This window comes from Leucoraja erinacea, unplaced genomic scaffold (genome assembly GCF_028641065.1).
Source record: "Leucoraja erinacea ecotype New England unplaced genomic scaffold, Leri_hhj_1 Leri_588S, whole genome shotgun sequence".
Taxonomy (NCBI): domain Eukaryota; kingdom Metazoa; phylum Chordata; class Chondrichthyes; order Rajiformes; family Rajidae; genus Leucoraja; species Leucoraja erinaceus.
This window is the reverse complement of record NW_026576496.1, coordinates 16,270-88,358: the sequence shown is the minus strand read 5'-3', so window position 1 is coordinate 88,358 and position 72,089 is coordinate 16,270. Positions and strand designations below refer to the sequence as shown.

The 72,089-nt window shown below is 45.5% G+C and overlaps 1 pseudogene; it reads left to right on the top strand.

The window, feature by feature from the left end:
• Window positions 1–36,005: 36,005 nt before the first annotated feature.
• LOC129694234 (C-reactive protein-like) lies at window positions 36,006–38,246 on the top strand (annotated as a pseudogene).
• Window positions 38,247–72,089: the final 33,843 nt, after the last annotated feature.

The window sequence follows — 72,089 nt, the reverse complement described above, 5'->3', positions numbered from 1 at the left end:
TTTGAGGAGGTTCCTATTAAATATTATAAAAGGAGCAACATTTTCACTCAGATGGTGGTGGATTAATGTAACAAGATGATAGAAGAAGTTCAGGAAGAGGTAGTGCCTTTACTGTGCTGAGGCCAGGTACCAGGTCTTGGACACCTAATCATACCTGCACTTAACCATTACCCCAGAGTCAAACACGAGACTGTTTCTGACTTCATCTCCCCTCCCCGTCATTTACCAGCCCTGCTCTGCTCAATACTTCCCAATATCCATAAACAGGATTGCCCTGGCAGACCCATTGTTTCTGTCAAATCCTGCCTGACAGAACTCATCTACAAATACGTTGATTCCATCCTATCCCCCTTGTCCAGTCCCTTCTGACCTACCTCACATGCTCTTCAACTTTAGATAAACTTTCTAGACCCGCGTGGCCTCATCTTCACCATGGAAGTCCAGTCCTTTCACACCTCCATCCCCCACCAGGAAGGTCTCAGAGACCACCGGTTCCTCCTAGAACAGAGACTCAATCAATTTCCATCTACAAACACTCTTCTTCATCTGACGTAATTTGTCCTCACCCTCAACTTCTTGTTCAACTCCTCTCACTTTCTTCAAATCAGAGGTGTAGCCGTGGGCACACACATGGGCCTCTGCTTATTCCTGCCTTTTTGTTGATTACGTTTAACAGTCCTTGTTCCAATCATTCACTGGCACCATCCCCAACTCTTTCTCCGCTACATTGACAAATGCATTGGGAGTACTTCTTGCACTTATGCTGAACTTGGTGATTTTAATAACTTCCACCCTGCCCTCAAATTCACTTGGACTATCTCTGAAACCATTCTCCTCTTTAGACAATAGACAATAGACAATAGGTGCAGGAGCAGGCCATTTGGCCCTTCGAGCCAGCACCGCCATTCAATGTGATCATGGCTGATCATCCCGTCAGTACCCCGTTCCTGCCTTCTCCCCATATCCCCTGACTCCTCTATTTTTCAGCCCTATCTAGCTCTCTCTTGAAAGCATCCAGAGAACCTGCCTCCACCGCCCTCTGAGGCAGAGAATTCCACAGACTCACCACTATCTGTGAGAAAAAGCGTTTCCTTGTCTCCGTTCTAAATGGCTTACTCCTTATTCTTTAACTGTGGCCCCTGGTTCTGGACTCCCCCAACATCAGGAACATGTTTCCTGCCACTAGTGTGTCCAAGCCCTTTACAATCTTATATGTTTCAATGAGATTACCTCGCTTCCTTCTAAACTCGAGTGTACAAGCCCAGCTGCTGCATTCTCTCAGCATATGACAGTCCCGCCATCCCGGGAATTAACCTTGTAAACCTACACTGCACTCGCTCAATAGCAAGAATGTCCTTCCTCAAATTACGGGACCAAAACTGCACACAATACTCCAGACGTGGTCTCACTAGGGCTCTGTACAACTGCAGAAGGACCTCTTTGCTCCTATATTCGATTCCTCTTGTTATAAAGGCCAACATGCCATTCACTTTCTTCACTGCATGCTGTACCTGCATGCTTACTTTTATAGACTGATGTACAAGGACCCCTAGATCCCGTTGTACCTCCCCTTTTCCCAACTGGCTGTCATTTAGATAGTAATCTGCCTTCCTGATTTTCTACCAAAGTGGATAACCTCACATTTATCCGCATTAAACTTCATCTGCCATGCATTTGCCCACTCCCCCAACCTGTCCAAGTCACCCTGCATTCTCATAGCATCCTCCTCACAGTTCACACTTCCACCCAGCTTTGTGTCATCTGAAATTTGCTAATGTTACTTTGAATTCCTTCATCCAAATCATTGATGTATTTTGTAAATAGCTGCGGTCCCAGCACCCAGCCTTGCGGTACCCCACTAGTCACTGCCTGCCATTCTGAAAGGGACCCATTAATCCCTACTCTTAATTTCCTGCCTGCCAACCACTTCTCGATCCATGTCAGCACTCTACCCCCAATACCATGTGCCCTAACTTTGCCCACTAATCTCCTATGTGGGACCTTATCAAATATTTTCTTTGAAAGTCCAGGTACACTACATCCACTGGCTCTCCCTTGTCCATTTTCCTAGTTACATCCTCAAAAAATTCCAGAAGATTAGTCAAGCATGATTTCCCCTTTGTAAATCCATGCTGACTCGGACAGATCCTGTTACTGCTATCCAAATGTGGGGCTCTCATCTTTTATAATTGACTCCAGCATCTTTCCCACCACCGATGTCAGGCTAACTGGTCTATAATAGTAAGATTAAATGAGAATTTAGCAGTTCGAAGTTTGATCTGTATTTTATGAGGAGTTACGATAAGGGATTACGTGAAGAACCCGCTCAGTGCGCAGGCGCGCATACTTCCAAGCAGCGGTGTGGAATCACAGATAGACACAGTTATTTGAAGTAAACATAGTAAAGATAAGGAGACATCAGTTTACTAGTTTGATCTATATAATGAAGGTGTGAGCGGAGGGCACGTAATCCCTCATCGTAACTCCTCATAAAATACAGATCAAACTTCGAACTGGTAAGTTCTCATTTAATGTTACTATTTTACTTCGGAGACACGTGAGTGACTACGTGAAGGCTTCAAAGGTCTGTGATTTCAAACCGTGTAACAGTTTTTATTTCACTCACTGCCAAAGTTCTTGAGGGAGGAAGTGTTATCGCAATCAACCAATGAATCTGTTTTTTCAAGAAAAAGAAAGGTATTTATTAACAATAACAAAAAATAAATTGCTCCCCCGGGCTTAAATTAAATATTTGCAGTTTGTAATATTCTGTCTGCAAATAAGTCAGGCTTCATCAACGGCTTATTATAAAACGTTCTGAACATCGTTTCCCTCGACCATCCTGCCGTATTGAAAATGTGGTCAAACGGGACGTCCATTCGTTCAGCCGCTGATGTCGATGCTGCCCTAGTGGAATGGGATTTAAATGTATTAGTGTCTATTCAGGCAGCTTTCAGTACCTGTTTGAGCCACCGTGAAATTGTTTGGCTCATTACCCGGCCATGAGGTTTCTTGTGGCTGACCCATAAGGCTTTTTCACTCCCTCTGAGATTGTGGATTGTGTCTATATATTGTTGTAGATGGGTGACAACACACAACCTTGGCTCTGGTGGGTAGGCCCAGAATACCACCAGTGGATTGGGCGTTCCTGGCCTGCTTTGTTTCACCAGACCTAGAATGATGAACGTAATCTGGTCTGGGGTGACCACCATGTTGTCCAGTCTTAATTTGCGCAGCGACTGGACCCTCTGAGCGGATACGAGTGCCATTAACATGAGTGTCTTTAACGTAAATTGCTCGAGGCTGAGGGATCTAGCTGGTGGCCATTCCCTGAGGTATATCAATACCACACTGATATCCCAAACATGGGTATACCTGGTTACACAAAAAAGCTGGAGAAACTCAGCGGGTGCAGCAGCATCTATGGAGCGAAGGAAATAGGCAACGTTTCGGGCCAAAACCCTTCTTCAGACTGATCGGGGACGGGCGTGGGCGGGGACAAGAAAGGGAAAAGGAGGAGGAGCCCGAAGGCTGGGGGATGGGAGGAGACAGCAGGGGGGCTGAGGAGGATGGGTATACCTGGGTTTAGAGGGCTTAATATTAAAAATGCCCTTCATGAGTTTTACCACCAGTGGATGGGATCCCATGGCCTGCTGTCCTGCTCGTTTTAGGTAAGCAGACAGGGCGCTTTGTGCTGTATTGATGGCACTGTAACTGATCCCTTCGTCATGGTGTAGATGGGCCAGGAACTCCAGCACGTCGGTGGTTGTGGCAGTTGCATATGTTGTCCCTGTTTCCTGGCAGTACTTCTCCCATTTTTTGATACAGGTTAAATACTGTCTCCTGGTGGATGTTCGCAGGGATGCCGACATGGTGGTGATAGTTCGTTCGGATAATCCCAGTCCCTGGTAAGGTCTATTCAAAACCTACAACCCAGGAGTTTGATGTTTTCATGGCATGGGTGGCTTATGCCTGATACTGGGTGAGTCAACAACCGTGGGTCACTAGGGAAAACCATAGGTGACTCGACCACCATGTCATGAAGAACTGGGAACCATGGCTGTGTAGGCCAGTCGGGCACCATCAAAATCCCAGAAGCAGAGTCCATCTGTATTTTGCGAAGTACCCGACTGATGAGGCAGAAGGGAGGGAAAGCATAGAAGAAGAAATTTCCCCAATCCAGCGTGAAGGCATCTACCGCTGCTGCCTCTGGGTCTGGTTCCCAAGCTACATACATAGGTAACTGGTGATTCAGTCTAGATGCAAACAAATCGATATCTGGCGTTCCATATTGCTTAATAACTTTAGCAAATATTTTAGGGTTTAACATCCATTCGATGTTATCATTAAATTTTCGTGACCTGGTGTCTGCAACTGTATTTAGCTTACCTGGTAGATAGGCAGCTGATAGCCAAATATATCTTTCGACACACCATTGCCAGATCACATTGACCAATTTGTCGCATGATAATGATTTTATGCCCCCCATATGGTTAATATAAGCCACCACGTAGTATTATCAATCTGTAACCGCACATGCAAGTGCTGCATTTTAGAGACATATGCTTTTAAACCATAATAGGCGCCCAACATTTCTAGATAATTGATGCCCAGTGTGTGTAGTAATGATGACTCTGGTTTAGTCCATCTGCCACCTGTGCTGGATATGGAGTTAGTTGCTCCCCAGCCTTGAGCACTGGCATCTGTTTGAATAACTAAGGTAGGGTTAGTGATGATGATAGGGCTGAAACTGTGTCAAACATTCTCTGCCCACCACTGTAGCTCTGATATAGCTTCAGTGGGTAATTTCATGATTCGGTCATAGTGACCCGAATGTCGTTGTAGTGCATGTACCTTTGCTCTTTGTAGATTTTGATAGTGCAAACGTCCGAATTGTGTAGCCGGAATTGCTGCTACAATTGTCCCAATCACTCTTGCTACTTCTCGAATAGTTGGTCGTTTGTTGACCATTAAGTTGTTGCATGATTGTGTTAATGCAACCATTTTTTCCCTTGGCAAAGTAACAGTCATATGGACTGAGTTAATAGTGAAGCCCAGTAGTCCATGGTAGTAGATGGCTTCAACCTAGATTTATCTGGATGTAGGACGAACCCCTGTGTTTCAAGGAGCTGTTTTGTAGCTAATACTGCTGCCACAGCCAATTCCTTCGTTTTTCCTACTATGAGAATATCATCCAGATATGCCATAACAATATGCTTTTGTTTCCTTAGTATTCCCATGGCTACTTTTAATATTTTTGTGAATAGTCTAGGGGCTGAAGTTAGATCATTGGGCAATGCTCTATACTGCCTCTATCCGCTGTTCATGTATTAGCGGCACTGGGCTTGGCTCGGTCACGGGGATAGCGGAGCGCTCCAAGAGCGGTCCTGCCACCTGTGGCTGCCCCCCCCCCGATATTGAACGCTCCTCTGGTGGAGTCGAACAGGGGGCAGTTCTCTTCGAGAGTCGTTTTTGGCGTGTACTCATTTTTGGTCACACTCAAACTCTCTCTTGCGTGGATTTTTCCTCCTGTTCAGTATACTCACCTGACGGTCCGTTTTTCAAATGCGGCTGGAGAACCTGAGTCCAGCTGCCGCCGCTGTTGCACTACTGACGTTAATGCCGCGTCTGCGCACTGAGCGGGTTCTTCACATAGTCACTCACGTGACTCCGAAGTAAAATTCTCCGTTTTCTCTATCCCGCCTTGATCTTTCTGTCTCGGGGGACAGACTATCAATTGACATCCACGTTAACCTATTACCTGATAATATGTATTTTACATACCCATACCTTGAGATGCAAATCAAAGAATTTCACTGTGACTTGTCACAAGTGACAATAAAGTATTAATTCATTCATTCATTGTAGTTGATGCGGGTACTACAATAGCATTTAAAATATTTTTTTCCAATAATAAACATTATTCAGAATAATAAAGAATATATACACACCAAGGGCTGTGCAAAAAGTCTTCTCAGCGTCTATACATTAATTTGTTAGTGTTATGTTCAAGTCAAGTCAAGTCAAGTCAAGTTTATTTGTCACATACACATACGAGATGTGCAGTGAAATGAAAGTGGCAATGCTCGCGGAACAACAAAACAACCAAACAAATTATAAACACAATCATAACACACATATTATTTTACATAATAAATAATAGAAGGAAAAACGTTCTGTACAGTTAGTCCCTGGTGAGAAAGGCGTTTACAGTCCGAATTGCCTCTGGGAAGAAACTCCTTCTCAACCTCTCCGTTCTCACTGCATGGCAACGGAGGCGTTTGCCTGACCGTAGCGGCTGGAACAGTCCGTTGCAGGGGTGGAAGAGGTCTCTCATAATTTTGTTTGCTCTGGAGTTGCACCTCCTGTTGTATAGTTCCTGCAGGGGGGTGAGTGAAGTTCCCATAGTGCGTTCGGCGGAACGCACTACTCCCTGCAGCGCCTTCTTGTCCTTGGCAGAGCAATTCCCGAACCAGATGGTAATGTTCCCGGACAAGATGCTTTCCACCGCCGCTGCGTAGAAGCACTGGAGGATCCTCGGAGACACTCTGAATTTCCTCAATTGCCTGAGGTGGTAAAGGCGCTGCCTTGCCTTACTCACCAGTGCTGGGGCGTGTGATGACCATGTCATATCGTCAGAGATGTGGACTCCCAGATATTTAAAACAGTTCACCCTATTCACAAGATCCCCATTTATACTCAATGGAGTGTACGTCCTCGGATGATGTGCCCTCCTAAAGTCCATGATCAGCTCCTTCGTTTTTTTGATGTTCAAGAGGAGGCTGTTCTCCAGAGTGCTAGATCAGCCACCTCCTCCCGGTAGGCCCTCTCATCATTGTCTGAGATCAGGCCCACCACCACAGTGTCATCAGCAAACTTAATTATTGAATTGGAGCTGACCCTAGCCACACAGTCATGTGTGTACAGGGAGTACAATAGGGGGCTGAGGACGCAACCCTGGGGCGATCCTGTGCTCAGGGTGAGGGACTTCGATGTATTCCCTCCCATCTTGACTACCTGGGGCCTGGCGGTGAGAAAGTCCAGGACCCAGGCACACAGGGAGGTGTTGAGCCCCAATTCCAGTAGCTTCCCGGCCAGTCTGGTGGGGACTATCGTGTTGAAGGCTGAACTGTAGTCTATGAACAGCATCCTCACGTAGCCCCCCTTCTGGCTGTCCAGATGGGAGAGAGCGGTGTGCAAGACCTGGGAGACCGCATCGTCCGTGGACCTGTTCGGACGGTATGCAAACTGCAACGGGTCCTTGTTCCGAGGGAGGAAGGCGCAGATGTGATTCTTCACCAGCCTCTCAAAGCATTTCATGACTACCGAGGTAAGGGCCACCGGACGGTAGTCATTCAGGCAGGCTGGGGAGGCATTTTTTGGTACCGGTACAATGATGGATTTTTTGAAGCAGGCAGGGACCACGGACTTGTCCAGGGAGAGGTTGAATAATGTAGTGAGCACTGGAGCTAGCTGCGTAGCACAGGACTTGAGTACTCGCCCCGAGATGCCATCGGGGCCTGCAGCTTTTCTTGTGTTCACCCGTGTCAGTGCCCTCCTCACGTCGTGCTCGGACAGCGAGAATGTGTGCATATTCCTCCCTTCAGCTTCGGTAGCCAGCCCGCTGTCGGTATTGTCGATAGTCGGCAGACCTGGAGTGGTGTTGCCCCTCTCGAAACGAGCGTAAAAGGAGTTCAGGTCGTCAGCTAGGGAGGTGCCGGCACATGCGGGTGAGGGAGGGGTGCTTCGGTAGTTGGTTACAATCCGTAGCCCCTGTCACATGCTTCTGGTGTCCTGCTGCTCCATCTGTAACTCCATCTTGTCCCTGTACCTTCTCTTTGCGTCCTTCACCGCCCTTCGCATTCGGTAGGACTCTGCCTTGTAGACGTCCATGTTTCCTGATGCCAAGCCCGAGTTGTAGGCAGCGGTACGAGCATTCAAGGCCACACGAATGTTCGGTTGTGTTCACAAAGTATCCTTATATCAAGGACCCTTGCCTCCCATCTGTCCCCCTGGGGTGATATCCCTTCCCTTGGTTAAGGGGTATCAATGACCAGCAATGGAAGGACCCTGGACCGTGGTTCTCCGCAAGATGGTTGGCTGCACCAAACTTGAGTGAGTCTCTCCTGCAGTCTGGAATGGGCTAGTTGGCAACATTCCATGACGGACATCATGCTGTACAGAGAGGTCAACAAGTTCAGGGTAGACCAAAGGGCATCTTTAACCGAGTTGATGACCTTCCAGCAACATTTATCTAAATGGTGGCCAATTGGGAAAGGAGGAGATGCAGTGAGACCTGGGTGTCATGGTACACCAGTCATTGAAGGTAGGCATGCAGGTGCAGCAGGCAGTAAAGAAAGCGAATGGTATGTTAGCTTTCATTGCAAAAGGATTTGAGTATAGGAGCAGGGAGGTTCTACTGCAGTTGTACAGGGTCCTGGTGAGACCACACCTGGAGTATTGCGTACAGTTTTGGTCTCCAAATCTGAGGAAAGACATTATTGCCATAGAGGGAGTGCAGAGACGGTTCACCAGACTGATTCCTGGGATGTCAGGACTGTCTTATGAAGAAAGACTGGATAGACTTGGTTTATACTCTCTAGAATTTAGAAGATTGAGAGGGGATCTTATAGAAACTTACAAAATTCTTAAGGGGTTGGACAGGCTAGATGCAGGAAGATTGTTCCCGATGTTGGGGAAGTCCAGGACAAGGGGTCACAGCTTAAGGATAAGGGGGGGAAATCCTTTAAAACCGAGATGAGAATAACTTTTTTCACACAGAGAGTGGTGAATCTCTGGAACTCTCTGCCACAGAGGGTAGTTGTGGCCAGTTCATTGGCTATATTTAAGAGGGAGTTAGATGTGGCCCTTGTGGCTAAGGGAATCAGGGGGTATGGAGAGAAGGCAGGTACGGGATACTGAGTTGGATGATCAGCCATGATCATATTGAATGGCGGTGCAGGCTCGAAGGGCCGAATGGCCTACTCCTGCACCTAATTTCTATGTTTCTATGTTTCTATTTGATGTCCATCTCCGAATGTGTCACTGGGAACAGCACGTAAAACTGAATACGGAGCTGTTCGGAATAAACAATGTCAAGGACCCTTTCATCATTATCCAGACTCTCTTCACAAATCCACACTCTGCGAACGGCACTGGCAGTAAGATTCCGATTGTCAGACTCAATCCATCTATGAACCCCAGATGAACTGGACGGTGGCCTGGGTGATTGCTGAGGCAGACGGGCAGGGAATGGGCTGCACTTGTGCCCAGTACAAAAGCCCCAATAGCAACACACGCTTGATGACCAAATTAATTCCCGTTATTGAGAGGGAACGCTGCTTCCACCACCACAATTTTTTTCCGACCTTAGCTATTAGCTCCAGCCAATTCTTGTCACATGCCTCGGTCCCTCCAGAATCATATCCTCGGCACCTTCAACAAGTAAGACTTGATGGTGAAGGAGATGGTAGATCAGTCAGGCCAGTTGCCGAGGAACAAGACCTCACTTTTCCTGCGGTTAACTTTGGATTCTGTTGCCGACTTGAAGTGGGCGCATGTGCGCATGTGCGGGGCTCTTCTAGAGTGTGCACATATGCGGGGCTTTTCCAAAGTGTGCGCATGTGCGGAGATTTCGGGCGGGAAAGAATCAGCCATGGTTGCCAGACGTTTCTGTTATATATTTTGAAGAAATAAGTTGCTTAAAGCTTAAATAAAGTTAAGTAAATTACGAGTAGTGTAAAGTTTCATTTGCCTCACAACATAAGCGACTTAATTTTAAGAAGTCAAGCCGTCTGACATTGGGATGCAGAAACTATTGAAACCACAACGCTTGGATCTGGTCTCAACTCGCCTGCTGCTGCAAAGAATTGGAAACACTGGTTTCTATATTAAATAACTTCTTTGATGGCAATGATGCACCAGACAGACTCAAGACATTAATAAGCTCTGTCTCTTCTAATGTATACAATTACATAGAGGAATGTACAACTTATGACTCTGCTATTGATGTACTAAGCTCATTAAGACACCCAACCTGACATTTACTCGACACCTCCTTGCTACTCGGAAACAAAAACCTGGTGAGTCACTTGATGTGTTTTTACAAGAACTTCAAAGACTTAGTAAAGACTGTGCCTTTAAAGCAGTTACGGCTGATCAATATCGACAGGAACTTATTTGAAACACTTTTATCAATGGTTTGGCATCACCTTTAATGCGACAGAGACTATTAGAAAACAAAACCTTGGATTTACAGTCAGCTTACAATCAAGCTTACTCATTAGACTTGGCTCAGAAAAATTCAGATGTTTATGGCTCATCTAATGTGTATTCTGCTGCAACTACTACAAAAGAATCTCACCCATGTACTAATATGGAGCAAGCTGAAACAATTTCTACTGATAAAGGTGCCCTTGCTGCAGCATGTAATTATTCAAAAAGGAAGTATTACTTTTGCAGGGATAATATTCATAAGAGAGAGAGAAATGCCCTGCTCGAGGCAACTTGTAATAGTTATGACAAGAAGGGGCATTATGCAAGTCCAAAGCAACTACTAAAATTGTGACTGCTGCCATGTGTAAGCCTTCTTTATGTGCAATTACAGCTGCATTTCCTCAGAGTTGTCTCATGCAGCTACAATGGTATCCATCAATGGCCATACACTTAATGTACTACTTGATTCTGGCAGTTCAGAAAGTTTTATAAGTGAACAAGTGGCTTGATCTTTTTATTTATTGATTTATTTATTTTATTTATTAGAAGAACAATAAATTACAGTAGTACAAGCCACATATATCTTATTACATTTGTTGTACCCCTTCATTTTTTGGGCTTTGAGAAAGATAGAAATAAACAAAGTAAAGAAAGTGAGAGAGTCGTGATAGTGTGAGAAAGTGTTGAAAAAAAAAAGCCCATTAGAGAAAGAGTTAGGGAGAAAGTTAAGAAATAGACCCTAGAAAAGAAAGAAAGAAAGAAAGATAAACAATTGCTCTATTGTGAAAAACCACGCAAAAGGGATATACCAACTTCATATTTTTCATTCCCATTACCAGATCCTGGCACCATTTATTTTTTAAATTACTGTTGCACCTTATACTTGTAGTAAGTCAATAAATGCAGACCATTTCTTTTGGAAGTGGTCTGATTTGCCTGCAAGGAGGAGTCTCATGTCTTGACTAAATCTAACTACAATTCCTTCAAATAGAGAAATCTCGATGGCTCTGACAACTCTCAATACTCAAATTATTGGATCTTGTATTGTAGACTTTATTCTGAACAAAACTAGCTATAAATCTGTATGTCATGGTATTTTGAAAAATTTGTGCACTGATATAATTCTAGGTCAGGATTTTCAGAAATTGCACAGATTACTTCAAATAATGTATGAAGGAACTATGCCTAATCTTGTATTGTCAAAGCCACCAGTATTGTGTGTTTTTTTTCTGCTGCATCTGTTGAATGTCTTTCATTATTCACTAATTTATCCTCTAAGTGCAAGCCAATTGCTACAAAATCAAGACATTTTAGTAAAGATGATAACTTTACCAACACAGAAGTAACTAATCTTTTACAAATAGGTATCATAGAACCCAGCTCTTCCCCTTGGAGGACACAAGTTGTCATGGTTAAGGACCCCTTGGAGAGACATAGAAAGAGACTCTGCATTGATTACTCTCAAACTATAAACCAGTTCACGGAGCTTGATGCATATCCATTACCTCGTATAGAAGAGATTATCAATACATTAGCTAAGTATAAGATATTCTCTACTTTTGACTTAAAAGGTCTTACTACCAAATTCATTTGACGGAATCAGAGAAGAAATACACTGAGTTTGAAGCAAATGGGAAATTATACGACTACTGCTGAGTTCATTTTGGTGTAACTAATGGCATGGTTGTTCTTCAGAGAGAGATGGACAAACTTGTTGAACAGAAAAACCTTCAAGATACTTTCCCTTAATTTGATAATATAACTATTGCAGGAAAAGACCAAGCTGAACATGATGAAAATGTACAACGGTTTTTAGAAAAAATCTAACATTAAATGAGGCTAAGTCAATAACATCAGTGTCATCAATTAAAATTCTTGGTTATTGGGTTGGAAATCAAACCTGATCTAGAAAGACTCCGGCCACTCAAAGAGATACCTGCTCCAGCCACATTAAACTCTCTACGAAGGGTTCTTGGGAAGTTTGCATATTATGCTAAATGGATACCAATTTTTTCTGACAAAATTCAACCTTTGATTAGAGCAAAATCTTTCCCCCTTGACTCTACAGCAATTGGTGCCTTTACTTCTTCAAAGAAACAATTAGAATCTGCGACATTACACGCCATAGATGAGGATCTCCCCTTTGTTGTTGAATGTGATGCATCTGATTTAGCAGTATCAGCAACATTAAATCAAGGAGGATGACCGGTGGCTTTCATGTCTCGTACTCTCCAAGGTAGAGAATTGCACTACCCACCCGTCGAAAAGGAAGCTACAGCAATTATTGAAGCAGTGAGAAAATTGAGTCATTTCCTTGCTCGCCAGCACTTCACCTAGATAACAGGTCAGCGTTCAGTAGCTTTTATGCTGGATAATCGGAAACGAACAAAGATTAAAAACAGTAAAAATCATGAATGGAGGATTGAATTATCTGCATATAGTTATTTAATTGAATACTGCCCTGGTAAGGATAATGTTGCTCCGGATACATTAACTCGAGCATTTTGTGCCTCTCTTCATTCTTCTGCACTCACTAATCTTCACAATGTGCTGTGTCATCCTGGAGTCACTCGTTTGTTACACTATGTTCGTTCCAAAAACTTATCTTTCTCTACAGAAGATGTGAAGATGACGTGTGCTTCATGTAGAATCTGTGCTGAATTAAAACCAAGGTTCTTCCGTCCTGAAGAAGGAAAATTGATCAAAGCTACTCAACCTATGGAACGCTTGAGTATTGACTTCAAAGGGCCTTTACCATCCTCCTCTCGAAATGTTTATATACTTACCTTAGTTAATGAGCATTCGAGGTTTCCATTTCCTTTTCCTTGTCCAAATATGTCAGCTGCTATGGTTATCAAATATTTAGATCAACTGTTTTCATTCTGTGAATTTCCAAGTTACGTACATTCAGATAGGGGCACCTCATTCATGTCAAAAGATTTAAAAGACTACCTTTCTAAAAAAGGAATTGCAACAAGTAAAACAACACCATATCATCCCATTGCAAATGGTCAGGTTGAGGGGTATAACAGAATCATTTGGAAAGCAGTGAAACTGGCTTTAAAGTAAAATTGATATACCAGATCAGCAGTGGGAATGTGTTCTACCAGATGCATTACATTCCATCAGATCTCTACTGTCAACTGCTACCAATACTACACCACATGAGCGGTTCTTTAACGTCAAACGGCATTCTTCTAGTGGTACTTCTCTTCCATCATGGTTAACGAGCCCTGGGCCTGTGTTGCTTCGTCGTTATGTCCGATCAAATAAGGATGAGCCTTTTGTTGACGAAGTTGAACTGACTGATGTTAACCCTTCTTATGCAATTATCAAGTATCAGGATGGACGTCAGTCACCTGTCTCACTTCGTGACCTTGCACCATGTCCATCTTCTCCATCAGCTCCGTCACTCCTTGATAACACTAATCGAGAACTTCCTCCAACACTCCCATCACCCCCTATGGAAACTTCTATTAGAAATTCCAAAATTGTAAATCTAAATAACAATATGAGTGAAGTTGGTGACCAAGCAATATATGTACCACCAGCTATTGAAGAATCATTATCTCCTGAAGCTCCAGTGCTGCAACGGTCATCAAGATGTACTAAACCTCCTGACCATCTCAACATAAATAGGAGGCGAGAATGAAGTGGCCGCATGTGCGCATGTTCGGGGCTTTTCCAGAGTGTGCGCATGTGCGGAGATTTCGGGCGGGAAAGGCCGGCGGAATCAGCCATGTTTGCCAGACGTTTCTGAGTTTATGTATTAAAGAAATAAGCTGCTTAAAGCTTAAATAAAGTTAAGTAAATTATGAGTAGTGTGAAGTTTAATTTGCCTCACAACACGACTCAAACTGGTCACAAATGCTGAACAATCTGCAGCCCGACCATGGGTCCTAATAGAAGGCGGAGACATCGTCCATATACATGGATCTGTGTACCCCGAATGTCTGGCAATGTCACCCCTCTTATGCTCTAGGCTCTCGTCCTTCCTCATGGATTTGACAAATGGTTCCATGCAACACACAAACACACAACACACAACCCTGCCTGACTCCAGACCTGATGAGGAAGCTATCCGATTTCCACCTGTTGATTTGGACAGCACTACAGATTACAGTGTAGAACAGTTGGATCCAGTTCCTGATTCTCTTCTCAAAGCCCACATGGATTGTGTACATCTACGATATTCTGTCGAAGGCCTTCAGGTCCCTCTGACCTGCATATAGGCAATGGCATCCCTGAGCAGTGCCAGGAACAGTACACGTTTAACGATGGCCTTGGACAGCATATTATAATCCATGTTGTTTAAGAAGGAACTGCAGATGCTTGAAAATCGAAGGTACACAAAAAAGCTGGAGAAACTCAGCGGGTGCAGCAGCATCTATGGAGCGAAGGAAAAAGCCAACATTTTGGCCTGAAACGTTGCCCTTTTTAGTAGTTCAGCACTGCTCTCTAGTTGTGGTAGGATGATTCAGTTGCCTGATAACAACCGGGATGAAACTGTCCCTGAATCTGGAGGTGTGTATTTTCACACTTCCATACCTTTTGCCTGATGGGAGAGGGGAGAAGAGGAAGTGGGCAGGGTGTGACTCATCCTGGATTATGCTGCTGGACTTGGCGTGAGGTTTAAATGCAGTCAATACTGTAGAAGGGAGGTTGGTTTGTGTGATGGTCTGGGCTGCGTCCAAAATTTGCAGCAATTTCTTGTGGTCTTGAATTAACCAGTTCCAAGCTTAGTTATCAGGATGCTCCCGAGTTACTCATGAGCTAACCGTGAATGAATGCCTGTTTTAAGTGTCAAATAGAGGAGCTGGACAGCATCTCAGACAGTAAGTATATTCTGATTCAGTATTGAAAGTTATTCAATTTCAGAACTTAAAAAAAACTAGGCGGGATCTTGGCCCCGCACTCGCTGCCATTGTGCAACAAGGAGGCGGTGGCGGCGAAGCAACAGTGTTAAAGAAGACAGCTCCATCCTGCGGCTTTTTAAAGGTAGAATACAGCGCAGCTGCATCTATTGGTATGACCTACAAAGGGAAACTGCGCACCGTCCAGTGCCAAAGCTAGGCTGGGATCATTCTCTGCTCTCATCTCTCTCTTTCTGTGTGTGTATTTGAAGGGGGAAGAGCGGTCTAACTCGCTGGGGTACAAGACCTCTGCCGCCTGCCCCTTGCAGCCATCAACTTGTTTGTTCCTTTGGTGCGCCTCCTCTGCCCTGCTCCCATCCCAGCATTGCCCCAGCTCTCTGCCCCATTCTCTCGGAAATGTCTCTTCCACTGCTGTAACAGGGAGGGGTCCGGCTGGCTGGCTTGGTGGGTGGGTGGGTGAGCAGGGAGGGTGAGTGGGTGCAAACCACCAAATCCATTCTCAAATATCGGGCAGAGCCGTGTAGAACTCACGTTTCTCTCTGCTTCATATACATGGAAATTCCCTCGGTATGGTCACTCAGTGGGCAGGCAGCATCTCTGGAGAGAAGGAATGGGTGATGGGATGACGTTTAAAATTTAAATCATGGGCAAACCATCTTGCCCCAGGCTGCTTTACATTATTTATTGTGTTGAGTTGTTTGTGATTCTGGGACATCTCTGAGGGTCGCCACCTTGAAGTGGAGATATATGCGTGTGTTTTGGATCCTGTAAGCTGGCCTCATGGCAAGAAGGTCGAGGGGGAGGTCCCTGACAAAGCGCAGCCCAAGAAGATGACCTCAGTGGAACAGGCCGAGGATGGTGTTTGACCGTCGGCTGAGAAGGTGGAAGAAGGCTGCAGCAGGGAGAGACGCCCAACTGTTGTGGAGCCCATATCATTGGACCCGGGACTGGCAGTGAATGTTGTCAGGTTAAAGAGGGAATCTCTCACCATATGACAGTCCCTCCATCCCGGGAATTAACCTTGTAAACTTACGCTGCACTCCCTTCCTCAAATTAGAGGACCAAAACTGCACACAATACTCCAGGTGTGGTCTCACAAGGGTCCTGTACAACTGCAGGAGGACCTCCTTGCTTCTATACTCAAATCCTCTTGCTATGAAGGCCAGAATACTCTGTAGAATGTCCACAGAAGGCCAATTAACTGGATATTTTAAAGAGAAAGTTAGATATAGCTCTTGGGGCTAATAGAATCAACGGATATGGGGAGAAAGCAAGAATATGGTACTGATTTTGGATGACCAGCCATCATCATGTTGAATTGTGGTGCTGGCTTGAAGATCTGAATGGCCTACTCCTGCACTTATTTTCTATGTTTCTATGTTTCTACGTTTGTATTTCTATGTTTCTATGTTTCTATGTTTCTATGTTTCCTGTGCTGTTCTGTTCCAGGTTGTATCTTTATGCGTGGATGTCCCTCTGACCTCAAACTATGTTTCTGTCCTGTGTCTATGTCAATGTTTTGGAACCAACAGATACTGATCCTCCCTTCATCATTGCGTGAGAGGGAGAATGTCAGAGCCGGTTTTGCGGTAAAGCCCCAACACCCTTCCTAATTGTCCAATCAAGACATCAAAAGTCAAGATTCAACTGTCAACAGTGTTTATCAAAAGTATCAAAATGGAAAAACAAGTTTCTGACTTGCTGCAGTCTAACCTTTCTGTAAACACAGTATTGAATCGATCACATAATAAACAAAGAAAAAGTTCAATAAAGTTCTCCTTGGTTTCTTCCCATCCTCCTTCTTTCATCTCCGCAACATTGCCAAACTCAGACCTCCTCTCACACCTCCCGCTGCTGAAAGACTCATCCATGCCTTCATCTCCTCCTGACTGGACTATTGCAACTTACTTTTCCTTGGCATCAGCTCCACCTACATGAACCGACTCCAACTGGTCTAGAATGCTGCCGCCCAACTCATCACCCACACCAAATCCTGGCATCACATCACTCCAGTCCTCAAACAACTTCACTGGCTTCCCATCTCCCACCGGATCACCTACAAAATCCTGATCCTCACCTACAAAGCCCTCCACCATCTGGCCCCCCCATATCTCACTGACCTCCTCTCCCCCTACCAACCCTCACGGTCCCTCAGATCCACATCAGCCGGTCTCCTCTCCATCCACAAGTCCAACCTCCGCAGTTTTGGGGACAGAGCCTTCTCCAGGGCAGCTCCCAGGCTCTGGAACTCCCTCCCCCAACTGATCCGCAATTCCGTGTCCCTCACCATCTTCTAGCCCCGCCTCAAGACCCATCTCTTCACCTCTGCCTATCCTTAGCCCCACGTCCCCCTCCCTTTTCATCTGTGCATTAATTGCCTCATATTGTGTTTTGAATTGAATTATGTCTTTACTTTGTGTACTAGTCATGTCTCTACTATTTATTTAATTCCCCTTACATGTTTTTCCTCTACCTGCTAAATCTTTGTAAGGTGTCCTTGAGACTCTTGAAAGGTGCCCATAAATAAAATGTATTGTTATTATTATCATCAGTGTGCCAGGGATTCATAAAGGGGCTTCATGATTCCACAACCTGCATAGTCCCTCTTTAGCTGCTCAATATTCTCTGGGGTCATGAACAGAAAGTCTATCCAAGACCAAGCTCAGCAGTCTGGTCTCGACTGGGTGAACAGTGGCTGACATCTGCCTGCAGTGTTGCTGAAAGCGCCGCACACCTATGCATCTTTGACAGTCTCCATCAGGAGTTTGGAGGTGCTGTCCAGTCTGCTGTCTGCACTGTTGGAATGTCCTGCTGCATCACTGCTGCAGTTGATGCACCGACCGCCCAGCACATCACCAGCAGTGGTGGGAGGTGGTGGAGAACGGGCAGCCGCTCACTATGCACGGGCGAGGGTTGTACACATTGAACAGCCAGAGTGAACAGTTATGGTACATTACATCCACCATGAGCAGATAACTCCCAACCACCTCCCTGACTTCAGTGATGGCAAAGTTCCCTCCCCACAGCAAGATCCCCAGGCCGGAATCGCAGCTGACATTGCCCCCTGACCAAGCCAACAGTCCGTGAGGCCACCATCGCGACCACCATCGCGACACCGAGTGTGGCAGCCCACACTCCTGCAGAAAAGTCATGTCTGCCTTGACCTTGGCCATGTACTGCAAGGCATTGACACATCGCACAGTGCTCTTCACACCTCACACATTTAAAGATACTAGTTGTATCTCCATTGTTCTTTTGGAGAAGTCACACTCCTTTGTCCTGAGTCCTCGTGCTCGCAACTTTGGTGAATTGCAACACCTCATCTGGGCTCAGGTACCAAATGTTTTCTTCCTCAGTGACAGGGGTCTCCTGGTGGTGCTGGGGGAAGAACCCTCCTTGTTTCTTTCTCTATTGGAAGCTCTGGACACTCTGTTTCCCGGAACTGTGTTGCGATGGTGAGTTTACTGCTCCTGGTCTCTGCTACTGCTCTGTGTTTCACAGCTCCCAGTCTCCCAGTGCTGGTGGCTGCTGACCTCCGCAGTGCTCCCAGTCTCCCAGAACCAGGGTGCAAGAGGCATATTTATCCCCTAGCCCCTTTCCAGTTGCTTGGCTGCCATTTCCGTTCCTGACCTCTGCACATTTCATCTTCCTTTGCCTCCGTCGTCAGCTTCTCAAATTTGATTCATCCTCCGACGAAGAGAGGTTGTTGGCATCTCTATGGCAGGAAGCTTATTTGCCATTGTTGTTTTCCTAGTCTATGCTTTACTGTTTGGATAGTCGTTTCACTACCGTCTGCCATGCACCTTGTTCTTTCCATCCAGGAGAGGGGTCTGTGGATCCCAGTGAAGATCATTCAGTACTAGTTGACCTGATCCATGTCATGTTTTATTGCATACCAGAGCTGCCAAAGTGTGGGTGAAGGAGAGTGAAGCCGTCACTGGAGCTGACTGCAAGACCAACATAGTCTGTGAATGTAGCATTGTTTCCCATGTGGAATATTCCATCATTTCTGTTGCTCCCAGTACTGGACTTCATTGTGAAATGCATGTTGGAAGATTGGGAAGTGGTAAGTTGTGTGGAAAACCAGTGTTTAACTGTGTTAGACATGCATATATAGGGTAGGATGAAGTATTTTACCCATGGTGGAAATGTCCAATACCAGAAGGCAAAGATTTAAGATGAGAGGGGGTAAGTTTAAAGGAGATGTGTGGGGCAAGTTATTTTACACACTCTATGGTGGTACATGGAATTTGCAGCCAAGCAATTGGTAGAAATAGATACAACAGCAATGTTTAAAAGATATTTAGATGTGAAGTGGCAGGAGGTGCAGAGATGTGGATCATGGGAGATGCCATTAGTTTATCTTGGCAGCATGCTCGGCAAATACATTGTAGCCTGTAGGTAGGCACAAAATACTAGAGTAATTCAGCAGGTGAGGCAACATCTCTGGAGAAAAGGAATGGGCGATGTTTCGGGTCAAGACCCTTCTTCAGACTAATGTCAGGGGAGGGGGAGGAACAAATATAGAATGTAGGCGGAGATAGTAAGACTAGTGGGAGAACTGGGAAGGGGAAGGGGATGGAGAGAGAAAGCAAAGGGTATTTTCATACGGCTGTGGTGTAAACTACCCAAGCGAAATATGAGGTGCTGTTTCTCCAATTTGCGCTGGGCCTTACTGTGACAATGGAGGAGGCCCAGGACAGAAAAAGTCAGATTGGGAATGGGAGGGGGAGTTGAAGTGCTGGGCCATTGGGAGATCAGGAACGTTATGATAGACTGAGCTGAGGTGTTCAGTGAAATGATCGCCGAGCCTGCGCTTGGTTTCGCCGATGTAGAGAAGGTGATACCTGGAAGTAAAGGGACAGTACATGGGGCGGGGAAAGTACATGGGGAGGGGGTGGTTTAGGTGGGAAGGTACAAGATGACTAGGGGGTTTCAGAGGGAATGGTCTCTGTGGAAGTCATAAACAGGTGGAGATGTGAAGATGTGGCCAGTAGTGGGATCCCGTTGGAGGTGGTGAAAATGTTGGAGGATTATATGCTGTATGCGACGGCTGATGGGGTAAAAGGTGAGGACAAGGGGGGACTGTGTTATTGTAATGAATGGGGGGGAGGGGGAGTAAGAGCAGAGCTGCGGGATATCGAGGAGACCGTAGTGAGTGTCTCATCCATAGTGGAAGAAGGGAACCCCCATTCTCTAAAAAACGAGGGCATATCCGATGCCTTAGTATGGAACACTTCATCCCAGGTGCAGATGAGGCGTAAACGGAGGAATTGGGAGTAGGGGATAGAATCTTTACAGGAAGCAGGGTGGGAACAAGTGTAGTCAAGGTAGTCAGTAGGTTTGTAGTAGATGTTGGTCAATAGTCTGTTTCCTGTGATGGTGAGGCGGTGAGATCTAGAAACGGTATGGAGATGTCGGAGATGGTGAATGTGAGTGCAGGTTGGAAATTATTGGTGAAGTTGATGAAGTTGTGGGCTGCAGGGCCTATTCCTGTGCTGTTCTGTTCCAATGAAAAGAGACACAAAATGCTAGAGTAACTCAATGGAACAGGCAGCATCTCTGGACAGAAGGAATGGATGATGTTTCACATCAAGACCCTTTATCAGACTCCAGTCAGAGATGCTGCCAGTCACTGTTCTTCAGTGGAGACCACATCTGCAGTTCCAGGTTCTGTGTGTGTGAGCATTCTGATGGCTTCAGACATAATTTCTGTCTTAATCCAGTGTCATGTTTTTGGAACTAATTGATGTGACACTGACTACCTGCCTTGTTAATGTTGCAACAGAGAATGTCAACGAGCCGGTTTTATGATAAAGTTCACCCATCCCTGATGTGACACACGGCTCAGTACTCCACCCAGCCTAACATACCCACAGCCATGGCTGAAAAACAAAGCTCCTGTTACAGACATTCTGCATGTGGTCCTGGGAACAATGACATTAATGGGGAGCTTATCCCCTCTCATTCAGTGGAAACAACTTCCCCATGAACATAATCAAGACATCAAGAGTCAAGATTGTTTACTTGTCATATAACTGAAACGGAACAACAAAATTCTGACTTGCAGCAGCATAGCTTTTCTGTAAACACAGTGTGAAGGTTTTTGTCGGAGGCAAGGCTCTGTTGTGACTAGCACAAGAAGACATGTTCACCACCGAGTTAAAGAGCATCTTTATTCAGCAATCACTGCTTTTTATAATTAAAGGTCACCTGGCCTCAGTCTTGAGGCTCAGGCACGAGTTTCCACTTTAGATTACACAATCTAATTACTTGGCCTCCATCATGAGGATCAGGCATGAGTTTCACAAGCTTCTACTTTAGATTACATATATATTTATATTACATATATTACATTTCGTGCCCAGACATCACACACAGTATTGAATAGATCACATAATAAACAAAGAAAAAAGTTCAAGAAATAAAAACCCCAATATTTGTACAAAACAAAATCCCAAAGTCCCTCGGGCAGTTCACAATTCAAAGTTTACTTGGTGCTTTTGATATTCAATAGCCTGATGGCTGTTGGGAGGAAGCTGTTCCTGTACTTGGAGGTCATGGTTTTCTGACTCCTTCTTACTGATAGCAGGAGTGAAATGAGAGCATGGCCAGGGATCCTTGATGTTGTTGGCTGACTTTTTAAAGCAGCGCCCCCTGTAGATTCCTTCGATGGCGGGGAGGTCAGTACCCGTGATGCACCGGGCAGTGTTCACCACTTTGTGTAATCTCCTTCATTCCTGGTTCGAGTTGCCACGAAACAGGCTGTGATGCAACGGAAATATGCTCCCTACTGCATACTAGTAGAATTTCAAGAGAGAATTTGTCAGTGTGCAGAATCTCCTCAATCTTCTAAGGAAGAAGAGATGTTGATGGACTTTCTATATGATTGTATCAATGTGATATGTTCAGGACAGAACATCAGAGATATGCATGCCTAAAAAGATTAAGTTGTTGACTCTCTCCACCACTGTCACGTTGATGAAAACAGATTTGTAGAGCCTTGGCCATCCTCTTCTGAAGACAACAATTAGCTCCTTGGTCTTACTGACATTGAGGGCAAGTTTGTTGGTCTGGTACCATTCAAACAGACGATCGATCTCTCTCCTATACTCTGACTAATCATTACCTGTAATTCGTCCAACAACAGTGGTGTCACCGGTAAATTTAAAGATGGAGTTAGAACTATGTCCATCTACAGAGTGTTTAAGAAGGAACTGCAGATGCTGGAAATTCAAAGGTACGCAAAAATGCTGGAGAAACTCAGCGGATGCAGCAGTAATCTACTTTATCTCCTTTTTCGAGCGGTTATTCTCGAGCGGTTTTTTCGAGTGGTTATTTTCAGCACTTCCAGATCTGAACACATACTCTCTTTTACTCAGTGGTGATTTTAATTGTTGGTTAGATTCTCTTTCAGACCGATCCTCTACTAACCCCAATACAGTAAGTAAATCAGCTTGTTTCATCCAAGCCTTTCTCTCCCATTACGGTGTCTGCGATGTGTGGTGCTCTTTACACCCACAAGATAAGGAATACTAATTTTTCTCACATGTCCATTATACCTATTCTAGAATTGACTATTTCATTCTTAATAACCAACTTGTACCCCTGGTTCATTCCTGTGACTATGAGAGTATTGTCATTTCTGACCATGCCCCTATTGCTCTGGCCTTGTCCCTTCCAGATCTTCCTCAAAAGAGTTGGCAGTGGCGATTCAATTGAACTTTGCTCTCAAATGATAAGTTTGTAGAGTTTATGGAAAGAGAGATGGCCTTTTTTCTTTCCACAAATATATCCCCTGAAATCTCTAGCCTAATCGGATGGGATGCCCTTAAGGCTTACCTTAGGGGGCAGTTCATATCTTACACTGCTCAAATGAAGCGGAAATCCAATAAAGAGCGTTTAGATCTGGCTCATCAAATTGGAGAAATTGACAAGCAATATGCGCAAACTCAAAATCCAACTCTTTATAAAAGACGATTGGAACTGAAAACCAAATTTGACCTATTCACTATTGAACACATACCTTTAAAAAATAAAGCCATGTTTTATACATATGGAGATAAATCTGAAAAATTACTTGCAAATCAAGTTAAAGGTGCTAAAGCGAGACAGAATATTTCTAATATTCGCATGCTTAATGGCCAGTTCACTTCGGATCACGTGCAAATTAATGGCGCTTTCAGAGACTTTTATTCCCAGCTTTATACTTCAGAATCTCAACCGGATCATAAGGTAATGCATAACTTTCTGAGCAGTCTAAATATTCCCAAACTCTCATTAGATTTTAGGGAAAGATTGGATGAACCCACATCACAGGCAGAAATAGCTTCAGCCATTTCCTCAATGCAATCAGGCAAATGTCCGGGCCCTGACAGCTTCCCGGCAGAGTTTTTTTTAAAGTTCTCTCTACTCCTCTCCCTACAGTTGTGTTCCATTCTATCTGAATCCTACAGACAAGCTTCTCTCCCTCCATCTTTTGCTGAAGCCTGTATTACTCTCATCGCCAAACAAGGTAAAGATCCAACCGAACGCGCCTCCTACAGACCCGTCTCCCTTCTAAACACGGATGTTAAAATTTTAGCTAAGGTTCTAGCTCGTAGACTAGAGAATGTCCTCCCTACTGAGGACCAAACCGGCTTTGTTAAGAGCAGACATTCCTTCTTTAACATACGTCGATTATTAGATATTGTCTACTCTGGTTCTGAGGATGTCCCTGAGTGTGTCGTATCTATTGATGCAGAAAAAGCATTTGACCGCATTGAGTGGGTCTATATATGGGCTGTTCTGGGCAAATTTGATTTTGGAACAAACTTTATTTCATGGAACAGGTTACTATACTCTCATCCCACAGCCTCAGTTCGGACTAATTCCCAGTTGTCCAAGCCATTCGACTTGCATCGTGGAACCAGCCGGGGTGTCCTCTGAGCCCCATGCTTTTTGACTTGGCCATCGAACCACTTGCCACGGCCTTTCACAGCTGTGAGGACATAGCCGGTATTTGGAGCGGCAGTACACAGCGTAAGGTCTCACTATATGCTGACGACCTTTTGCTTTTTGTCTCAAACCCAGGCACCTCTCTGCATTCTGCTATGTCACTGCTCAATAATTTTGGTCAATTTTCAGGATATAAGATAAATCTTGGAAAAAGTGAACTGTTTCCTATTAACTGTGAAGTGCAATCCTCGGATCTTACCAACTTACCATTCAAAATTGAAAAAAACAAGCTCTCATACTTGGGCATTTCAGTTACGAGTAAATACAAGGATCTTTTCAAAGAGAATTTTATTATTCTGTTAAAACAGATCAATCAGACGCTAACACAGTGGTCACTCCTTTCAATGTCACTTGTCGGCCGGATAAATTCAATCAAAATGATCATTTACCAAAATCTTTGTACCTTTTTCAGGCCTTACCAGTTTTTATCGCCAGGTCCTTCTTTGACCATCTTGAGTCAGTTATTTCCTCCTATATATGGAGAGGTAAGTGGCCTCGTCTTAATAAGGCCCACCTTCAAAAAACCAAGTGTTTAAGAAGGAACTGCAGATGCTGGAAAATAGAAGGCACACAAAAATGTTGGAGAAACTCAGCGGGTGCAGCAGCATCTATGGAGCGAAGGAAATAGGCAACGTTTCGGGCCGAAACCCTCCTTCAGACTGATGGGGGGGTGGGGGGGGGGGGGGGGGGGGGAGGAGAAGAAAGGAAAAAGGAGGAGGAGGAGCCCGAGGGCTGAGGGTTGAGAGGAGACAGCCCAAGGGCTGAGGAAGGAGAGGAGACAGCAAGGGTTAACAAAATTGGGAGAATTCAATGTTCATGCCGCTAGGGTGCAGACTCCCCAAGCGGAATATGAGGTGCTGTTCCTCCAATTTCCGGTGTTGCTCGCTCTGGCCATGGAGGAGATCCAGAACAGAGAGGTCGGATACGGAATGGGAGAGGGAGTTGAAGTGCTGAGCCACCGGGAGGTCAGGTTGGTTATTGCGGAACGAGCGGAGGTGTTCGGCGAAACGATCGCCAAGCCTCCGCTTGATCTCACCGATGTAGATCAGCTGACATCTAGAGCAGCAGATGCAATAGATGAGGTTGGAGGAGATGCAGGTAAACCTCTGTCGCACATGGAACGATTGCTTGGGTCCTTGAATGGAGTCGAGGGGGGAGATAAAGGGACAAGTGTTGCATCTCTTGCGGTTGCAAGGGAAAGTTCCAAGGGAGGGGTTGGTACGGGATGGAAGGGAAGAATTGAGAAGGGAGTTATGGAGGGAGAGGTCTTTGTGGAAGGCAGACATGGGGAGAGATGGGAAGATGTGGCGAGTGGTGAGGTCACGTTGGAGGTGGCGAAACTGATGGAGGATTACTTGTTGTATGTGACGGCTGGTGGGGTGAAAGGTGAGGACTAGGGGGACTCTGCCCTTGTTGCAAGTGGGGGGATGGGGATGGGGAGGGGGAGAGAGAGCAGTGTTGCAGGGTATGGAAGAAACCCTGGTGCGAGCCTCATCTATGGTGGAGGAGGGGAACACAATACACAATACACAATACACAATACAATTTATTTGTCATTTGGACCCCGTTGAGGTCCAAATGACAAATACCCGAGACACAACACAATTTACACAAACATCCATCACATCGCTGTGATGGAAGGCAAAAAAACTTCTCTCTCCACTGCACTCCCCCCCCGATGTCAGAGTCAAAGTCAAAGCCCCCGGCTGGTGATGGTGATTTTCCCGCGGTCATTAAAGCCACGCCGGGTGATGCAAGGTCGCGCACCGGGTCCTCTTCCCTGAAGAATGAGGACATTTCAGATACCGTGGTGTGGAATACCTCATCCTGGGAGCAGATGCGGCGTAGACGGAGGAATTGGGAGTAGGGGATGGAGTCCTTACAGGAAGCAGGGTGGAAGGAAGTGTAGTCCAGATAGCCATGGGAGTCAGTGGGTTTATTTGTCTACCTTCGATTTTCCAGCATCTGCAGTTCCTTCTTAAAAATGGTTTTCTCACCTTTCGTTTTTCGTGGGAACCTGAAGATAGGTCGGGTCGGTTACATTGGCATTGAGCAAATTATAGCGGAGCAGTACAGAGAACAGGACACTGCCACGACAGAAGCTGGTTACGGGAATGTCGCTGAAGATTACCCATCAGCTACTACGGCTTTTTCACGGAGTTGTCCATCTTGCTACACTCTAACATCTTTGTGTGTGACTTCAGTTGGAGGTACACCAACAGGATTGGTGTCTCACCACGGCAGTGGAAATATAATAATCCAGCCAGTGGTGAGAACAGGATAAGCAAAGGTAAACAGCTCCCACTTGTGTTGTAAGCCGGTAACGCCCTCGGTGAGCTGTGCGGAAACTTGAGGACAAACTGATCAGTCAGATACTTATGTCAGAGCGACACCTGGAGCCGCTTTGTTCTTCATCAACTCTGAGGAGGAGACACCTTCTCCCAGTGGTCGCTCCATCATTATGTTGAGGCTTGCCAGGGGTGGTGGCGGAAACACCACATAAATAGTCCCCCTGGTAGGCACTGAGTCTTTTTTTTAAATCAAATTGAACTTCATCCAGAATAAAACATGCATACAAAACAAGAACTTTGCTAAAGTTCTTGTGACATTCTCAGTCTATACATACATTCATTTGTGCAATATCGTAGTTTCACAAATATTTTACCCAGCACCCTTGCCATTCATGTGGCCCTCTGGGGAAATATCCTTTCCTACATTTGAGGGGCATCTCCACTACACCCTGCCCCCCAATGAGCAGCAGCTGTAGGACCCTAGACTGTGGTCCACCCCCACAGAGCCTTGCAGTTGGCTACCAGGCTTCGATACTCACTGTGTCAATCTCCAACAAGCCGGCCTCACCTCAGGTGGGTCCATTACCCTGGGCACAAGCTGCTGCAATTTATATTCTGCTGAACCCAGTCACAGGCAATCGCAGGAAGGAACTGTGGAGGTGGAGCAAACTCTGCTGCCATCCAATACTCAAGTCCGTGATGGTCAGAGAGGGAGAGGCACACACTCATGTATTGGATTCTTGCCATGTGGTTGTGGTCAGGACCTCTGACAGCTGATTCCTGGAATACATGCTAAACGTAGGGTTACTGCCTGGACTCACCCCTGGGAAAGTGTCCAATCAGGGAATGAGTGGGTACAACTCAGACTCGGAGCCATATAGCACAGGAACAGGCATTTAGACTCAACTTGTCTATGCCGACCAAAATGCCCCATCTACATTAGTCCCAGTTGACCAGATTTGGCACATATCCCACTGAATCTTTCTTATTCATGTTCCTGGCCAAAGTCCCACTCAATGCTGTGTGGAAAGAGTTGCCCATTAGGTTCTCTTAAATCCTTCCTCTCTCAACTAAAACACATGATTCTTGATTACACTACGCTGGCTAAAAGACTCTGTGCATTCTCCTTACACATTCCCCTCGTGATTTTATACACCTCTATAAAATCACCCTTCAATCTCCTATGCAGGACAAACTCTGGTGAATGATGGGTGGATTCAGGCGAGGAGAGGTTTCTGTTAGGCAGGTGGTTGGTCATGGGCCAAAGATGGAAGACAAAAGGCGTGAGCTATGGATAGAAGCTGCAAATTTTATACTTAATGCCCCGATTAATGCAGGCAAGCATTCCATATGCCTCTTTACCACTCTATTTGCTTGTTTTGGCACTTTCAGGAGCAATGGATTTGTTTCTCAAGATCCCTCCGTAGATCAACGCTGTTAAGGGTCTTTCTTTTAACTGTATAGTTTCCGCTTACATCCAACCTCACTAAGTACAACACCTCACCTTTGCTGGGATTAGAAAACGTCTGCCATTTCCCCGGCCATTTCTATAGCTGATTTATATCCCACTGTGTAGTTTGACAGCCTGCCTCACAGTCCGCAACTACACCAATTTTTTAGCCATCTTCAGACTTACTGTCGACGCATCTGCTTTTATGTCCATGTCATTTGTATACATCATAAACAACCGAGGTCCCAAATGCAAAGAACACCTTTAGTATCTCGCCTACATTCTCTGACCAATCACAAATTCCCTTCTTTATCCTAGATCATCTTGGAAGGTGGGTAAATCCCTGGCGGCTGGTCAAGTGCATCGTGGGACATTGTGGGAAGTGAGGGGAGATTTTACAGGGGTCCCGGCAGAGAGACACGATCATCTTCAGCCACAGGGGACAGAGCAGAGACTGGGGGGGGGGGGGGGGGGGGGGGGGGGGGGGGGGGGGATAAAGTTGTGACTTTACTTCAGAAGGCTGTAAAGACACAGACCACGACCCCGCGTCACTGCCTATGTCACCACGCACCATGCGCGCATAAGTGGATCAGGCCTTTAACCCGTGGTAGAGTCATGAGGATGTTGAGCCTCAACTGTTTACATTCCACATTAATGACGGATGAAGCGACTGAGTGAACCGTAGACAGATTTACTGGTGAACAAAGACCGGTGGATGAACAAGTTGTTAAGGAGGGCACAAGGAGCCTGGAAATGGATATGGACAGGTTAGCTGAGTGGACACTAGCCGTATACACCGATTAGGGCTGGATCTCATTATCATTAGGGTTATTGGCAAGGTTTCAGGCCACTTTAAACCTGTCTCATGATATAATTTAGTCTAGAGTATTCCGTTTTGTCTTTCAACTGCCCCTGATGATTGTGGGTGATATGAAGCAGAATAAATGTTGTTGCATTGGAGTCCTTTCATTTGTCCCTTTACAAGTAAACCAGTAAAGTGGGTCCATTGCCACTTGATATAACCTCTGCAATGCCAAATCTCGGTATTACTTCTTTCAGTAGCACCTTGGCTACTGTTGTGGCATCACTGCGGCGAGTGGGAAAGGTTTTTACGCATCTGGAAAACAAGGAAATCTACATTTAACAACACATACTTATAACTCATACATTCAGGCATTTGTATAAATGTATTTGCATATAAACAAAAGGTCCCTGTGGTTGGGGTTGTGAAGCAGGCTGTACATTGGGAGATTTTCTCTTGTTATACTTTTGACATGTCATACATTTAGCAGTATCTTTATCAGTAAAAGAAGCAAAACTAATACTTTCCTCCTTTTGCAGCATGAGTAAAATGATGACACACATGTGCCAACCAGGGTAGGAGTTGCTTAGGGGCAACTGTGCGGCCGTCACAGACCTAATGATCAATAGGCAATGAAAACCATTTGGCATTGATCCACAATTGGTGGTCAGAAACATCGGCAGCAGCTTGTATCTCTATTATTTCATTAATAGAGGGCCCTGGGAATTACAATTTTGCAGACATAGGTGTTACTGTTTTATTTCTGAGAGTGGGGTGGCTGCTGCTCGGGGTGCTGCCTCAATTCGGGCATTGCTGAAGGAGATATCATCCATCGTGTATGCGGAACATTTCACTACTGGTTCACCCAGTAAGGTGATACACCATGGAAAACTGCTTCAATTGGCGGGTTAAATCGGGCGAGAGTAGCCGCCGAGTCTCAGTCTGGTGCCAACTCTCTTCCGGCAGATTTGGCGGAAGAAATCAGCTGGACAGTTCTACGGCCAGGAAGGCGGCTCAGCAGCGTACTGTGGAGTGCAAGGGGCGCGTCAAAGCACAAAAGAAGACATGGTCATCCACTGCAGCTAAGGGAATTTCCAACCGTAATGACTAACGTGCCAATGGAATCCAGATCCTGCGGTCGAGAGGGTGGGGTTGTTCATGTCCAACCGTCTCACCACTGGAACACTGCAATCCCCAAAGCACCTAGGTGTGGTCCTGGATCGCACGTTATCATATCGCCAACATGTTGAGAACACCAAGGCAAACAGCTCATTTGGACATGACCCAACAACAATCCGCACTGCAACCCTAATACTGTTTCTCAGCGGCAGAATATGTAAGCACCGCCTGGAACCGCTCTAAACATGCATGCAAGGTGGACTCTGCATTGAACACTGCCTGCAGGAAAACCACAGGATGCCTAACGCCGACAAAGGTTGAACATCTGTGCGAGCTGGCTGGCATCCTAGCCCTGCTCCTACAGATGTCTCAACCTTCTCCCTCTCTACCATGGTCGTCAGTGGCTGCCGATATCTTCGACTGGCATGGGAAGCACTATCTCGTGTTAGTGTACTCATACTCGAACTGGTTTGAAATTGACTTCCTGCCAACCACCTCCTCAGAGATAGTCGTTCAGAAGTGCCGACAACACTTCTCTGTACATGGCATTCCAGCTCGTCTCCAGACTCATAACGGGACCCAATTCACCAGCCAAAAGTTCAACCTCTTTGCCAACCGATGGAACTTTCAACATGTCACCAGCACCCCAGAATATCCACAGACCGAATGCGTCTACCCAACATCAGTTCCTGAATAATGCGAAATTCATTCAGTTCCTCCATCACCCTAGATCCTCTGTCCCCTATTACATCTGGGAGATTGTTTGTGTTTTCCTCAATGAAGACAGAACCAAAGTACCTGTTCAACTCATCTGCAATTTCCTTGTTCTCCATAATAAATTCACCAGTTTCTGTCTTCAAGGGACCCACATTTGTCTTAACTAATCTTTTCCTTTTCACATACCTAAAGAAGCTTTTATCATCTGTAGATTAACCCTTATTAGCCCTTATTAATCCATGCCCTTTATAACCTTCACTACACAAATGTGCATGCCATCCTTTTAAGATGATTACGGTAATCACACAAAGACACACTCTCTCCCCCTCTCTCTCGGGACCAGCTGATAAGCGAGACGCATGCAACCGACTGTTGACAATGCTCGTATACTTGATGTAATAAAGTTGGACTCTATTATGATTGTGTTTTATTCAATGAGCCACCAATAAACATGGTGTCAGAAGTGGCGTGCGAACCCACCAGTTTGTCGGTCTTCCCTCCCTCTCTGCGATTGCTGCTCCAGTGATTCGTCTGCCGGTGGCAGTGCCATCCCTGCCTTCCCCGGTGCCCCAATCTCCACTGGTGTCTTCTCCTCTATGTTCCCCCGACGTGGAACTTGCTTCCCCAGCGAAGGAGGAGGTATCTGCCGGAGGTTATTGTAGATGGTTTATGCATGCAACCTATAATGTAGCTACCTCAATACCACTAACCACGCCCAGTCATCTCAGTATAACTGTGATATCTTCCCCTTGCTCCTCCCTTGGTTCCAGTACGCCTGAAGACTAGATGCAGTCAGTACTGGGATGTGTTTGACATGTGCCTTTATTAAAGACTCAGTAAAGTTACAGTGTGTCAGACTTAACTCCTTTACATGGTGTCAGTAAGTTAAACGCGCGCCTCCTGTTTATCGGGTTTTATTTGCTCCTAGTTTTACTAGTGTTTAATTCCCCATTTACCATGGCATTCTCGTGCTGCAAGCCCTCTCCCCTTGTCTTTGACGCTGACATTGTGGAGCGATGGGCTACTTTCATGATGTACTATAACCACTTCATCAACATCGTGCACCGAAACGACCCTGATGCGGTCAAAGCCTCACTACTGCTGAACCTTGCCGGTCCCGATGCTATGCAGCGTGCTCAGGCTTTCACTTACAATCCAGCGGTCCTGGATGACAACGACTAGGTCATTGAGCCGGCGGAATCTGCCAACGACCCGGTATGTCTCTTACGCAAGTTTGCGGAGATTTGTGACTTGCCCTCCAACCGAATAATGGAGCGGTCTAGATTCTTTCCAAGGAAACAGCAGCCTGATGAACCTGTTGAATGTTTTATCGCTGACCTGCGCTACCTTGCTCAGCGGTGCCGTTTCGAGAACATGCGTGATCAGCTCACCAGAGATATTTTGGTCACCGGCATGCTGGATCAGAAGCTATGAGCAGAGCTGCTGAGAAGACCGGATCTAACCCTGACTGAGGCTATGCATGCATGTCGTATAGCTGAGGTGGTTGCCCCGCTACATGGGCAGAGGGGATCTGATAATTGGGCTATTAATCTGACTGGTGTTGCTATGCCCCGTCGCAAGCAAGACAACGTTCGCCCTGCACCGCGGCAGACCTATGCCGCTCGGGTCCCGCTTGTCAAGAAGTGCCCCAACTGCAACTATGTCCACTCAATGCAGTCGCAGCGCCCAGCATTTGGGAAAGCTTGTAATTTCTGTAAGAAGATGAACCATTTCTCAACAGCCTGTCGCTCCCGTGGGAACGTTCCTCCAGCTCCCAGACAAGTTTTAAACAACCTTCAACAAGTTGATGACGACTTCGCCTCACAGTCTTCTGTCGACACTGCCCTCGACTCTGAACCCAGTATTGCCAGTGTTTATTCTCTCCTTCATAATCAATCTTGCCTCCTCGATTCTTCTGTGCTTGTAACTGTCAACAACAAGTCCTTCACTGCTATGTGAATGTTATGTCAACATCCCTGTTCAGGAAGATAAGGAATAATGAGCTGTTAACTGCTGATCGCTCCATATTGCGTGCTTATGGGGGAGAGGAGCTAAAACGTGTGGGGAGAGCCACCTTCCACTGCGTGCTGAAGAAATCTTCGCGTGACCTGTCATTTTTCATTCTTGACTGTGACTGTGTGACTCAGTTGAGCAATCAGGCGTGTCAGGATCTCGGCCTGGTGTCCTTTGACCGTACTATCCATGAAGTGCGGGTGATGCTGAATCCACTCTCCGAGTACCCTGACCTATTCGATGATGATCTGGGTAAGCTGCCCCTTGTATACAAGATCGCAACTGACCCGTCGGTTGTACCAGTGGCCCGTGCTCCTCACAGGGTGTCGTTTGCCATGAAGGGCAAGGTCAAAGCCATGCTGAAGAATATGGTTGACATGGGAGTGCTTGCAGCTGTCAGCGAACCCACCGAGTGGGTCTCCACCATGGTCGCCACCATGAAGAAGGGTAAGAGCGAGATACGGGTGTGCATCAACCCCAAAGACTTAAATCTTGCAATAAGACGTCCTCACTACCCTATGAGGACTGTAGAAGATGTTGCTGCCCAGGTCGGTCAGGCCACAGCGTTCTCTGTCCTTGATTCCAGGAGCTCATTCTGGCAAATACCTCTAGACAAACACTCCTCAGACTTGACAACTTTTGGCACCCCCTTCGGAAGATTCAAATTTTTGCGGATGCCATTCGGCATCAACTCTGCCAACGAAGTGTTTCAACGCTCCATGGAGCAACTGTTTGCTGGCCTGCCTGTGCCATTATCGTGGATGACATCCTGGTTTATGGGAAAGATGCTGCTGAGCACGACCACTACCTCCGACGGATTCTAGACCACGCTCGCCAGATCAACTTAAAACTTAACCCATCAAAGTGCAAGTTCCGTGTGTTGGCCACATCTTCACAGCCCACGGGCTGAAACCTGATCCACTGAAGACCAATGCTATCACCGAGCTGCCTGCCCCGACCGACGTGCCCAGCCTGCAGCGTTTCCTGGGCATGGTCAATTACTTGGGAAAGTTCATCCCCGACCTCAGCGAGTTGAGCGCACCCCTGAGGCAACTGACGAAAAAAGACATTGCCTGGTCCTGGTTTCCCCAACACCAGCAGGCTTTCGACCTTCTCAAAACAAAGCTGATTAGCACACCGACTCTCAAGTTTTTTGATCTGCAACGTCCTATTGTAGTTACGTGTGATGCTTTCCGCTTCGGACTCGGTGCTGCCTGCCTGCAACTCCATGATGACGGCTCGCTGCAGCCCATTTCTTATGCCTCGCGTACCATGACAGACACTGAGCAGCGCTATGCACAAATCGAGAAGGAGCTTCTTGCGGTTGTATTCACCTGCTCCAAGTTCAAAGACTTCCTTTTCGGTACCAGGTTCACCATCGAGACGGATCATCAACCCTTGGTGACCATCCTCAATAAGCCTATCCACATCGCTCCAGCTAGACTCCAGCGCATGATGTTACAGCTCCAGCGGTTCGACTTTCTGATCGTGTACAAGAGGGGCAGGAGATGCATGTGGCCGACGCACTGTCCCGGGCCTCCCGCTCCCCCTGTAACAGGCACCCCTATGAGCAGGAGGATCTACAGATACTCAATGTCAACTTTGTTCCCTCTAAACAGCTGCAGTGCCTGGTTGAGCACACTGCCAACAACCCCGACCTGTAACAGCTCGCAGCTGTCATCCAGCGGGGGTGGCCCAGCAGACGCACCTCATTGGCCTGCGGGCGCCCACCCTTTTTTTCTGGTCCGCGACGAGCTTGTGTTCCGGGTCGGCATCATCATCAAGGGTCACAAGGTGGTCGTCCCTGCCTCAATATACAACTTGGACTACAACGCTGCCCACATGAGGCATCCCGGAGCCGATGCCACCATCTCTCATGCCCAGGAACAATACTATTGGCCAGGCATGGCCAAGTACATTAAAGCCCGAGCAGCCTCCTGTCCTGATTGCAACACTCTTACTCCACATCAGCAGTGCCAGCCACTTCTGCAGCAGCTTGCACCTGCCATGCCCTGGACCTCGCTGGCTGCTGACATATTCGAATGGCGAGGCAAGCACTACCTGCTATTGGTTGATTCATACTCCAACTGGTTCGAAGTGGACCTTCTCTCTGCTATCACCTCTGAAATGGTTATCAACAAGCTGCGCAGACATTTTGCTACCTTTGGGTCCCCGGTCCGCTTGCAGACTGACAACGGCCACCAGTTCACCAGTGCAGAATTCCAGGCTTTCACTGTGAAGTGGAACTTCACTCACTATACCAGCAGCCCCGAATACTCGCAGAGCAACGGCCTGTCTGCAGTGCTAAGAATTTGCTCAAGCAGTCTCGTCTCTCTAATGGTGACTTCTACCTGGGTCTACTAAACCTTCGCAACATCTCATGGGACCCTACCATACAATCCCCTGCCCAGCGTCTGATGTCCCGCATGCTTCGCCCACCGATGCCGATCGCCCAACAATCCCTGGTGCAAAAGGTCCTCCAGCCTGCCGCCGTCCAGCAATGGATTGTTCACAAGCATGAGGTTCAGCGCCGCTCACACGACAAGTCCTGCCGCCCGCTCTCACCACTCCTGCCTGGCCAGGTCGTCCGCATGCAGACAGCCACCGGATTCTCCCGACTCGCAACCGTTGTTGGTGCGGAAAATTCCCCGAGATCTTACCTAGTAGACCTTCATGGAACTGTCCACCGCCGGAGCCGCCAGCACCTGCTGGCCGTTAACGAGCCTCAGCCTCCTGCGGATCCCTACGCTCACCCGTTGCGTTTCGAGCCTGTCATTACTAATTACCCCACAGTTCCCTGCATGCCTCGGTAAGTTCGCTTGCTACGTTCTCCTCCCTCTGCGCTTCCTGGGCCCGGGCAGATGATCTCATCCCTTGCACGCTCTCTCTCTCCTCCTTCTCCCCTGTCACCTGGCTCACCTGTGCCGGTTGGGTCACCTCCCGCTTTCCCGGTTGGGTCTCCGCCGACTTTCTCCTTCCCGGCTGCTACTGCTCCGCCTCCTCTTCTATCCGGTGGGGAGGGTGATGGTGCTATACGCACACGCTCGGGTCGGGTTGTCAAACCTCCTGTCCGCTACGGTGATTTAGTTTAAATTTGCATGTGTTGTATAATCACACTGCCACTGTTATAACTTCCCCTTGCTCCTCCCTTGGTTCCAGTACGCCTGAAGACTAGTTACAGTGTGTCAGACTTAACTCCTTTACAGTGCGCTATCAACATGAAGTTGTGTCACAGATCCGAGCCACAGTGGGATAGGGAAGATATCTCTGATCGGGTGCGGGAGGTGAACTTCATCACCTCCCGGGAAGGTGAATTAACGTGGCTCACTCCACTCCCTCCCCCTCATCACCTGATGCTGACTGATGTCAGCACACAGATCAATGGCAGCTCTCTGTGTATTGGATGGCGACAGAGTTTGTTCCACCCCCTCAGGTCCATCCTGCGATTGGCAGTGACTGGGTTCAGCAGAATATAAATTGCAGCATCTTGTGCCCAGGGTATTGGAACCCCCCCTGAGGTGAAACCGACTTGTTGGAGACAGACACAGTGAGTACCAGAGGGACTGTTTGTGTGTTGCTGACACACGGAACTGGCTGCTGGTTCTCTGTTTCAATGGATCGACAAGTGAAATGAAAAGAATTGGGAATTCTTTGTTTTAACAGGTTAGAGTCAGGATGAAGCCCTTTGCAACAATTGTGCTTGTGATGTGCATTTACCTGTCAGGATCTGACAGTGCAGGTTTGTATGAGATTTACGTGTAGGTTTGGAGAGTGTGTGTCTGTACTGACCATGATGTCAGTCTGAACTAATCCCATCTCCCTGCACATGGTCTGCATCCCTCTATTCCTCGATGTGCATGTGTTTGTCTGAATGCCCCTTAAACACTGCTATTGTATCTGTTTCTACCACCACCCCTGGCAGTTTGTTCCAGGCATCCACCACTGTGGAAACAGGAACTTGCCTTCCACATCTCCTTTTAACTTGATCCCTCTCACTATCAATCAGTGCCCTCTGCTACTTGTAATTTCCACCCTGGGGGGGGGGGGGGGGGGGGGGGGGGGAGACGACTGACTCTGACTATCTACATTAACTATGCTGCCTGTCATTTTGTACTTCTACAGTTTGCCCCTCAACCTCCAACACTCCGAACAAAATAATCCATGTTTGTCCCACCTCTCCTTGTACCTAAGGTGCTCCAATCCAGGTAAACTCTTCAACACTCTCTCCAAACCTGTCTTCAGATGCCACACTGTCTCTCACATAAAAAAAACCCATCCTTTTGCAAATCACTGCTCACTAGCGACCATGTGCTCCATCTCAGATGGCAAAGTTACCATTTCATACTGAGATTTTACGTTGTTACTCTTCAATTTTACAGGATTGTATGGAAAATCAGTGAAATTCCCAACCGAGACAGACAACAGCTTCGTCAGGTCGAATGCGCCTCACTTCGCCAGTTTGACCGCCTTTACTGTCTGTTTCAGGGCAGCCACTGAAACAACACGTCCTTACAGTTTGCTCTCCTACGCAACAAGCTATTCCCACAACGAACTCCTGATTTGGCATGTAAATAAAACAGAACTCGATGTGTTGTTAGGAAGTAATGTAGGTAGGTTTTACGTCCCAGAAATGAATTCTTTACTGAGACACATCTGTGTTAACTGGGAGTCTAAATAGTGAGATAACAGTCTGGGTCAATGGGAGATGCAGTGTACAGAAGATTGGTGGAAAGAGCCGGGTAGTGAGAGGGTCTGGTCAGTTTTTTCTTGGTCAGGAGCAAGACTAAATTTTGACAAGAAACAATCCTTTGTCGGAGAGATAACTGATGTTAATATGTGGGATCGTGTTCTAAAACCCAATGAGATTGAGTTGATCAGTGAGGGGTGTTACAGTGATGGAGGGAACATCATTGACTGGGGATCTACAACATTTACACCAGGAGGGAACGTCATAATTGAAGACAATAATGATTGTACACTTTAAATGTTTTGGCTCCAAAAGGCATTTATATGGCATGAAAATGACCTTGCATTGCAATCTTTGCTCTCTAAACCAGATCAGTAGTAAAAGTAGTGGTGTTGATTCCAGAATAAAGGGCTGCTCACGTCAGGGTAAGGGACAACTCACTGAGTCCTTCCAGTTTCTCATCCCCCTCACTGACAGGGTAATGGCTTCAAACTCAATACACAAGAGTCTCGGCCATTCTCCGTCACACATTGAGAGAGGGATCGGGAGCGGTGATCCATGGTGGATGTCTACATGGATCAGCAGGGTGTAAACCCCAGGGCACTGCCCCACACACTGACCCTTGACTGAAGCACAGGGACTGCTCAGAACAGACAAGTCTGCTCTCTTTAACCAGACTCCCCTCCTCGTCCATTCTGCTGGAGCCCTTCCTCAAACCCCACTGGGAACAGTTGGGCATCCCAGTTAAAAGGTGCAGCAGTACAGAGCAGTGTCCAGGGCATTTGGTGCCATCTCTCTGACACACATATGTAGACAAGAAAGTGTCAGGGGCACGGGGGTGGTGGTGATGGGCAGACACGGACTGTAGGAAAGTTCCTGTGGTGGAGGCTGATCCTGTCTTGATTTAGATTGTGCTGATTGGAATTATTACTGTCTCTCTCTGTATTACCCTCTTGATTTCACATTGTTTGTTACACCAAGGTTTGGAAAGCTCACAATGTGTTCTGTGCTTCCAGTGATTGTGCTTAAACTGTAACATTGCAGTTTCCTCAGCTTAATAAACGAGCATCAAAACAACAAAGATCTTGTCTAAGAAATGACTCTGTGTTTGTGTGTGCGCGTGTGTGTTTGTGTGTGTCTGGTCTACAGTTAACACAGTGCATTCTCAGTGTCCATCAATAAATTGATTCCAGACAGCCCAGTATGGAGCTGATCTGTTGGCAATAAGGTCGCTTTAGGCTGAGAGACGATGAAACAAACAGGGTGAATGTGAATCCGTGGGGAACAGGGGAGAACTTCACTGGCTAGTATCAGTTGTTGTACCATGCTGGCTAATGGAGGCCATTATCACCCAGTAATTGCTGCCCCAAAGTACATTCTAACATCCTGTGGTACCACCATTGCAGAGATCTCCAAATCCACATCCCTGGGTCCACACTGACCAAAATGCTATTGCAACTGGCCTCATAAATCAAGAGAGTGTCTCCTCCAGCAGCCACGTGTTGCAGTGGGCACCTGCTTGGCTGATCACAACTTACAGAACACACATAAAGATGGAGCTCGGCAACGGCTCGGTTTCACCCTGTCCACCACATGCAACATACACTCTGCACTCACAAAGGTCAGACCACTCCCACCTTGAAGAAGGTTGTCAAAAATTGCATCAAGATCTTGATCATTTGGCCAGAGTATTGAGTATATAAGTTGGGAAGTCTTGTTGCAGTTATATAAGGTGTTTGTGAGGCCACATTTCTAGAGTATTGTGTTCATTTCTGTGTATTGTGTAATAGGAAAGATGTTGTCAAGCTGGAAAGCGTGCAGAGAAGATTTACAAGGATGATGCCAGGAGTGGAGGGCCTGATATAGAGGGAGCAGTTGAACAGACTAGGACTCAATTCCTTTCAGCACATGAGAATGAGGGTGATCTTATAGAAGTGTACACAATCATGCGAGGAATAGATTGGGTCGATGCACAGAGTCCCCAGAGTAGGGGAATCGATAACCAGAAGACATAGGTTTAAGGTGGGTGGGTGGTGGGGGTGGGGGGGAGATTTAATGGAAATTTGAGGGTTAACTCTTTTACACAATGGGTGGTGAATATATGGAGTGAGCTGTCGGAGGAAGTAGTTAAAACAAGTAACACAGAAACATAGAAAATAGGTGCAGGATTAGGCCATTCGACCCTTCGAGCCTGCACCGCCATTCAATATGATCATGGCTGATCATCCAACTCGGTATCTCATCCCTGCCTTCTTTCCATACCCCTTGATCCCTTTAGCCACAAGGGCCACATCTAACTCCCTCAACTGCCTTCTGTGGCAGCGAATTCCACAGATTCACCACTCTCTGTGTAAAAAATGATTTTCTCATCTTGGTCCAAAAAGACTTCCCTCTTATCCTTAAACTGTGACCCCTGGTTCTGGACTTCCCCAACTTCGGGAATAATCTTCCTGCATCTAGCCTGTCCAACCCCTTAAGAATTTTGTAAGTTTCTATCAGAACCCCCTCAATCTTCTAAATTCTAGCGAGTACAAGCCGAGTCCATCCAGTGTTTCTTCATATAAAAGTCCTGCCATCCCAGGAATCAGTCTGATGAACCTTCTCTGTACTCCCTCTATGGCAAGAATGTCTTTCCTCAGATTAGGAGACCAAAACTGTATGCAATACTCCAGGTGTGGTCTCACCAAGACCCTGTACAACTGCAGTAGAACCTCCCTGCTCTTATACTCAAATCCTTTTGCTATGAATGCTAACATACCATTTGCTTTCTTCACTGCCTGTTGCACCTGTATGCTGACTTTCAATGACTGGTGTACCATGACACCCAGGTCTCGTTGCATCTCCCCTTTTCCTAATCGTCCACCATTCAGATAATGGACTACTTTCCTGTTTTTGCCACCAAAGTGGATAACCTCACATTTATCCACATTATACTGCATCTGCCATGCATTTTCTCACTCACCCAACCTATTCAAGTCACCTTGCAGCCTCCTAGCATCCTCCTCACAGCTAACACTGCCTCTCAGCTTTGTGTAATCCGCAAACTCGGAGATGTTGCATTCAATTCCCTCATCCAGATAATTAATATATATTGTAAATAGCTGGGGTCCCAGCACTGAGCCTTGCAGTACCCCACTAGTCACTGCCTGCCATTCTGAAAAGGATCCATTTACTCCTACTCTCTGCTTCCTGTCTGCCAGCCAGTTCTCTATCCACATCAATACCTAACCCCCAATACCGTGTGCTTTAAGTTTGCATACTAATCTCTTATGCGGGACCTTGTCGAAAGACTTCTGAAAGTCCAGATATACACATCCACTGGTTCTCCCTTATCCACTCCACTAGTTACATCCTCGAAAAATTCTATAAGATTCATCAGACATGATTTACCTTTCATAAATCCATGCTGACTTTGTCCAATGAATTCACCACTTTCCAAATGTGCTGCTATCCCATCTTTAATAACTGACTCCAGAATTTCCCCCACCACCAATGTTAGACAAACTGGTCTGTAATTCCCCGTTTTCTCTCTCCCTCCCTTTTTAAAAAGTGAGGTTACATTAGCTACCCTCCAGTCCTCAGGAACTACTCCATAATCTAAAGAGTTTTGAAAAATGATCACTAATGCATCCACTATTTCTGCAGCTACTTCCTTAAGTACCTGGGATGCAACTAATCTGGCCCTGGGGATTTATCGGCCTTTAATCCATTCAATTTACCTAACACCACTTCCCGGCTAACCTGGATTTCACTCAGTTCCTCCATCTCATTTAACCCCCGGACCCTTGCTATTTCCGGCAGATTATTTATGTCTTCCTTAGTGAACACAGAACAAAAGTAGTTATTCAAATGGTCTGCCATGTCCTTGTTCCCCATGATCAATTTGCCTGTTTCTGACTGCAAGGAACCTACATTTGTTTTAACTAATCTTTTCCACTTCACATATCTATAAAAACTTTTGCAGTCAGTTTTTATGTTCCCTGCCAGTTTTCTTTCATAATCTATTTTCCCTTCCCTAATTAAGCCTTTTGCCCTCCTCTGCTGGACTCTGAATTTCTCCCAGTTCTCTGGTAGGCTGCATTTTCTGACTAATTTGTACGCTTCATCTTTTGTTTTGATACTATTCCTGATTTCCCTTGATATCCACGGATGCACTACCTTCCCTGGTTTATTTTTTTGACAAACTGGGATGAACAATTGTTTTAGTTCATCCATGCAGTTTTTAAATGCCTTCCATTGCATATCCACCGTCAACCCTTTAATAATCAATTGCCAGTCTATCTTGGCCAATTCACGTCTCATACCATCAAAGTCACCTTTCTTTAAGTTCTTTAAGTACTATTGCAACATTTAAGAAACATTTAGACAGGCACATGGTTAGGATAGGTTTAGAGGGATATGGGCCTAACACAGGTAGGTGGGACTAGTGTTGGTCGGTGTGGGCAAGTTGGGCCGAAGGGTCTTCTTCCATGCTATATTTCTCTGTGAAACAGAAGTGGAATATTATTGGTGTGACTTCAGCTAGAGGTACACCAACAGGATTGGTGTCTCACCACAGCAGTGCCTGAAATATAATAATGCCGTCCCAGAGTTATCAGACTGAGGACAAATATGGGATGTGAAATAACACATGCTATGTTTTTGGCTCCACTGTTGGGAACAGGACCAGCAAGGTAACACAGGGAAAAAGCTCCCTCTAGTGTCGTAAGATGACAATGTTCTCTAAGTGAGCTGAGCGGCAACTTGAAAACAAGCTGATCAGCCAGATACTTGTGAAAGACCAACACGAGGAACTACTTTAGATTCACAGTCACACAGCACTAAAACAGGCCCTTCAGCCAACCTTACACATGTCAACCAAGATCTATGCAAATCCCAACTGGCCACATTTGGCCCATATCCCTCTAAACCTTTCCTATCCATGTACATGCCCAAATGTCTTTTAATTCCACACATAACTAAAACTCTCATTTTGTTATCTTCTGGTTTGGGACATTTTTACATTTGCGCAAAAACAGTACACGATACGCAACAATTTATTTCCACCTTACTCACCGTTGTTCTGTACTGCAAATGCACCAAGTTTTATCCCGATTGGTGGTACATTTTAAAAGTTATTATTCCACTTTCAGGAAATGATGTACCTGCACTCTGCTCCACACCACTGTCCAGGGTGTTCCCATTCACTGTGGAGTTTGTCAAAGTTCACAATGGGATATAGATCAGCCACAGAAATGCACAGAGAAATGGCACATGGAGTTTAATTTGACTAACTGTGAAAAGTTGTGGTTTGGGAGGTCAAATGTGATGAGAAAGTATACAGTTAATGACAAAACCCTTAGAAGCATTGATTTACAGAGGGTTCTTGGGGTCCAAGTTCTCAACTCAGTGAAAGTGGCAACACAAGAACACAGTGACATTGCCACCCTGTGGAAATAGGTTCCCAACAGAGGTCCCAGGTGCAATGTGCTCATTTAGCATCTCACCTACATCCTCTGACCCCAATCACAAATTCCCTCCTTTATCCTTGAGTGATTCTACCTTCTCCACATTTTGATCCTTGAAAATTTACAGTGGGTGCGAGGGGGTGGGGTGTCGTTGGAGGGATATTAGAAATTTGCTTAACTAATTGACAAGGCAAATCAGTTGACCATGTCACCAGTATCTGGGATTTGCATACACCAGCAACTTCCAAGTAAGAAGGCAAATCGAGTTGACCACAGGTGAGGTCAGTCTGTTCCTGCTCCAGGCAGCAGCCCTCGTTAAAATGCATCATGGCGATGAAATGAGCAACATCTGGCAGTGAGGTGTAAAGAAGGGGACAACAGAAGCTGATTGTCCAGACAACAGAGCTGTCAAAATGGAGGTGAAGGAGAGTGAAGCTATCACTGGAGCTGACTGTTAAACCTCTGGGCTCACAGTCTGTGACTATCAGCAGCTTAATGTTCCATGGGGTAAAAGAGTCTATGTTTGGTCTCTCAGGTGTAAGGGAGGCCACACTGGGAACACCGGATACAGGGGTTGAGCTTAGGGGAGGTGCATGTAAAACTTTATCTCACCTAGAAAGTCTGTCATTGTCCCTGAGTTTATAGAAATGGAGAAAATAAAATTAACAAGAAAACCTGCAGATTCTGGGCATCTGAAATAAAGCTGGTCACAAGTCCGGTGGCAAACGTGGAACGATAAACAGTTAAAGTTTCAGAACTGCGCAGTGGTCGAGCTGGGAGAGGTGCAAAGATCCGGGTTCGATCCTGACCGTGGGTGCTGTCTGTGTGGTGTTTGCATGTTCTCCCTGTGACCGTGTGGGTTTCCTCCAGGGCGTTTGGTTTCATCCCACATCACAAAGACAGGCGGGTTTTAAGGTTAATTGGCCTCAGTAACTTACCTGGATCGGGAGTGGATGAGAAAGCATTATAACATTGAACCAGTGTCAACAGGTGATCGTTGGTCGGTGCAGACTCCATGCTGCACCTTCAAGTCCATCAATCTAAACTGGAAGAGATAATAAGGCAACTTTCAGCAGCAGACACACTGAGAGTGGGTTGTTTAGAGGAATAATGGTCTCAGAACCATACAGCATGGAGGCAGACGCTGTGACCCAACTTGCCCACATCAACTGACGTATGTAATTTGCCCATGTTTGGTCCGTATCACTCCAAGTCTTTGCTGTCCATGTACCTGTCTAAATATCTTTTAAATGTTGTGATTTAATCATACACCTGCTGTGTAAAACATTGCCCCTCAGGTCCCTATTAGTATCCTCTCTCAGGCCTCTCAGAGGTTTATATACTTCTGTCACATCTCCAAATACCTGAATCTTCTTAGATGCCAAAGAAAATAAAGGTGCCATTCCACATTTTGTCCACCAAATAGGTTTGAAAGGAAGGAATGAAAAATGGAAGGAAGGAATTAAGGAAGAAAGAATAAAGAAAGGAAAGCAGTGAGGAAAGATGGAAGCAGAAGCAAGGAACTGCTACTTACAGGTCAGGCAGCATTCCTGGTGAACATGGGTAAGTGACATTTTAGGTCGGGTCCCTCCTTCAAGCTGATTTTGGGGAGGGGAGGGGAACGAAAGCGTGACTTAGTAAGTCCCATTCATTATTGGGGATGTTAAAGTCACCCACGACGACAAATCTGTTACTTTTGTATCTTTTGGTAATCTACGTATCTCCCACTTCCTATTAGGAGCCTCCAATACAATGCTATTAGACTGATTGCACCTCACCTATTTTTAAATTCTACCCATATTGCCTCGATGAAGGAACCCTCCTGATATAGATCAGTTACATATATGAGCAGAGAAATGGCAGATGGAGCTTAATCCAGTCAAGTGTGAGGGGTTGCATCTGACAGGTCAAATATTATGGAAAGGTGTTCAAAGTGTTGAAGTAACTCAGCAGACCAGGCAGCATCACTGGAGAACATAGATAGATGGTGTTTAATTCTGGAGCCAGGCTGAAAAAGGGTGCCAATCCAAAATATCACCTATGTTTATGTCTATGTCTCCCTCTGCAACTGGATACTGGACTTACTAACTAACAGACCCCAGTCTGTTAGGTCAGACAACCACACCTCTTCAACCCTCACCCTGAACACCAGCGTTCCACAGGGCTGCATGCTGAGCCCCCTCCTCTACTCCCTCTTCACCCTCTTCACCTACGACTGCACACCTGTATATGGTACTAACACCATCATCAAGTATGCAGATGATACAACGGTGATTGGCCTCATCAGCAACAACGATGAGTCGCCCTCTAGGGAGGAGGTCCAGCTCCTAACAGCATGGTGCGCTGACAACAAACCTTAACTCCAAGAAGACAAAGGAGTTCATTGTGGACTTCAGAAGGTCTAGGGGCGGCACGCACACCCCCATCCATATTAACGGGACGGAGGTGGAACGTGTTTCCAGCTTCAGGTTTCTGGGGGTCAACATCTCCGATGACCTCTCTTGGACCCACAATACCTCAACACTGGTCAAGAAGCTCACCAGCGTCTCTTCTTCCTGAGGAGACTAAAGAAGGTCCATCTGTCTCCTCAGATCCTGGTGAACTTCTACCGCTGCACCATCGAGAGCATCCTTACCAACTGTATCACAGTATGGTATGGCAACTGCTCTGTCTCTGACCCGAAAGCACTGCAGAGGGTGGTGAAAACTGTCCAACGCATCACCAGTTCCTCACTCCCCTCCATTGAGTCTGTCCAAAGCAAGCGATGTCTGTGAAGGGCGCGCAGCATCGTCAAGGACTGCTCTCACCCCAGCCACAGACTGTTTACCCTCCTCCGATCTGGCAGGCGCTACAGGTCCCTCCGTTGCCTGACCAGCAGGTTCAGCTTCTTCCCTGCGGCTGTTACAGTACTTAACTCTGCACCTTGGTGATTACCAGTCACCCCCCTCACCCCCCGGACACTCCTTCCCCCAGAAAAATTGCACTCCTACTGTTTGTACATTTATATATTTTACTGCTCATTATTCTATGTTAGCTCTTCTGGGTGAGATGCTAACTGCATTTCATTGTCTCTGTACTGTACACTGCACAATGACAATAAAGATTGAATCTGAATCTGAATGTTCTTCGGGGATATCCAGTAAATTTGTGTCTTTTTTGTAAAGCAGGCTCTGCAGGTCCTAGTTGTAAAGTAAAGGGAAAGAATACCGTTAATGGTACGACCCCTAACAGCATTGGCGCACAGACAGATCTTGAGATCCAAGGTTTGAGTTGAGAGGGTACCGGTTTAAATGAGATGTGCAGGGCATGTTCTTCACAGAAAGTGGTGGATCCCTGGAATGGACTTTGGGTGCGGGGGTGGGGGGGAGGGGGGCTGGGTGTGGACCTGACTTCAAGACCAACATTGTTTTCCATGTGGAATATTCCATGATTTACATCTTCTCTTGCTCCTAATACTGTGCTACCTTTTGAAATGCAAGTTGGAAGTGATGGGAAGTTCTAAGGTGTTTGGAAAACCAGGATAGATAAAGTATTTTTCCCACAGTGGAAATGTCCAATACCAGAAGTTGAAGATTTAAGATGAGAAAGGAAAAGTTTAAAGGAGATGTGTAGGGCAAGTTATTTTACACAATATATGATGGTGCATGGAATGTGCAGTCAAGCAATTGGTGGAAACAGATACAACAGCAACATTTAAAAGACATTTAGACATGAAGTGGCAGGAAATGCAGAGATGTGGATCATGTGCAGGGAGATGGCATTAGTTTATCTTGGCAACATGATTGGAGTAACACGAAACAGGCAGCATCTCTGGATAGGGAGAATGGGTGACATTTCATGCTGAGACCCTTCTTCAGACTCCAGGCAGAGATGCTGCCTGTACAACTGAGTTACTCCGGCATTTTGTGTCCATCTTCAGTGTAAACCAGCATCTGCAGTTTCTTTCTCCACACCGTACTGTTCCCGATTATGTGTGTGTGAGCATTTCTCTGGCTCCAGACATCATGTCTGTCTTGATCCGGAGTCAAGTTTTTGGAAGTAATTATTGTGACACTGAATACTTTCCTCCTTCCTGTTGCAACAGAGAATGACAACAAGATGGCTTTGCTCCACCCCATCCCTGATGTGACACAAAGCTCAGTACTTCACCCAGCCTGACATACCCACAGCCACGGCTGAAAAACACAGCTCCTGTTACGGACATTCTGCATGTGGTCCTGGGAACAATGAAATTAATGGGGAGCTTATCCCCTCTCATTCAGTGGACACAACTGGTGTAGAAACTGCAATGGCTACACAATCATGAGCATAGAGTGAGTACGGAGTCTTTATGGTTTTTGTACATTCTCACATGTGGTCGCAAGGATTTTCTCTGGTAGCTCCGATTTCCTTCCACATTCCAAAGACATGCAGGTTTGTAGGTTAATTGCCTGGTAATTTGTAAATTGTCCCTAGTGTGTACGATAGTGTTAATGCATGGGTTGATCACAAGTCAGCACGGATTCGGTGGGCTGAAGTACTATATATCGAAAGCTAAACACTGAAGTCTAAAAGAATCGAGCGGAAAGCTGAGCACGTGGCCTTGAGGTGCCCCAGTATTGATGGCTATTAGCGAAGAAGTGGTGTTGCCAATTTGTGCTGATTGTGTTCCGTTGATGAGGAAGTTGAGGATCAGTGGCAAAGGGATTCGCAGAGACTTAGTTTGGAGGGGATGCTGGTGTCGAATGCCGAGCTATAGTCTATGAACAATAGTGTGACGTACTGTATGTGTTTTTATTGCCCAAGTGTTCCAATGTAGAGTAGAGAGTCAGAGAGATCGCATCTCGTGTTGATCTATCATGGCGCTAGGCAAATTGTAGTGGGTCCAGCTTCTTGCTGAGGTAGGAAGGGCCTGTTCCTGCACTGTACTGTACAACATTCTATGTGTGTGGATGTTCTGCTGCCTTCAAACTAACCAACCTCTCAAAGCACTTAGACACCAGGGACATTAGTGCCCTAGATCGGGAGTCATTAAGAGTATCTTCTGGTGTCAACCTGAGATACCAACAACCTGAGATATTAATACCAGCACAGGTGACGGGAGTCTGAGAAGGCACATCAGTGCTCCCCCTATCAAACCAAGCGTAGAACACATTGAGCTGATCTGGGTGTGATGCCATGCCGTCGCTTGAACTGCCACTTGGTTTCACCTTGTAGGAAGTAATGTCATGCATAATCTCCTATCCAGTCTATGCACCTTCTCCCTGGTCATCTGGTCCACGCACTGAATGAAGACCTGGCACCAGATCGAAAGCGGTCTGGAAATAGCAAGATGGCGGCATCTTTAAAATGACATGGTGCAAGCAGACAAACTTTCTGTCTCTGGGTGTACGTGCAGACTGCTAAATCTCAAAGACTATTTGAAGATTTAGCATACTGTATCTTTTCACTTTTCCTACATTGTCCTCTGGGCAAGATGTCTGTGGTTCCTGGTATCAGTGAGCTCAAGAACATCTCTTTGGTGGTGGAGTTCATGGGTTTGGGAAGTGCTGTCATATTGGCCTGACTGAGCATCTGCATTGTATTGTGTAGAGGTACACACTGCAGCCACTGTGTGCGGTGGTGGAGGGAATTAATGTTGAGGTTTACAGATAGCCTATGGATCGAGCAGTTTGCTTTGACTGGTGGTGTTGAGCTTCTTGACCCACCACAGGACATGCATCCTCTGACCCTGTGGCCACTGTGTAAGTGGGCAGACCCACTGGCTGTGGAGTCATTGATGGTAAAGGACTCGACAGCGGTAATGTCAGTGATGCACCATGTGTGTCTGGACTCTCTCTTGTTGAACTTGCCCATTGTCTGCCACTTCTGTGTTGCCAACATTACTGGTCACTCACCAACACACACCTCAATGTAGTCGAAGTCCAGTGATAGGTGGACATGGGTCAAGTCTCTTAGAATCACAGTGAGAAGCTGCCAGCAACGGCAGGCAGAGATCATCTAATTCTGGGCGATGCAGAGGAGAAGCCCCTGGGATCTGCTCGCTGAGATAAGTCAGTGAATGACAGTTGTAATGTGCTGTAACTCAGTCAGATCTGTATTTATTGTGGTCACCCCTCAATATGCAACCTTTCACCACAGGCCATGAATAAATCAATTTACACATCTGCATAACGACCAGATTCCTGAGAGCATCTGACAGCTTTCCAAAAGCCCGATGCAAAAGAGGAGAAATCAATAATTCATCTTCTCCAGAAACAAACGGAAGTGTAATATTTAGGTAGGAAGGAACTGCAGATGCTGGTTTACGCTGAAGATAGACACAAATTGCTGGTGTAACTGAATGGGACAGGCAGCATGTCTGGAGAGAAGGAATGGGTGACGTTTCAGGTCAAGAACATTCTTCACCAGAAAAAACATCGATTCCTTCTCTCTAAAGATGCTGCCTGTCCCGCTGAGTTACTCCAGCAATTTGTGCTATCTTCGGAAGTGTAATAATGTTGGTGTGACTTCAGCTGGAAATATAGAAACATATAAACAGAGAAAACTGGTGCAGGAGAGGCCATTTAGCCCTTCAAGCCAGCACCACCATTCAATATCATCATGGCTGATCATCCAAAAACAGTAGACTGTTTTAGATTTTCCCCCGTATCCCTCGATTCCCTAAATCTAACTCTCTTGAAAACATCCAGAGAAGTGGCTTCCACTGTGATCTGTGGCAGAGAATTCCACAGATTCACAACTCTCAGGGTAAAAAAGTTTTTCTTCATCTCAGTCCTAAATGGCCTACCCCTTATGTTTAAACTGTGACCCCTGGTTCTGGACTCCCCCCCAACATGGGGAACTTTTTTAATGCATCTAGCCTGTCCAATCCCTTATGAATTTTATATGGTTCTATAAGATTTTCTCTCGTCTTTCTAAATTCCAGCTTATACAAGCCCAGTCGACCAATTCTTTCATCATACGTCAGCCCCGCCATCCCGGAAATTAACTCCCTCAAAAGCAAGAATGTCCTTCCTGAAATTAGGAGACCAAAATTGCACAGCATACTCGAGGTGCGGTCTCACCAGGGCCCTGTACAAATGCAGTAGGACCTCCTTGCTCCTAAACGCAAATCCTCTCACAATGAAGGCCAACATGCCATTATCTTTCTTCACTGCCTGCTGTACCTGCATGCTTACTTTCAATGACTGATGTACAATCAGACCCAGGTCTCGTTGCACCTCCCCTTCTCCTAATCAGATACCATTCAGATAATAATCTGCCTTCCTGTTCTTGCCACCAAAGTGGAGGTGCACCAACAGGATTGGTGTCACACCACGGCAGTGTCTGAAATATAATGATGCAGCCCCAGAGTTATCAGACTGAGGACATACATGGGATGTGAAATAACACACGCTATGTTTTTGGCTCCAGTGGTGGGAACAGGACAATCAAGGTAACACGGGGAAAGAGCTCCCTCTGGTGTTGTAAACTGATAACGCTCTCAGTGTTGCCCGGCAGCTGGTGAATAAGTTGATCAGTCAGATACCCGTGAAAGGGCAACACCAGGAATAGCTTTGCTCTTCATGTTTTTTTCTTTTGTTATTTATGAATTTATGCTACTTCTTTTTGTTGTTTATTATGATATCTGCTGAGTTTATAGCTGGATACTGTTATACATCCTCTAAATAATGTTTTGGGCCATTCGTTGGAAAATGAACCAAAATGTCACACACGTTACCAAATGGCATTAGTAATACATTAAAAATTCTTGTAAGAGATTATTTTTATTCATTGCTATTTTCCTACCAAAATAACTATAATGCATGTCTGCTAAAGATAAGAACATTCTAGATTTCAAAATTCACATGGGTTTGTGAGGTAAAACAGAGCTATGAAATAAATCCTTCCATGTGATGTCACACCGTGACCAATCATATTTGACCTCTGACCCTAAACAAACATTGTCAGCATAACATAAATATTTCACTTGATAAACTGAAAAAAAAAAAGAATCATATATGCAGTACAAAACAATATACCTGTAATGCTTTCAGAATTAGAAGAGAATTTTCTCTTTTTTTTCTGGTCACACACGTGACTAAGAATGGGCCTTTTGCTGCTGCAAGTACGAACATTTCATTGTTCTGTTTCGGGACGTTTCTCAATAAAATATTCTTGTCTCTCAACACATTCACCCAGTGGTCTCCCACCATCATGTTAAGGCCTGATAGGTCTGTAATCGATACATCATCAGTCTTCAGAAACATCCCACCCTTTGGCCCCAATCTCTGTGCCAACATAGTTTCAACATAATCTAATAACACCTCCTGTGTATGATCCAAATAACTCCATTCCATGACAATAGACATTAGGTGCAGGAGTAGGCCACTGTGATCGTGGCTGATCATCCACAATCAGTACCTAGTTCCTGCCTTCTCGCCATATCCCCTGACTCCGCTATCTTTAAGAGCTCTATCTAACTCTCTCTTGGAAACATCCAGAGAATTGGCCTCCACTGCCTTCTGAGGCAGAGAATTCTACATATTCACAACTCTCTGGGTGAAAACGTTTTTCCTCATCTCAGTTCTAAATGGCTTACCTCTTATTCTTAAACTGTGGCACCTGGTTCTGGACTCCCCCAACATTGGGAACGTTTCCTGCCTCTAGCATGTCCAAACCCTTAATAATCTTGTATGTATCAATAAGACCTCCTCTCATCCTTCTAAATACAAGCCCACCTCCAGTTTAAATTCCATTTGGAATATTTTGGAGGATCAAGAAACCAAGACCAAGCCCAGCCATTCCATTCAATCAACATATGACAGTCAAATCCATGTGTTTATTTAAAAGCCGAATAAACGCCACGGTTGTATCTACTTCCACCACCACTGGCAGCGAGTTCTTGGCACGCACCCTAGTCTGTGTAAAAAAACTTATCTCACACATCTCCTTTAAACTTTGGTGTTCTCACCTTAAAGCTATGCCCTCTAGTCTTTGACATTTTCAGTCTGGGAATAAGGTTCTGTGACTATCTGCCCTATCTATGCCTCTCACCATTTTATATGCATCTGTTAGGTCTCCCCACAACTCCGTTGTTCCAGAAAAAACAATCCAAGTTTGTCCAACCTCTCTTTGTGGCTAATACGCCTTAATCTAGGCAGGATGCTTGTAAACCTCTTTTGTCCCTTCCAGAACAAGGGGTCACAGTTTAAGGATAAGGGGGAAATCTTTTAGGACCGACATGAGAAAAACATTTTTCACACAGAGCGTGGTGAATCTCTGGAATTCTCTGACACAGAAGGTAGTTGAGGCCAGTTCATTGGCTATATTTAAGAGGGAGTTAGATGTGGCCCTTGTGGCTAAAGGTATCAGGGGGTATGGAGAGAAGGCATGGAAAGGATACTGAGTTGGATGATCAGCCATGATCATATTGAATGGAGGTGCAGGCTCGAAGGGCCGAGTGGCCTACTCCTGCACCTATTTTCCATGTTTCTATGTTTCTATGTACCCTCCAAAGCCTCAACGTTCTCCCCATATTGTGGTACCAGATCTGCACACAATGCTTCAAAAGTGAACAAACCAAGGTCTTATTGAGCTGCATCCTTGAGGGTGGGAGATCATTGAACAATAGAGGACCCGGTGTGGGGACCAGCCGGAGGGGGGCATGGGGGGGAGTAGGTAACAGAAGGGGCACATAGTAGCTTTGTCAGCGGCATTTATATGACGACTATTTACATACTTTGAGTATGCAAGCAAAGAATTTGCCGTGTCACACTGCGACAATAAAGTATTCCATTCCATGATTCCTGACTTTTGTGCACAATTTCCTGACCAAAGAAAGCAAGCATACCGCACACCTTCTTATCAACTTGAATTGCCACTTTCAGGAAGTTATGCACCTGGACCCCACCTGGACCCCACAATAATTGGATCTGCATGTGGCGTAGGAGAACAAAGTATAATTATGGTTCTCTTCAAAGGACAGCAGTAATGTTCGTCAAATCGGTCAAATCAGATGCATCCAACCTGATGAAGCTGGTGTCTGTTTTGTTTGGGAATATCACTGATTTCCCATCCAATCCAGTAAAATGTGAAGAGTGAGATTGCTAGATCTCAGTGTAAAGTTGTACCTTTCAGCTAAGTGAGCAGGTTTCTGTGAAAGGCTGTTTTATTTAAACACAAAAGACAGATTGGGAGAAGTTTCAGAAACACACTCTGCAGAACCTGTTCTAGTTAGCAAGGAAGGCAGCATTGCAGCAAATGATCAGGTAAATTAGCCAGAAATGGTGAAGCAAGTCATGCAGCACTGCACAGAGATCACTGCATCCCAAGGGTTAACATGGCGTGTATATCCCTGCCTTGAAACAGACCCCTCTGTACATTAATGCTGTTAATGGTTTTGCGTACTGTTTTTTGCGCAAATGTAAAAACATCGCAAACCGGAAGATAACAAGATGAGAGTTTTAGTTATATAATGATTTAAAAGACATTTGAACATGTACATGGATAGGAAAGGTTTAGAGGGATATGGACCAAATGTGGCCAGCTGGGATTTGCATAGATGTGCCATCTTGGTTGACATGGGTAAGGTGGGCTGAAGGGCCTGTTTCAGTGCTGTGTGACTGTGAATCTAAAGCAGTTCCTCGTGTTGATCTTTCATGAGTATCTGGCTGATCAGCTTGTTTTCAAGTTGCCGCTCAGCTCACTTAGACAACATTGTCATCTTACAACACTAGAGGGAGCTGTTTCCCCGTGTAACCTTGCTGGTCCTGTTTCCACTACTGGAGCCAAAAATATAGCGTGTGTTATTTCACATCCCATATTTGTCCTCAGTCTGATAACTCTGCGGCTGCATCATTATATTTCAGACACTGCCGTGGTGAGACATCAATTTTGTTAGTGTACCTCCAGCTGAAGTCACACCAATAATATTCCACTTCTGTTTCACAGAGACATACAGCGTGGAAGCAGGCCCTTCGGCCCGACTTGCCCACACCGACCAACACTAGTCCCACCTACCTGTGTTAGGCCCATATCCCTCTAAACCCTCTATATCCCTCCATGTGCCTGTCTAAATGTTTCTTAAACGTTGCGATAGTACTTGCTTTAACTACATCCTCCAGCAGCTCATTCCATATACCCACCACCCAATGTGTAAAAGATTTACCCCCTGTTTCGATTAGATCTTTCCCCCACTCACCTTAAACCTATGTCTTCTGGTTACCGATTCCCCAACTCTGGGTAAGAGACTGTGCGTCTACTCAATCTATTCATCTCACGATTTTAGACACTTCTATAAGATCACCCTCAATCTCATATGCTCCTAGGTATAGAGTCGTAGCCTGTTCTACTGCTCCCCATAGCTCAGGCCCTCCACTCCTGGCATCATCCTTGTAAATCTTCTCTGCACGCTTTCAAGCTTGACAACATCTTTCCTATTACACAGTGCCCAGAACTGAGCACAATACTCTAGAAATGTGGCCTCACCAACACCTTATATAACTGCAACATGACTTCCCAACTTCTATACTCAATACCCTCACTGATGAAGGCTAAAGTGCCGAAAGCCTTTTTGACCAACCGATCTACCTGAAACGCCATTTTCAAGGAGGTATGTACCTGCATTCCTAGATCCCTCTGCTCTACAACATTCGCTCAAGCCCTACCCTTCACCGTGTTGGTCCAAAAATGCAACACCTCACATTTCTTGCATTCCATCAACCATTCCTCAGCCCACCTGGCGAAATGATCAAGAACTTGATGCAATTTTTGACAACAACCTTTGAGGTGGGATGGGTCTGCGAGTGCAGACTGTACGTTACTTGTGATGGACAGGGTCTGTTAATGACAATAAAGATTGAATCTGAATCTGAATCTTTTTTTTTTTTTTTTTTTTTTTTTTTTTTTTTTTTTAATTTTTTTATTTTTATTAGAAGTACGGTAAATTACAATCCTACACAACACATATATCTTAATACATTTTTTGTACCGCTTCATTTTTTTTTTTTGAGCTTTAAGAAAAAGGTAGAAGTAAGGAAAGTAAAGAAAGTGCAAGAGAGTCGTGCAGTGCAAGAGTGTAAGGAAAAGAAAGCCCCTTAGGAAAGAAGTTAGAGAAGGAAGTAAAGTGAGAAAATAGACCCTAGAAAAGAAAGAAAGAGAAAATAGAAACAATCGCTCTATTATAACATTACACTCCGCAGAAAGGGGACTACCAACCAAGTCTGTTTTTGTTATTTTACCTCCCGTTACCAGGTCCTGATTCCGCTTATTTATATATTTGTTTTTTTTAGATTACTATTGCACCTCATACTTGTAATAGGTCCAGAAACATAGACCACGTCTTTTGGAATTGGTCTGCTTTACCTGCTAGGAGGAATCTCATCTCTTCCAGATGTAATGTTTCAAACATATTTGATATCCACATTTTTATTGTTGGTGTCGGCGCATTTTCCCAGAATTTAAGTATAAGCTTTTTTCCCATTATTAGCCCGTAATTAAATAAATTCTTCTTAAACACGTTTAATTCAGGGTTACCTTCCGATATTCCGAAGATAATCCATTCTGGTTTTGGTACCAGTTTTATTTTGATCAATTTTGAAAAAATATCAAATATTTCATACCAGAATTTTTGGATTTTTGTACAAAAAACAAAAGAGTGCGCTATGGTAGCTTCTTGACATAGGCATTTATCACAGATTGGTGAAACATTAGGGAAGATTTTATTTAATTTAGTTTTTGAATAATATAATCTATGTAATGTTTTAAATTGGATGAGCGTATGTCGTACGTTGATCGAACATTTATGCACCTGTAGTAAATGATTATCCCAGGTCTCTTTTGAGATTTTTATAGCTAATTCTTGTTCCCAATGTTTTCTAATTCCATCTGTTGTGGGTATTTCTATGTTTAAAATGATATTATATAGGTACGATATTAAATTAGCTGATTCCGCCTTGGTCTTCATTGCTTCATCCAATAAGTCGGAAGACATATTATGATAGTCTTTTGTGTATTTTTTCAAATAATCACAGATTTGAAGATATTTAAAATATTGGTTATTTTTCAAATTATATTTCAGTTGTAGTTGTTGAAATGATAGTAAATTCCCTGATTCATACAGATCTTCGAGCGTTTTAATTCCCATTCTTTCCCATTGTATAAATGATTTGTCTATGATTGATGGTTTAAACGATGGATTATTGACTATTGGTATTAAAAGAGATAGGTTTCTTAATTTTAAAGTCTGTTTTATTTGTTTCCATGTTCTTATTGTGTTATGTATAATTGGATTTTTATTATAATTTTTATTATTCAAATTTGTTGGTGAGAGGATGGTCGCTCCTATATTACTCGGGGAGCAATCCCCTTTTTCCATTACCATCCAGTCCACCTGCTGTGTAGAATTGTCCAGCAGGTGAATCATATTTTTAATATTTACTGCCCAGTTATAATACATAAAATTAGGGAGCGCTAGACCCCCCAGCTCTTTTCGTTTATTAAGGTGTGCTATTTGTATTCTATGGGATTTATAATCCCATATAAAATTTGTAATGTCTGAGTCCAATTTTTTGAAAAACTTTTTTGGGAGGTATATAGGTATTGATTGAAATAGGTATAGAATTTGTGGTAAGAAAACCATTTTAATAGCATTTATTCTGCCTATTAAGGACATCGGCAGTGTTTTCCAGAATTTAATCAGATTATTCAATTTCTTGAGTAAGGGATTATAATTGGCTTTAAACATATCCTGGTAATTTCTAGTAATTTCAATTCCCAAATATTTGAATTTTTCTGTGGCTATTTTAAAGGGAAATTTCCGAAGCTGTGTTGAGTCTTTTGGTTTTATCGACATAATTTCACTTTTGTTCCAATTTATTCTATATCCTGAAAAGGATCCAAAGTCCTCAATTAAGTTTAGTATGTTTGGTATACTAATTTGTGGTTTTGTGATGTACAGTAGTACATCATCGGCATATAGGGATATTTTATTCTTTGAGTATTTTGTATTATAACCATAAATATCCGGATGTGTTCTTATTTTTTCAGCAAGGGGTTCAATTACCAAAGCAAATAACAGCGGTGATAATGAGCATCCTTGTCTATTGCCCCTTGATAGTTCAAATTTCGAGGATAAGATATTATTAGTTAATATTCTAGCCGTAGGTTTGTTATATAATAGTTTTATCCATGCGATAAAGTTTTCTCCCAATTGGAATTTTTGCAATACTTTAATCATATAATCCCATTCTACTTGATCAAACGCTTTTTCTGCGTCCAGTGAGATAATAGATAACTCTTGGTCGTGAGGTTTATGTGAGTGCATTATGTTAAGCAAACGTCTCAAATTATTGAATGAGTGTCTCTTAGGTATAAATCCTGTTTGATCTCCATTTATTAATCTACTAACGTACCTGCTTAGTCTACTGGCTAGTGTTTTCGCTATTATTTTTTGATCCGTATTTAACAAAGCAATAGCTCTATATGAGCCTGGTTCTTCTATGTTTTTATCTTTTTTAAGTATTAATGTGATCGTTGATTCTGCTAATGTTTCGGGTAAGCTTTGCTCTTTAAAAGCGTGTGTATACATTTTCTGTAATCGTGGGGTAACTATATCATAAAAGGCTTTATAGAATTCACTACTGAATCCGTCTGGTCCTGGTGTTTTACCATTCTTTAGTGTTTTTATTGTGTCTTCTATCTCCTTAGAAGTAATTGTTGCTCCCAGTTCCTCTTGTTCCCTCAATTCTAATTTTGGAAGGTTACAATCTTCCAGAAATTCTGAAATTTTATTATTATCTATTGACGTTTTAGATGTATATAGATTTTCGTAGAATTGAGCAAATCTTTTATTGATATCCTTGGGTAGTGTTAATAATTCCCCACTATCTGATTTAATCTTTAGTATTGCATTCTCTTTTTCCCGTTTTTTCAACTGGCGTGCTAAGAGTTTGTGGGGTTTGTCCCCGAATTCAAAGTGTTCTTGTTTTGTAACTTGGAATAATGTTATAACTTTCTCTGACAATAATTTATTCAGCTTGAATTTCAATAATAGGATTTTATTATGTTTATCCATAGTTGGATCTTTAGCATTATCTGTATCTAATTGTTTTATTTGTTCTTCTAAATGTCTTTGTTCTTTCTTATTCTTTTTATTTTGGTAAGCTTGAAATGAAATAATGACTCCTCTAATAAATGCTTTAAAGGATTCCCATAATAGCGTGGGGGATATATCTGGTGTATCATTTATCTCAAAGAATAAGTCCATCTGTTTTTTTAGATATATACTCCCTTGTGGGTCTTTTAAAAGTTGCGAATTAAACCTCCAGAACGATTTATTCATAGACATTCCTTCTAATTTTAAAACAAAGGTTAAAGGAGAGTGATCTGAAATCGCATTAATGTGGTATTTAGGATTCATAGTGTGTGTAATTAATTTTGTATCCACAAGAAAATAATCTATCCGTGAATATGTTTTATGCACCGTTGAATAGAACGAGTAGTCCCTTCCCGTCGGATTTGCAATCCTCCATACATCTGCTATATTTGTGTTTTCCATATATGTATGTAAGAGTTCACTGGTTTTAGATTTCATATTACCTTTTTGTTTTTGCATCGATTTATCTAAATAAGGGTCTAAAACACAGTTGAAGTCTCCTCCGATTATAACATTTTGATAATTAAATTCGGCAATTATATTCAGAATTTTATTTAAAAATTGAGGGTTATCAAAGTTGGGCGCATATATATTTACCAGCGTAATTGGCGTATTATTGATCTCTCCTGCTACTATAAGATATCTCCCTTCCTTATCTGAAATAGTATTCTTTGATTTAAATGGAATTCCTTTACGGATAATAATTGCAGTACCTCTAGATTTAGAAGTGAATGAAGAGTGAAATGTTTGGCCTATCCAGTTAGCCCTCAATCTCGTCTGATCTTGATGTTTAAGATGAGTTTCCTGTAGGAACGAAATGTCCGTGTTGTATGCTTTCAACTGAGCTAGTATCTTGCCCCTTTTAATAGGTTCATTAATACCCCTTATATTCCAACTACATAGTGTGACTCCTCCCATTTTCCTTTGATTGTCGTCATACATTTTTACCAATTTTAATGACCGTACTTATTATGGTGCATCCATACCTCAGGACTCTGGTTATTTTGGAAGCATTTATATTATAGACTTTCTTGGTAGTTCCCCTCTGCGATTGTCCTTGAAAAAAAAACACATAAATGTGACATATTGTGGTAAAAAAAAAAAGTATATAAAAAAAATGTACGGTGTCTGGATTTCCGACACCGTAGTGAGTGGCCCACTCGTCTGTGGGATATGACATCAATATTGCTTCCGGCGTAGCTGTTATGAGGTTAGCCCCGCTGAATTTATTGCTCATAACCTAGGGGGTAGGTACCGTTTCCAAATCAGTTCTATTTCACCCCATTGCAGTATATATATATATATGTTTCATTCCGACTTATCAAATCTAATCAATTATTCAGTTACACATATTCCTCTCTCTTTATCTCTTAACTATTTGTAATTGGTTTTAGTATTGTTAAAAGTGAGCTGTTCGTTGAAAGGGTTAACCAGAGTCAGGCTCCTGGAATTAAGCCAGGTGTCTGAGTTTCTTCCCATCCCCACTCGAGCTGCGGAACCTGTGAGATTACAATGTTATCTACGTTATAACACATATTTATCAATATCAGTTTATGTATTATATATTAGTATTGTTAGTAATTAATTAGTAATAATTCTCTATACTTTGTAACAGTCTGTGAAAATATGTAGGCCATGTGATGTTTTTCACTCTCTCTCAGCTTCGGCAGATCTGCATACTTCTGTTATCAGTGATTCTTGGCTTAAACATCGCATGTCCTTGAATTAAATTCGAGAGAAGATTATAATGTCTAGACAAGTCTCGTGGAAAATCTGTTGCGAATAGCCATTTTTAAATCTTGATGTTATTCACTTTTTACATTTTTCTACTAATATTCTTGTTGGGGGAATAAGCACATTAATTAGTTCATGACGTCTGGTGATCAATCTTCTTTTGCTGCTGCCTTAGCAACGATTTCTTGAGCGTATTTAAGGGATTCTACCGGATTAGTGAATGTTTTTGAGAATCCCTTGAAAGTGATACGCATCCTAGCCGGATAAAACACTCCAGATATGACGCCCTTGACACCGTAGAGAGCTTCTCTGGTCTGTGAGAACTTTCTTCTCTTTAGCACAATCTCATAAGGGTAGTCCCGTAGAAGTTTAATAGAATCATTTCCATACATCATCTTCTCTCCGTATTTAATTTTTTTCAACAGCGCTTCCACTGTTGGGATATCCCGAAGTTTGACTATAATCTGTCGTGGGTAGGCTTGTTCTCCTTGGAATCTTGGTTTAAATCTAGGTAGTCGATGTGCTTCTTCAATTACTGGTGCTTCAGGTAAATTGAGTACATGTTTAATTAAATTGGCAGTGTACTCACGAGCGTTTTCCCCCTCAGCTCCCTCTTTCACTCCACGTATTCGTATATTTTGACGTCTTGAGCGAGCTTCTAGTTCAACACATTTATCAGATATTTTTGTAAATTGGCTCTTAAGGCTGTGTAATTCTGACTTCATTGCCTCCATTTCTCCAGCCATCTCTTCCACAACAGCTTCCAAATCTTTCACTGCATTTGCATTTGCGGAAATAGTTTCATGCACAGCCTCAAACATCTTTGTGGACTCTTCTGCCACCTTAGTAATTTTCCCCGTTAGCTCTTCTTGCACATCATCAACTTTTTTTTGCAGAGCACCAATGCCCGCGAGTATTTTTTCATTACCAGCATTAATGGATTGTATGTTTTCCATCAAGTTTAAATTTCCAGCTTTCACATCCTCTTTCAAATCTCTTACCGAGTTCCTTAATTCCTCCATTTCAGTTTTCTCTTTTGTGATCAACTCAGTCTTAGATCGTGTAGTCATTCCAGAATCCACTCCAGAGGTTAGTGTTGCAGTTTCTTGGTGTTCCTTAGTCTTCAGAAGTTGTTTTGTCACTTTCCTCTGAGGGCTCTGACCTGTAGATGTATTTTTCATTTAAAATCGGTTTCCCTCCGTTAAATCCACGGCGCTTACTGATGACGTCATCAGCACCGCGACATGAAACTCCGGTAAGTCTTTAAGATCGGTCCCGACCTCCAGACCCGATTTTAACGCGAAAAATCGCGATTTTTTCAGCGGAGCTAAAAGGTTTGCGACTGCTAGCAAAGCATGCCGCCACCGGAATCTGAATCTGAATGTTCTTCGAGGATATCCAGTAAATTTGTGTCTTTTTTGTAAAGCAGGCTCTGCAGGTCCTAGTTGTAAAGTAAAGGGAAAGAATACCGTTAATGGTACGACCCCTAACAGCATTGGTGCACAGACAGATCTTGAGATCCAAGCTTTGAGTTGAGAGGGTACCAGTTTAAATGAGATGTGCAGGGCATGTTCTTCACAGAAAGTGGTGGATCCCTGGAATGGACTTTGGGTGCAGGGGTGGGGGGGAGGGGGGCTGGGTGTGGACCTGACTTCAAGACCAACATTGTTTTCCATGTGGAATATTCCATGATTTACATCTTCTCTTGCGCCTAATACTGTGCTACCTTTTGAAATGCAAGTTGGAAGTGATGGGAAGTTCTAAGGTGTTTGGAAAACCAGGATAGATAAAGTATTTTTCCCACAGAGGAAATGTCCAATACCAGAAGTTGAAGATTTAAGATGAGAAAGGAAAAGTTTAAAGGAGATGTGTAGGGCAAGTTATTTTACACAATATATGATGGTACATGGAATGTGCAGTCAAGCAATTGGTGGAAACAGATACAACAGCAACATTTAAAAGACATTTAGACATGAAGTGGCAGGAAATGCAGAGATGTGGATCATGTGCAGGGAGATGGCATTAGTTTATCTTGGCATCATGATTGGAGTAACACGAAACAGGCAGCATCTCTGGATAGGGGGAATGCGTGACATTTCATGCTGAGACCCTTCTTCAGACTCCAGGCAGAGATGCTGCCTGTACAACTGAGTTACTCCGGCATTTTGTGTCCATCTTCAGTGTAAACCAGCATCTGCAGTTTCTTTCTCCACACCGTACTGTTCCAGATTCTGGGTGTGTGAGCATTTCTCTGGCTCCAGACATCATGTCTGTCTTGATCCGGAGTCAAGTTTTTGGAAGTAATTATTGTGACACTGAATACTTTCCTCGTTCCTGTTGCAACAGAGAATGACAACAAGATGGCTTTGCTCCACCCCATCCCTGATGTGACACAAAGCTCAGTACTTCACCCAGCCTGACATACCCACAGCCACGGCTGAAAAACACAGCTCCTGTTACGGACATTCTGCATGTGGTCCTGGGAACAATGAAATTAATGGGGAGCTTATCCCCTCTCATTCAGTGGACACAACTGGTGTAGAAACTGCAATGGCTACACAATCATGAGCATAGAGTGAGTACGGAGTCTTTATGGTTTTTGTACATTCTCACATGTGGTCGCAAGGATTTTCTCTGGTAGCTCCGATTTCCTTCCACATTCCAAAGACATGCAGGTTTGTAGGTTAATTGCCTGGTAATTTGTAAATTGTCCCTAGTGTGTACGATAGTGTTAATGCATGGGTTGATCACAGGTCAGCACGGATTCGGTGGGCTGAAGAGCTGTATATCGAAAGCTAAACACTGAAGTCTAAAAGAATCGAGCGGAAAGCTGAGCACGTGGCCTTGAGGTGCCCCAGTATTGATGGCTATTAGCGAAGAAGTGGTGTTGCCAATTTGTGCTGATTGTGTTCCGTTGATGAGGAAGTTGAGGATCCAGTGGCAAAGGGATTCGCAGAGACTTAGTTTGGAGGGGATGCTGGTGTTGAATGCCGAGCCATAGTCTATGAACAATAGTGTGACGTACTGTATGTGTTTTTATTGCCCAAGTGTTCCAATGTAGAGTAGAGAATCAGAGAGATCGCATCTCGTGTTGATCTATCATGGCGCTAGGCAAATTGTAGTGGGTCCAGCTTCTTGCTGAGGTAGGAAGGGCCTGTTCCTGCACTGTACTGTACAACATTCTATGTGTGTGGATGTTCTGCTGCCTTCAAACTAACCAACCTCTCAAAGCACTTAGACACCAGGGACATTAGTGCCCTAGATCGGGAGTCATTAAGAGTATCTTCTGGTGTCAACCTGAGATACCAACAACCTGAGATATTAATACCAGCACAGGTGACGGGAATCTGAGAAGGCACATCAGTGCTCCCCCTATCAAACCAAGCGTAGAACACATTGAGCTGATCTGGGTGTGATGCCATGCCGTCGCTTGAACTGCCACTTGGTTTCACCTTGTAGGAAGTAATGTCATGCATAATCTCCTACCCAGTCTATGCACCTTCTCCCTGGTCATCTGGTCCATGCACTGAATGAAGACCTGGCACCAGATCGAAAGCGGTCTGGAAATAGCAAGATGGCGGCATCTTTAAAATGACATGGAGCAAGCAGACAATCTTTCTGTCTCTGGGTGTACGTGCAGACTGCTAAATCTCAAAGACTATTTGAAGATTTAGCATACTGTATCTTTTCACTATTGCTACATTGTCCTCTGGGCAAGATGTCTGTGGTTCTTGGTATCAGTGAGCTCAAGAACATCTCCTTGGTGGTGGAGTTCATGGGTTTGGGAAGTGCTGTCATATTGGCCTGACTGAGCATCTGCATTGTATTGTGTAGAGGTACACACTGCAGCCACTGTGTGCGGTGGTGGAGGGAATTAATGTTGAGGTTTACAGATAGCCTATGGATCGAGCAGTTTGCTTTGACTGGTGGTGTTGAGCTTCTTGACCCACCACAGGATATGCATCCTCTGACCCTGTGGCCACAGTGTAAGTGGGCAGACCCACCGGCTGTGGAGTCATTGATGGTGAAGGACTCGACAGCGGTAATGTCAGTGATGCACCATGTGTGTCTGGACTCTCTCTTGTTGAACTTGCCCATTGTCTGCCACTTCTGTGTTGCCAACATTACTGGTCACTCACCAACCCACACCTCAATGTAGTCGAGGTCCAGAGATAGGTGGACATGGGTCAAGTCTCTTAGAATCACAGTGAGAAGCTGCCAGCAACGGCAGGCAGAGATCATCTAATTCTGGGCGATGCAGAGGAGAAGCCCCTGGGATCTGCTCGCTGAGATAAGTCAGTGAATGACAGTTGTAACGTGCTGTAACTCAGTCAGATCTGTATTTATTGTGGTCACCCCTCAATATGCAACCTTTCACCACAGGCCATGAAGAAATCAATTTACACATCTGCATAACGACCAGATTCCTGAGAGCATCTGACAGCTTTCCAAAAGCCCGATGCAAAAGAGGAGAAATCAATAATTCATCTTCTCCAGAAACAAACGGAAGTGTAATATTTAGGTAGGAAGGAACTGCAGATGCTGGTTTACGCTGAAGATAGACACAAATTGCTGGTGTAACTGAATGGGACAGGCAGCATGTCTGGAGAGAAGGAATGGGTGACGTTTCAGGTCAAGAACATTCTTCACCAGAAAAAACATCGATTCCTTCTCTCTAAAGATGCTGCCTGTCCCGCTGAGTTACTCCAGCAATTTGTGCTATCTTCGGAAGTGTAATAATGTTGGTGTGACTTCAGCTGGAAATATAGAAACATATAAACAGAGAAAACTGGTGCAGGAGAGGCCATTTAGCCCTTCAAGCCAGCACCACCATTCAATATCATCATGGCTGATCATCCAAAAACAGTAGACTGATTTAGATTTTCCCCCGTATCCCTCGATTCCCTAAATCTAACTCTCTTGAAAACATCCAGAGAAGTGGCTCCCACTGCCATCTGTGGCAGAGAATTCCACAGATTCACAACTCTCAGGGTAAAAAAGTGTTTCTTCATCTCAGTCCTAAATGGCCTACCCCTTATGTTTAAACTGTGACCCCTGGTTCTGGACTCCCCCCCAACATGGGGAACTTTTTTAATGCATCTAGCCTGTACAATCCCATATGAATTTTATATGGTTCTATAAGATTTTCTCTCGTCTTTCTAAATTCCAGCTTATACAAGCCCAGTCGACCAATTCTTTCATCATACGTCAGCCCCGCCATCCCGGAAATTAACTCCCTCAAAAGCAAGAATGTCCTTCCTGAAATTAGGAGACCAAAATTGCACAGCATACTCGAGGTGCGGTCTCACCAGGGCCCTGTACAAATGCAGTAGGAAACTCCTTGCTCCTAAACGCAAATCCTCTCACAATGAAGGCCAACATGCCATTATCTTTCTTCACTGCCTGCTGTACCTGCATGCTTACTTTCAGTGACTGATGTACAATCAGACCCAGGTCTCGTTGCACCTCCCCTTCTCCTAATCAGACACCATTCAGATAATAATCTGCCTTCCTGTTCTTGCCACCAAAGTGGAGGTACACCAACAGGATTGGTGTCACACCACGGCAGTGTCTGAAATATAATGATGCAGCCCCAGAGTTATCAGACTGAGGACATACATGGGATGTGAAATAACACACGCTATGTTTTTGGCTCCAGTGGTGGGAACAGGACAATCAAGGTAACACGGGGAAAGAGCTCCCTCTGGTGTTGTAAACTGATAACGCTCTCAGTGTTGCCCGGCAGCTGGTGAATAAGTTGATCAGTCAGATACCCGTGAAAGGGCAACACCAGGAATAGCTTTGCTCTTCATGTTTTTTTCTTTTGTTCTTTATGAATTTATGCTGCTTCTTTTTGTTGATTATTATGATATCTGCTGAGTTTATAGCTGGATACTGTTATACATCCTCTAAATAATGTTTTGGACCATTCGTTGGAAAATGAACCAAAATGTCACACACGTTAGCAAATGGCATTAGTAATACATTAAAAAATTCTTGTAAGAGATTATTTTTATTCATTTCTATTTTCCTACCAAAAAAAACTATAATGCATGTCTGCTAAAGATAAGAACATTATAGATTTCAAAATTCACAAGGGTTTGTGAGGTAAAACAGAGTTATGAAATAAATCCTTCCATGTGATGTCACACCGTGACCAATCATATTTGACCTCTGACCCTAAACAAACATTGTCAGCATAACATAAATATTTCACTTGATAAACTGAAAAAAAATATGAATCATATATGCAGTACAAAACAATATACCTGTAATGCTTTCAGAATTAGAAGAGAATTTTCTCTTTTTTTTCTGGTCACACACGTGACTAAGAATGGGCCTTTTGCTACTGCAAGTATGAACATTTCATTTGTCTGAAGAAGGGTTTCAGCCCGAAACGTTGCCTATTTCCTTTGCTCCATGGATGCTGCTACACCCACTGAGTTTCTCCAGCTTTTTTGTGTACCTATGAACATTTCATTGTTCTGTTTCGGGACGTTTCTCAATAAAATATTCTTGTCTCTTGACACATTCACCCAGTGGTCTCCCACCATCATGTTAAGGCCTGATAGGCCTGTAATCGATACATCATCAGTCTTCAGAAACATCCCATCCAGTCTCTATCTGGGATACGACAACCACTCATTGAACGCCCAGAGTGTACGTCACTCATTGATCTTACCCCCAGCTCTACATTTTGAAACAACAGTTAGTGACCCCATGCCACACTGTTTTCTGGTTCATTAGAGCATAAAACCTTTATGTTCCCTTCCTGAACCATCTCGAGTAAGAAATAAAACTTTACTCAAAAGCATGTGCTTCTGTCACTATATTACATACAACTCAGAGCATGGATCAGTACAGCACAGGATCAGGCCCTTTGGCCCCAATCTCTGTGCCAACATAGTTTCAACATAATCTAATAACACCTCCTGTGTATGATCCAAATAACTCCATTCCATGACAATAGACATTAGGTGCAGGAGTAGGCCCCTGTGATCGTGGCTGATCATCCACAATCAGTACCTAGTTCCTGCCTTCTCGCCATATCCCCTGACTCCGCTATCTTTAAGAGCTCTATCTAACTCTCTCTTGGAAACATCCAGAGAATTGGCCTCCACTGCCTTCTGAGGCAGAGAATTCTACAGATTCACAACTCTCTGGGTGAAAACGTTTTTCCTCATCTCAGTTCTAAATGGCTTACCTCTTATTCTTAAACTGTGGCACCTGGTTCTGGACTCCCCCAACATTGGGAACGTTTCCTGCCTCTAGCATGTCCAAACCCTTAATAATCTTGTATGTATCAATAAGACCTCCTCTCATCCTTCTAAATACAAGCCCACCTCCAGTTTAAATTTCATTTGGAATATTTTGAAGGATCAAGAAACCAAGACCAAGACCAAGCCCAGCCATTCCATTCAATCAACATATGACAGTCAAATCCATGTGTTTATTTAAAAGCCGAATAAAAACGCCACGGTTGTATCTACTTCCACCACCACTGGCAGCGAGTTCTTGGCACGCACCCTAGTCTGTGTAAAAAAACTTGTCTCACACATCTCCTTTAAACTTTGGTGTTCTCACCTTAAAGCTATGCCCTCTAGTCTTTGACATTTTCAGTCTGGGAATAAGGTTCTGTGACTGTCTGCCCTATCTATGCCTCTCACCATTTTATATGCATCTGTTAGGTCTCCCCACAACTCCGTTGTTCCAGAAAAAACAATCCAAGTTTGTCCAACCTCTCTTTGTGGCTAATACGCCTTAATCTAGGCAGGATGCTTGTAAACCTCTTTTGTCCCTTCCAGAACAAGGGGTCACAGTTTAAGGATAAGGGGGAAATCTTTTAGGACCGACATGAGAAAAACATTTTTCACACAGAGCGTGGTGAATCTCTGGAATTCTCTGACACAGAAGGTAGTTGAGGCCAGTTCATTGGCTATATTTAAGAGGGAGTTAGATGTGGCCCTTGTGGCTAAAGGTATCAGGGGGTATGGAGAGAAGGCATGTAAAGGATACTGAGTTGGATGATCAGCCATGATCATATTGAATGGCGGTGCAGGCTCGAAGGGCCGAGTGGCCTACTCCTGCACCTATTTTCCATGTTTCTATGTTTCTATGTACCCTCCAAAGCCTCAACGTTCGTCCCATATTGTGGTACCAGATCTGCACACAATGCTTCAAAAGTGAACAAACCAAGGTCTTATTGAGCTGCATCCTTGAGGGTGGGAGATCATTGAACAATAGAGGACCCGGTGTGGGGACCAGCCGGAGGGGGGCATGGGGGGAGTAGGTAACAGAAGGGGCACATAGTAGCTTTGTCAGCGGCATTTATATGACGACTATTTACATACTTTGAGTATGCAAGCAAAGAATTTCACTGTGCCGTGTCACACTGCGACAATAAAGTATTCCATTCCATGACTCCTGACTCTTGTGCACAATTTCCTGACCAAAGAAAGCAAGCATACCGCACACCTTCTTATCAACTTGAATTGCCACTTTCAGGAAGTTATGCACCTGGACCCCACAATCCCTCTGTACAGATCACACTGATGCATTTCAACAAGGCATCCAATTTTGGGAGTAAACCCACCCACTACATTTCTTAAATACAGGTCAAGTTGTGCGTTATGCTTTTGCCAAATCAGCAGCTTGTAGTGCGTGGGTCTCAAAATGAGGCAAGTAGTCCGAAGTTTGAGAAGCACTTTACTTTAATTCCTCCCGGTTCAGGGGAAGACGATACCAGCAAAAGATGGCACCCAAACCCTGCCTTTTATACCCTCCGGCTAAGGACCGCCTCCGGACTGCACCACTCCTGTGCCGAGGGGTTCGGCAGTATAATGGGACGACCCTTAGGAGCCGCCACAGGACCCCCCCCAGAACCAGAGGCACAAAATGCACCGGCGGGCGCACGACCCGGCCGGCCCGTGTGCGGAAGTCAGCAGATCCCGGGGCTTGCGGGGGCGTAGGTGGAGGGACAGGTCGAGGGACCGGCGGGAGGACAGGTGGAGGGACAGGTGGAGGGAGTCGTGAGGGGGGACACCCTCGGGGCCGAGGTTGAGCAACCAGCACCGGCTGGTCAATGTCCAGGTGCGCCGGCTTTAAACGGTCAATCGACACGGCCTCCGGCCGGCCCCCCATGTCCAGGACAAAAGTTGACTGCCCGTGTTCCAGCACCCGGAACGGGCCCTCGTACGGCCTCTGGAGTGGCGTCCGGTGGGCATCACGGCGCAGGAAGACGTATGGGCAGTCCGTGAGGGCCATTGGCACGTGTGGGCGAAATGTCCCATGGCGGGACGTCGGGACGGGTGCGAGCCTGCCAACTCGCTCGCGAAGGCATTGAAGGGTGGAGGAGGGCGTTTCCTGCTGCTCCGGCGCCGACGGCACGAACTCCCCGGGCACTGTGAGTGTCGACCCGTACACCAGCTCCGCCGATGATGAGGCCAAGTCCTCTTTGGGAGCGGTCCGGATGCCCAGCATGACCCACGGCAACTCGTCCATCCAGTCCGGGCCGGTGAGTCGTGCCTTCAATGCCGCCTTCAGCTGCCGGTGGAACCTCTCCACCAGACCGTTAGCCTGTGGGTGGTAAGCCGTGGTGTGGTGCAGCTGCACCCCCAGCAAGCGAGCCATGGCTGACCACAGCTCGGAGGTGAACTGTGGCCCCCGGTCGGAGGAGATGTGCGCCGGCACCCCGAAGCGAGCATTCCAGTGTGCGGACAACGCACGAGCACACGTAGCCGATGAGGTGTCAGCCAACGGAATGGCCTCCGGCCACCGAGTGAAGCGGTCCACCATGGACAAAAGGTGGGTGATGCCCCTGGACGGTGGAAGGGGCCCCACAATGTCCACGTGGAGATGGTCGAACCGCCGGTGAGGTAGACCGAACTCCTGGAGAGGTGCGCGGACATGGCGCTGGATTTTTGTCATCTGGCACGGGATGCAGGTGCGAGCCCAATGGGCAACCTGCTTGCGCAGACCGTGCCACATGAAGCGAGCTGCCACCAGTGCCGTTGTCGCCCGGATTGATGGGTGAGCCAGTCCGTGGATGACCTTGAACACTCTCCGGCGCCAGGTGGCAGGGACGATTGGGCGTGGCTGACCGGACGACACATCGCACAGGATTGTCACAACCCCAGGACCGAGAGGGACATCCTCAAGACGGAGGCCGGAGATGGCAGTCCGGTAGGTGGGCACCTCGTCGTCCGTGAGCTGTGCCGCCGCCAGAACAGAATAGTCCAATCCGGGCGCCACCTCGAACACGGCATTTATAGCAGGGCGGGACAATGCGTCGGCCACCCGGTTCTCTTTCCCCTTGACGTAGTGGATGGCTGTGGTGCATTCGGAGATGTAAGCCAACTGCCGCTGCTGACGTGCGGACCAGGGGTCGGAAACCTTCTGCAGGGCGAAAGTGAGCGGCTTATGGTCGGTGTAGGCGGTGAACGGGCGGCCCTCCAGGAAGTAACGAAAATAGCGCACAGCCAGGTACAGAGCCAGGAGCTCACGATCGAACACGCTGTACTTGGACTGCGCGCAGTTGAGGTGCCGACTGAAGAAGGCCAGAGGCCGCCAAACTCCGCCAGTCAGCTGCTCCAGTACAGCACCAACTGCCGACTCCAAGGCGTCCACAGTGAGAGCAGTCGGGGCATCTTCCCGCGGGTGCACCAGCAGTACGGCCCGAGCAAGGGCCTCCTTCGCGCCGTCGAAAGCTGCCTCCGCCTCGTGGGTCCACTCAACGCTCTTCTGCTGCCCACCCGCCAGAAGTTGATACAGGGGCCGCATGATGTGGGCCACGGATGGCACGAAACGATGGTAGAATGCCACCATGCCGACAAATTCCTGCAGGCCACGCACCGTGCGTGGGCGGGGAAACCGACGGACGGCGTCAACCCTGTCAGGCAGGGGAACCGCGCCTTGCGCAGTCACGCGGTGGCCGAGAAAGTCAATTTCGTTGACCCCAAAACGGCACTTGTCCAGGTTGATGGCCAAACCATGCTCGCTGAGCCGCTGACAGAGCTGTCGAAGGTGAGCGCAGTGTTCCTGCTGCGAGCGGCTGGCCACCAGGATGTCTACACGAACACGAATTTGAGGTCACGACAAACCCCGTCCATGAGGCGCTGAAAGGCTTGTGCAGCGTTTTTGAGGCCGAACGGCATCCGAGTAAACTCGTAAAGCCCGAATGGCGTGTTGATAGTCGTCTTGGGTACGTCATCCGGGTGAACCGGGATCTGATTATAACCCCGTACCAGGTCAACTTTTGAAAAAAATGTGGCCCCAGCCAAATGGGCCGTGAAGTCCTGGATGTGGGGTACGGGGTATCGATCCGCTGTTGTTGCATCGTTCAGCCGTCGGTAATCCCCACAAGGTCGCCAGCCCCCGCTTGACTTAGGGACCATGTGGAGTGGGGACGCCCAAGGACTGCTCGAAGGGCGGACGATCCCCAAGGCCTCCATCGTGCGGAATTCCCGCCGTGCCAGACGCAGTTTATCTGGTGGCAGTCGTCGTGCTCGTACATGGAGTGGTGGGCCGGTAGTCGGGATATAATGTACAACTCCGTGGCTGGGGGTTGCTGAATGAAACTGCGGAGTGAGAATGTCCGGGAACGCAGCCAAGATTCGTGCGAATAGGGAGTCCACGGACGCCAGTGGCTGTCCCACCGGTTGACCCAAGCGCAACGTGATCGGCTCCATTGTAGTAGCGTTGACCAAACGCTGACGCCCGACGTCCACCATGAGGGAATGCGTCCGGAGAAAATCGGCCCCGAGCAATGGTTGGCAGACGTCGGCAACGGCGAAGTTCCATGAAAAATGGCAGGAGCCGAGCACGATGGGAACCATGCGCAGTCCATATGTGCGGATGTGGCTGCGGTTCGTCGCGGTGAGGACGGGCCCCCGCTTACCGGAACGATTGTCGGCCAGCGAAGGGGGCAGGACGCTGAGCTCTGCTCCTGTATCCACGAGGAAGCGGGTCCCGGAGCGCCGATCCCAAGCGAAAAGGCGGTGAATTTGGCCGGCCACCGCGGGGACTATTGGCAGCCGGCCCAGGCGTTTCCCGGGAACGTGTATGGCTGGCGGCATTGTCGTGCTGCAGCACCCCAGCGCTGATGGAAATAGCACCAGCTCCTTGTGTTGGTGCTATTTTGAGCTTGCCTGCCCCTGCTGGTGGTGCCTGCAGCTTGCTGGCGCTGGACGGCAGGTGCAGTACCCCTCACTGCCGCTGGGGGTAATCGAGCGGGCCGTCGGGCTGGAGCTGTCACTCCTTCCACAGCTCCCCCGCCCCACCGGAGGAAATCGGGAGCTACTGGGGTGACGTCATCGGCGTGCCTGCCGACGGCCAGCGCGTTGACGTCATCGGCGTGCCTGCCGACGGCCAGCGCGTTGACGTCATCCGGGCGCGTCGACCTCAGCGCGACCTCGTCTCTGCTGACGCCCAGCGCGCTGACGTCATCAGGGCGCGCCATCCACATGGCGTCGGCGCGCCTCCCGAGGGCCCGAAGGTCGGCAAACGAGGCGTCGGTGAGTTGCAATCAAATGTAGGCCGGCAGCAGATGCAGGTAAGTATATTCGAAACAACAGGCACGGCGTGTGCCCGTCTAATAACGCCACCATTTCCTTTAGGAGGGTAGATG